The following is a 60,948-nucleotide window of genomic DNA, read 5'->3' on the forward strand; positions in this document are numbered from 1 at the left end:
TTTGGTGTTCCATTTTAACCAATTCCTTCTTTATTGTTAGTCATCCTTTATTATCCTACCATTTTTTCAAAGTTTTCTTTACCTCTGGTAAAGTTGTAAATAACCTTTTCCTTTTTCTTGAATTTGGTTTTTAAAATCAATTATTTCTAGCTCTCTCTTGCTATCTTCATTCACTTGAGACTTAGCTAATTTCTGAGACATATTATCTACTTTCTTCTCAAGCTCATCAATCTTTAGGTTCTTTTCTTTTTCAACAATTTTTGAAAATTCAAACTAATTTCTAAGTGTTTCGTTTTGTTGTTTCAAGCTTATGTTCCATTTTGAGACCTTAATGAACTTATTATGAAAAGAGAATAATTCAGCTTGAAGTTCTTTATAAGAAGGCATGCTTTCACATGAATTATTACATAATTCATCACACGAATCTTTTGAGAAAGAGTAGTAAGAGTTTACCTCTTCATTTTGTGCCATGAATGTTCGCTTGTTTCGCTCTTCGATTCACTCGAACTTGTGTCATCCCAAGTTGCCTTCATTGCAGGCTTCTTTTTCCTCTTTTCCTTCTTGAGTTGTGAGCAATCTGGCTTAATGTCTCCGACCTTTTTACAGTGATAGCAAGTGGGAGGTTCATTTTTGCTCTTATACTCCTTTTTATTACTTTCACCTTTTTCAATTTTTGATCTATTGAATTTTCTAGTGAATTTCCTGTTTCTTTTGAAGAAGTTTCCAAGTCTTTTAGCTATGAAAGCTAATTCTTTATCTTCTAATTCACTAGATTCATTATCTTCTTCACTTGAATGTTCTTTTAAGGCTTTTAGAGCTATAGACTTCTTTTTTTTATTTTCAGTGTTTCTTTCTTTCAAAACCATTTCATAAGTTAGAAGTGATCTTATGAGTTCATCTAATGAAGTTGTTTTGAGGTTTCTACCTTCCGTTATGGTTGTGGCTTTCGGTTCCCAAACAGGTGGAAGTGCTCTTAGAATTTTGCGAATCATCTCATGGGTTGAATATGTTTTTCCTAAGGCACTTAGTGAGTTTATGATATGTGTGAACCTAGTGTACATGCTTGTTATGGTTTCATTGGAATTCATCCTAAAAACTTTATATTCACTAGTTAACCTATCAATTCTACTATCTCTAACATCTACTGTGCCTTCGTAGGTTACTTCTAATTTATCTCAAATTTCCTTAACTATTTTACACGCCATTACTCTATTGAATTCATTCGCATCAAGTGCACAATATAGAGCGTTTATTGCACTTGAGTTAATTTGCAGCATTTTGTAATCTGATTCCATTAGTTCTTTTTCTTATTTAGATACTTCTTTTCCATCTACTAGTCTAGTAGGGATCAGAGTTCCATTTGTGACAACATTTCATGCCTTCCAATCCATTGTTTGAAGGTAAATTCTCATTCGTTGCTTCCAAAATGTGTAATTAAATCCACAAAAAATGGGTGCTCTAGTTGAGGATTGACCCTCACCAAAGGGAGCTACTCCTATTTGTGCCATCTAGATCTTTATATAGTTACTTGTTAGGATTTGCTATAATCCGCTCTGATACCAATTGAAACCTAAGGTATAGTCCCAAGAGGGGGGGTGAATTGGGTTATTTAAAATTCCTTAGAGTCTTTTTATAAGTTATTGACTTTTAACAATCTTTTAAAGACTTCTTATATTCTTGTTGATTAGACAATCCACACAAACACTTACTTCTTCTATTCAATCCATACAGTTTATAATTTTGCTGAAATTTAAAGAGTAAGGAAAAAAGAGTGCGACGGAGTTTTTACGAGGTTCAGTCTTTACTTCAGAACCTGCTTAGCCTTTAAGCTCTTCATTTATTGTTCATTACTTTAATATACTAAGAAACTTTCACTTGATTGACTTTGATTTCCAGCTTACTTTTCATGATTAACCATGAGTGTCCTTTTACTTAAACTTGAAATAAAGTCACTCAACAACACAAGTTAAAACATCCTTCATTTGTTATCATCAAAATAAGATTGAAAAACCTAATTAGGCCAACAATATTCTTTTGTTCTTTTGTGAGATAATTTGTACACCATGCATAAAGTTGTCCTTCAAGTCCCATAACTAAAGCTTTTGTAACTTTAGGAATGGTTCGTTTTTGTTTTGTATTGTATATTTGTCTTACTGCATAAATTTGTTTGACTTAAACAACTATTTGGTATTCGGAGAGGTCATCTATATTCCATTAGTAACATGTATTGCCAAAATAAGGCCTAAATGGTAGAACCTCTTCATATTGTAGATTTGGGGTTGAAGGTTTATGATAATAATTTTTTGTTTGATACATTGGAATTGCATAATTGTCTAAAATTTTATTTATAAAGCCTATAAGATTCAAAGTTCATCTTTGGAAATTTTCTTCAATTTTAGAAATATTGCTTTGTCTCTCAAAATTACTTATTAATTCATCAAAGTCTAATTATCCACTTATTTCTTCATTAAGAACATGTATATTATTTGATTTGAGGGGCTTTCTATTTTTTGATTTAAATCTGAAATTTATTTATTTATTTGTTCTAGAATTTCTTCCTTGTCAAAACATCCTTTAATATATGAAGGATTAGAGAACTCAAATATATTTTCTTATCCTCATTCTTTTGCACCTTTTGAACTTTGGCTAATATAGAGGGTTGGTGGAAGAGTGCTTGGTAGAAATGTTGAAAATGTCATGTTGTCTTTTATACTTTGTCTATTTTTATATCATTCTCTTTTTCTATTATATCTAAGTGTTCTCCTATTGTTGCCAAATATTCATTTGTATAATTATTTTATCTAACCAAAACATGGATTTTTTGTTGTTACTGGTCGTCTTGGGTCCATATTTTTTTGCTACAGCAAAAGGAACACGTCGAATTTCCTTGTCCTTACTATGGACATAAACATTACTTCATTATTTGTTTTATAGACTTTTCTTATTTTTTCGAGAGTAGTAATTTCCTCTAGTTCAGGTTTTGATTCAACAATATTATTGTTATTAATTGCAGGGTTATTTATCATTATTTCAACATCTTAACTAACACTTACAATTCTATCTATTTTTTGTTATTCTTGTATTTTGTATTTCTTTCTTTAAACCATTCAAAAAAGGGATATTTTGTTCTAAAATTGTCATATCATTATACGATCTTTGTTTAAATTTTTTAATTCTTTCTTTAGAGTATTTTCCAAAAAAAAAAAATGTTCTCTAAAATTCTTGTTCCTTGGTGATTCAAAATCTTTTCTAAGATATTTTTTATTTATTTCAAATTTCTATCTTCTAGAAATCCTACTTCTTCAATTATTCATGATTTTTTGTTGTTTTGGTCAAGAATGTTACACTCATAAATTTGAGATTGTGTTGGTGAATAGTTTTGCTTAGGTTCTTCGTAAATTAGCTGGGCAATTTGTTCTTCAGTTTGGATTCCTTTAAAAAGAATTATATATATATATATATGACATGGATGGTTTAGATTTTTCAATATCTATGCTCATTTGTCTAGAAAAAAAAAAAAAATTTCTTTGCCTAGATAAAGCTGGTTTAGTTGTATAAAAATTGTTAGAGGATAAGATAGAATCTTCATCTAACCTGTCTCTACTGAATTTTATTCCTAAATCTCTTGACTCAAATTTGATATATATATTTGCCAAATCATCTGTTTGGGGATTCTATTGACCTTATAGGTCACGCTTGGTTATGATAATGACAAATACTATTGTATTTGATAACTTTCAAGTTTGTGTGCAGGTTTATATTAGCAAATTAATTAATGACACACGAAGTAAAGCCTGAAGACCCTGAAGATTATTTCTTGTTGTAATTTATATTATGTGGGTCTATAATAATTTATATCGATTTGTAATAATCCCTGCATGTCATGCATGTAGGTTTTGTAAGCTCAACATGACCATAAACTGACCATAGGGTACCAAATGTCATTAGGGCACCCTTAGAAAATACCCTAATAAGACCTTAGGTCCCAAACACTTATGCACAAATATCATTCACAAGTAAGAGTGTTAAATACGAATTGAATTGAACATTATAGGAAAGTTTGAGATAGCTCGAACGATCGAACCCTAGGGGTTCAAAACTCCTCAGGCACCCGAACTGTTAAAAAGTCAACAGTTGACCAAGCTCTCGGGCAACCGAACTTATTTTAAACATATCTTCCCCGGGCCACCAAACCCTCTAAAAGGGACCCCTCACCAACTCAGGTTGCCGAGGAAAATAGTTCATAACAGGCTCGAGCGACTGAACCTTTGAGTTCAGGCTACCAACCCACTAACCGGACACCCGAAACTCTGAATGAATGCTACTGACTTTGGTTCGGGCTATTGAGCTAATATTCGGGCTACCAAAATGTTTTCAAAATTTTTTTAAAGAGTCTGTTCAGGTGACCGAACCTTGGTTCAGCCACCCGAACCTTCTCGGGTTAAATTTATTTTACTCAACATAAATAGGGTTAAAATGGGTTAATTACTCTTAAGTGTCTTTAGACTTTTCTAAGAATACCCAATATGTCCCAAACGATTATATTTTTTACCTTATTTATAAATATGGGTTCATTTGTGAATATTAAGATGAGATTAGCCAAAATTATTATAAAAAATCCTCTCTATCTCAAAATCTCATTTTACCCAAAATACTTTCAAATATTCATTCCCTTTATACATCTTGATATTGTGAGAGTTTATTGATTGTTCTTGTGTTTATTAGATAGTGCTAATACTCCTATTTGTTTGGTTGATTGTTTGATATTATTTTGGAGAGTTTAGCTAGGTAAATCCTACATATTTGAACATTATAAATCTTGTGTTGGGATAAACTAAAAAATTTAAGGATTTTTGTATTGTTATTATAAGATTTTTATAGTTTTGATTTTGTTGTGCAAAATATTTTTTTACAAGTTAAAATATTTTCAAACTACTCTTGTGCTCATCACATTGAAAGAAAATATTTTGAGATAAGTTTGAATATTGGATTAACATCTCCCTGATTTGCTATTGAGATTTCATTTAACTTGTTTCAAAGATATAACTTGCTTAGATTAACATCTCCCTGATTTGCTATTGAGATTTCATTTAACTTGTTTCAAAGATATAACTTGCTTAGAACACTCTTGAACATTATTACGATCATATCTTATTGAGTATTATTTGTACATATATTTACATCAATGAGTTTACATTACCTATACTGTTGATGTGTATGTGATAAATTATATTGGGTACATATCTGCTTTACTTGAGAAGCATAATCACTATACCAGTTATGTTGTGAAAAATACTGTTGTATTCCGGGTGTAGCCTGAGGGGGCGGTAATCTAGTCCGGTAAGGATTGTTTGTAAAGGTTGAGGTTAGCCCTATGTTGATTGACCTGATTGTTTAGGTGCCACTCCACCCGTTAAATGAGTCCATAGTGTAATCCTTATGCAGGTGTGCCAAGGTGGGGACGTGGGCAGTATTGGCCGAACCTCGATAACATATTTGGTGTCAGTTTATTTTCCGCAATTTACTTTCTGCACTTATATGTTTATGTTTATTCTTTGAGTACTTGATTGGGTTTGCAATTACATAAAAAGACCCTAAGTTTGTGTAATACTGATTGTTGGATTAAGTTAAACCTAGGAAATGAATTTTTAAAATTCCAATTCACCCCCCTCTTGGGAATACACCAAGGCTAACAGATTTGATTTGTGAAGGGAGACCTTTTCTTTTAAGCTATTGGTCAAGTAATTCAATTTCCTTCCATCTAAGCATTATGGGAACCATAAAATTTGCCTAAGAAGAAGATTCGTAACAGATAGTTTGTTTGGGAGGAACATCAGAGACTTTGTACTAAGGAACAACTCCTAAATTTAGGAGTCTGTAGTGAAATTTGTAAACTAATTTGTATGGGCTTGATCCATGAAGGAATTTGTAATTGTGAGCTTGAATATCTATCATTAGACACTTTTCTTTATGGTCATTAGCATTGAGTCCAACTGTAAAATTTAGAAAACATTTGAAACATACTTGTCCATTTGTCAATGAGGTTTCTGCCGTTCCTATGATTGATTTTGCATAATTTGGGATTCCAGCGTCTCTAAGACAAATTAGTAGAGCATTGTTCAATCCTACTTTTGTCAAATGTTTCAATCCAATTTGTACACATCCTATATGGAGATCATTGTATCATAATTTGACTTAATTTCCTAAAGACTTTTTTGAAAGTAAATTTATACTGTAAGATTTGTCTACAAATCTAACATTTATTTATTTAATTTTTTTGCCTTATAAATAACTTTAAATTAAGAGTTTTGCCTTTTTTTGTAAATAATGTTTTGTTAAAAACTAGTAATTCCCAATTTAAGAGTTTTTTTTTAATCTAAGCAGCAAGATTCATGACTTACATTTTTCTTCCTGCTCGACTCCTTGATCACAACAACTGCTACCATATATGCTTGCCATTAGAGATGATTAAATAGTATCTTCCTATGATCTCATACACGGGTCACTAGACTTACTGCCTCCTCCTCAAGCCTTATTGCCTGATGTTGTTCCTTTTGAACCTAAAAGAATATTACTCTACCTTCCCTAACCATAAACATTGCTTTGATACCATTAGGGGAACCCAGGGAATGCAAGCAAGGGTAGCAATAATAAATAACGAACAAGGTAAGAAAATAATAAGAACACAGGTAATGATCTAGAAGATAACTTGTATTAAACTTAAAGAATTGTCGAAATTACAACAGGTGGGAGCTCTCGTAGCCTTGAACTTCCATTTATACAAAGATAGAAATTTTGTACGAGGGAGATCATATACATATATGTAGTAAGCGAATGAGAGAGAAGGGGAGGTGATCTGTTGGCGTTGATAAGAGATCTCTACTAAATTCGTTTTGCTTTGTTTTGTAAATTGTCTTCCTTTAAATAGAGGGTAGCGAAAGACTCTAGAATGTATTCAATTGTGGAGGAGCAATAACGGAGACTCTTTTTCCTTTGTCTTCTTGTAATAATGGAACGTCTCTTCAAAGTAAACTTTATTGAAGCAACCTTTTTAAAGTAATTTTATTAAAACAACCCTTGATAGTTTAAAAAATAATTCTCCAGTGTGGATCAATCTTCATATCAATCTGGTAAGAGAAACTAAACCTAAAGTTAAGAATCTCCCTTGTATGACCATTTACAGTTTAGATACCTTTAACATTGTTCAAACCGATGTCTCTGAAATAGGTTATGAAGTTATTCTTAGACAAGTTATTGCCAATAAAGAAAAATTAGTAAGATTTCATTTAGGATGGTAGAATGAGACTAAAAAGAAATATTCCACTTTTAAAAAAATAATCCTAACAATTATTTTTTGTATTATAAAATTTCAAGTGATTTATTAAACAAAAAAAAAATATTTTAAGGATTGATTGCAAATTAGCAAAATATGTTTTAACGAATGATGTTAAAAATCTTGTTTCAAAACAAAAATTTGCAAGATGACAAGCTTATTTCAAAATTTTTGATTTTGATATTGAGAAAATCAAAGATGAGAATGAAAATTAATCGATAGAAGATGACAAAAAAGATAAGCTCAAAAGTCAAAAAGCAAAAAAAAAAAAAAAAAAAAAAAAAAGGAAGATCCTTGGATAAGATAAAAAGTTGCTTTAGTAAAACTACTTAAAAAATTTAGTTTATATTGTAATAACTTTTTAAATAGTTTGTAATTAAGTAATATTCATGTTAATTAACTTTTTTTATTGCTATATTAACATTGTCTAATATAGTAATAACATTTTAAACAGTTTGCAATTAAGAAATATTCATTTTAATTAACATTTTTAACTGCTATATTAATATTGTCTAATTAAAAAGTTAGTTAAATTATTAATCAACAATTGTAGTTAATCTGCTAGATGATATCTAATTAAAAATATAGTTATAATTTTGAACAAATATTTTCTCAATAATATTTTATTGAAAATTTTAATGTTTTATAGTTAAAAATGTAATTAATATTATGTTAATTAAATATTCTAACTGATATTCTAAATTTTTTATTAAGATAAAAATATACAATTGTTATTTCTTAATTAAAAATAATATTATTAATTCATTTTATAATATTATTAACTTGACGATATTTTTATAATTTATTATTAATTCTTAATTATTAATTTATTACAATACTTATTAAATTTATAAGTTTGCTGTGGATAGTAGGTACTTAGAATTATTATTATTTTTTTAAAAATGCTTATTTTTTATGAAAAATAATTAAAATTTTTTTGTAATAAATACTTATTTAGGTGCAATTACTTTTTTCAACAACTATCATTTTATAATTACCTTTCTTGCCATAGTAATTTTTTTTTTTAACTAGTTTGAGGTTAAAGCTAAAAAGTTAGAAGAAATAAAAATTGGATGGCAGAATCCATGCTTCAAATACCACGTAAGCATACTTTACTCAATAAATAGTGTCACGTGTAAAGAACGTGCCATTATAGTCTCCTTCGCAAGATGTTTTGAGTTACCTATCGATAGGGGTGAGTATAATTCGATTTTAACCGAATTAATCGACTGAGTTCGGTTGGTTCAATTCGAGTAATTTATAGTTTGGTTCGATTTGATTTGGTTTTAGACTGAGGTAATTTCGGGTATTCGATTTTTGATTCGGTTACGGATAATTTATATTTCGATTAACCGAATTACTTGAATTTTTAATTAATTAATAATTAAATATAAATTATTAAATTATACGATTTATGGTTTTAATTTTTAGGCTAGGTTGGGCGCTAGGTTCCATTCGGGACTCGGCCGTTCCTAAATCCTAATTTCCTATTTACGTCTTCCAGTCTTCCCTCTTCCCTCTTCACAAGTTCGCAGTCCGCAAGTCGCAACTTCGCCCGCAGCTGGCACTCCCTCACATTCTCACTCCCAGTCCCAGTTCCCTTCATATTCACCTTCCCTTCCCAGTTCCCTTCCCACTTCGCAGTTCGCACACAGTCGGCGACAGCGAGTTCAAACTCCTGTTCCAGATCGGCAGATCCAGTCTTCCCCTTTGGACTTCGGCTTCCACCTTCCCAACTTCGCAGCTCGCACTCTCGCAGACTCGCAGTTCTCCTTCGGACCTTCCGTCCTTCAGGTTTTTCGTTTTTCCGTTGTGTTCAAAACTCAAAAGTCTTTGCATTTTGATGTTTATTGGAATTTTACAATGCCCTAAGATGAGCACAATGTGTTTGATTAAATGTATGAGAGAATATTTCCTCCTAATTATTATATTTATGTTGATCAGTCTCCCTCTTTAAAATGGGTTTCTTTGTGTTCTTTGTTCATATTTGTTTGAATGTTCATTGAATTTGAGTTTTGTTCCTTTTTATTCTATTTTTTTATATTTGTGTTTTCTTACTTTTGTTGTACCCAAAGTCCAGTGCCCTGTTCTCTTCTTCTTCGGTTCTTCCCTGCTCTTACCAATAACCCAGATGAATTTTTCTCATAATTAATTTTATTTTTTATTTGGTTAAATTTGGTTAACTGAATTACCCGACAATTTGGTTCGGATATGGTTAGGTTAAATGGACCAATTTGGTTGGTTCGGTTGTGGGATGGATTTAACCAAATAATTTGGTTAGTTCGGTTAATTGGCTGAATTGGCCGAACCGACCGATTGCACACCCCTACCTATTGGTAGGGCTTAAGGAAGCAACTCCCTTCTAGTCTTTACATTTTCCTTTCCTGTCTCAGCAACCTCGTCTCCGGCTGCCGTTGACTTGTCTGTCCCACCGCTGCTGCCGCCACCTCCGCCAGCATTGCTCTTTCAGTACGGTTCTTGGCTATAGAGAGTTTACTTATTGTTTCTTTATGGCTGGGCTGTATGTTATTCTTGATATTATAGGCTTTCATCCCCCAGCTGCAGGCAAAGTTGCGATGTCATCAAGGCCAGAGCTCAAAGCACCTCCCGAGATATTCTACAACAACGATGAGGCTCGTAAATACACCTCATCCTCTCGTATTATTGAAATTCAGGTAATTGATGTTTATTGAACTGTTAATTCATTTTTCAATTTTTTTCTTAGTTTGAAGAGCAAAAATTTCGCTTAATGTCCAAGAAGTATGCATTTGAAAGTGCTGAAGGAGCTTTTTCGTTTTATATTGAGTTGAATGGTGTCTATATGCTTTGTGGAGGTTCATACTCTCTAGGAATTTGGTTTTTATGCCCTTCTGATAAAAAAATTAATTTTAATTGAAATTTGCTTGATTTAGTGAAGTGGAATTTTCCTTTTTATTTAAAATTTCTGTGACTGATGCTAGCCCCTTTAATATTTTATAGATGTTAATGGGATCCTTGTGGAAGTATCAATTTACAGAAAAATGAGTCTTTTTTTTTTTGGGGGGAGTGGGGGGTGGGAAGTTTTGTGGGGTGGAGGTGGTGGTGCAATATTGTTTGGCTTCACTTGACAAAGGAATTTCAGTTGTGTTTTTGTTTTCTTCTAAACATACCTTCCGAATATTCTTAAAGCTTGTCGTTTTTTTGTTGTTGTTTAAGAAAGAATACTGTGGCAAATTTCCAAATTTATGGTCTGCGGAATGAGAACTTTGAGCTCAAACTATCTTATTATTAAGCAATGTGATTTTCAGACTAACATCTTCCTTGATTTTAGATTAAGACTTTGGAATAGTCTGTAAGTTAGTGCCCACTCTCTACCGATTCGGTTCACTGTCCTTGCATTTTAGGTCCATGTATATATGTACACGTGTTCGTTTATTTTATGTCTAACAAATTTCTTTCTGTATTATTGTATGTTTTGATGTGAGGTTCTGTATTTAAAGGCTAAGCTTTCAGAGAGAGCATTAGAGCTTTTGGCTTTGCCTGATGATGGGGTACCCAGATTACTCCTTGACATTGGTGAGTTTTCTTCTCTCTCTCTCTCTCAATCGTTCTCTCTCTCACACACATGCACACACACATGAGCACACACACAAATGCACACATGCATGCATCTTCTTCTTAAAGTGAAAAATGGATTTTGGCGATTGTTTACTCAACTACTTTATTAAAACTAGCATAAAAGGAAAACAATGCAACAAATTTGTTTGTGATGGATGATGTAGTTGCCTCATGGGTTGTCTATATTATTTTACACCAGTGAAGTCACAAAAATAAGTTCAATCGACATGAAATTTTGATTAGATTCTTAATAGTGTGATATTACTTGATAGGGAAAAAATTCTTGTGTAAGCTTTGCATTTTAAGTTCATAGTACACCACAATTAATTGTCATTAAGTACTGCTTTCTTCTTCTTCTTCTTCTTCTTCTTCTTTTTGTGAAAATAGTTCTCAGACTAGAATTGGCCAACCAATTTGGACATTTTATGTTTCCTCTATGCTATGATATTCAAGAAAAACTTAAGTGGAAGCTTGGCAATAATGAATTTCACATGGTTATTATTTACTACTTCCTATAAGGGTTGGGTTTTTTTTTTTTTTTTTTCCAGTTAGGAAGGTCCCTTGGGCAGGGTATTAATGACTTATAATTTGCCGAAAAGGGGGTTTATCAACAGATATATTCTGAGGAAAGCAGCAGCTGAGTCTGTTAATGACATAGTGCTGCATGAGCCCCCTCAATCTCCTTTGTGAGGGCCCTTCTTTGATGAGTTACCCAGTCTTTTCACCCTTTGTAGTCCCACTTTGAGGTGGTGCTTTTTTTTTTTTGGGGGGGGGGGGGGGTGGGTTAGGGTGACTAGCATGAGGAAATTTGAATTTTTATCTAGGATTGTGGTCTTAGGGATATTCCTTTGTCCAATGGTTAATTCACCTGCATGGCTTCTAGAGAGAGGCAGACATTAATGGGAAGAATTGTTTTTGAATTTTATTTAGAAAATATTGGTTAGATCTATTGTCCCGTGTTCTTAGATTCTAATCCTATATGTGGGGTTCATTCCTTTTAAAAAATAATAATATGTGGTTGACCCACCTTTTATTTTATGATTGACATTGAAAATTGATGAAAATAGTGTTGGGTTTGGAGATGGGAAGGTTTCAAATTTATGAAAAAGTTGAAGTTCGTGAGAAACAAACTGAAGAACTGGGATAAAAAAAGAAATTTAGGGACATAAAAGAGAATATGAACAAAATTCTCTTTTAGATGGAACAATGTTTGAAAGGGCTCACTCGAGGTTCACCTCAAGGCAAGGTGTGCCTAAAATGCCTTGATGCTCAATCTAAAATACCAAATTTCAAAATGGCTAATACATTAAACACTAAGGCTTACATGCTTGTACAAAAGGCACGCCTTTTGTGTCTTTTTAGTTGAGACTCATGCATTTTGGGCGTGTGATTTTCAAGTTAAATTTGACTAGAATATATTTTAACTACATGTTTATATAAAAGGGATGTCATAATATGAGTTGATTTCAAAAGCTCAGGATCTTCATCCTTTTCCGAAAAAATTGAGAGTTGTATCTTAGATCTTGAAAATAATTTGAATCCAAGTTAGCAATTTTTGAATAGGCAGCAAGTAGTTTATAAATTATATTTGTTTTTTTTTTTTTGAACATTTTGTTTGTGATTTTCTTAATTTTTAAAAATATATCTTATTTATTTACATACTTTTATCTAAAAATAAATTCTCAAAAGGCTTATGCCTCTACGCCGTAAGGCTTAAGCCTCGCCTTGGAAGTGTTAAAATGCCTCGCCTTATTCCTTTGTCTTTGCCTTTAAAAACACTAAGATGGAAGAGTTGGAAAGATTAGTGGTGTGTGGGCCTTTGGAGGAGGATATAGTTAGAAGGGTTCATCTGAATCATGAGTGGGGAGATTCTTATGAGTTATTAGAGAGGACATTAGTTGGAAACAAGTGGAGGTCAAACCAAGTTAAAAAGGGGTATTGTAATTCTAGGTTGTGATAGCTTGAGTTGGATTCTGGTTTTATATTGTGAAGGCATGAGCGGCAAAAGTGAAATGCAATTATGGATTTTATAGAAACATGTGCTTGGAGGAAATTCAGGTTTATGATTGGAGGCCTTGATTGGGGCTCTATCATGGAGGAAAGGGCTTTTTGGTTTGAGAGAACTTTTGGTGTTGAGGAGATTAAGGAGGTAGTGTTTGAGATGGAGAGAGATAAGTCTCTAATGGTTTTGCTTTGAGTTTTTCCATTTAATGTGTTTTTTTCCCACGAGTTTTATTGTAATGAAGTGGTTAGGAGGAGGATGAATTCTACCTTTTTTTGCTCTTATTCATAAGAAGGAATGCTCTGGATGAGAGATTTAGGCCTATCAAATAACACCTCAATCAAAATCCAAGTGGCTTTTGGAGGTTTTAGAAAATGCATTGAATTTGGTGTAGAGTGCTTTCTTAAAGGATAGATTGATTGTAGATGCTGTACTAGTGTGGCTAGTGAGGTGGTTGAGGATGTTAAAAGGAGGGGTGCATAGGGTACTATGTTCAAATTGGGTTTTGGTATAGCCTATGATAGGGTTTGTTAGGGTTCTTTTTTTTTGGATAGGGTGTTGGAGAAGTATTTAGGTTGGAGAAATTGGATAAGCGGTTGTGTGTCTTTTATCAACATGTTTGTGATTGTGAATGGGCCAGCCTAGGAATTGGTTTAGTGCCTCTGGGGGGTTGTGGCAAGGGATCCTCATTTGTCTTTTCTGTTTACTTTAGTTGTCGATGTGTTTGACCAGTATTTTCTTATGCTTAGGGGCTAGAGGTGGTTAAAGGGTTTCAAATATGTAGGGGGAGATGTTGACATGTTTATCTGCAATTCGCAGGTGATACCATTTTCTTTCTAGAAGGTAATGTTGAGGAATTTTGAAGAGTTTGCTTTGTTAAGAAATTTGATAATATTTTAGGATTGAGGATCAACACCCCTAAGAGTGGTATAGCTAGCATTAATGTGGATCTTTGCAAGTTAGAGGAGCTTATGTTCTAGCTGCATTATTTTGTCATGGTCTCTGTCTTATTTGGGTCTTCCTTTAGGAGGCAAGCGTAGGTATGTGACTTTTTTGAGATCTAGTGCGGAGAGAGCGTGTAGTTGATTAGAGGGTTGGAAGAGTGCTTACATATTCTTAGGGGGTTGCTTTACTCTTATTACTTATTAATGCTTGTCTTTTGAATGCTCAAGTTTATTTTTTTGCCCACTTTTAGAATCTTACTTAGTGTGGGCGAGTGATTGAAGAAAACTATGATGGTGTGATATGGGTGATTTTAAGAGGGATCATCTTTTTAGTTGGAGTGTGGTTTGGAGACCTAAATCAAAGGGGTTTTGGGACTTAGAAATTTGGTGTGTAAGAACGCTTGTCGCATGTGCATTGGTTATGGAGGCTTCCCTTAGTAGTTTGGCTCGCTATAGCACCAGGTTATTAGAAGTATGGTATTTATTGTAATAGGTGGAGGATGTTAGAGATAGCAGCCACGCTTCTCTTGCAAGTGCTTGGAAGTTTGTTTCTCAGGTTTCTTATTTGTCTTTTCCTTTTCCTCCCATTTACTTGTTTCAAGGTTGGTAATGGTATTAATGGTGGAGACTTCATTAGCATCTTTGGTGCCTCACTTTTTAAGTTTTTGTTTGCACATAATGCTCTGATATCTTGTTTTGTTCTTTTAAGGGATCTTTCTTTCCTGGGATTTCCATTTTCATTTTTTAGAATCTTAATGAAAGAGAGGTTGTTGTGCTAGCTAATTTGTTGAGAGTTTTGGATTGATTTGCCCCCTCGCTAGAAGTGTGATTCATGTATGTGGTTAAGGGATGACGTTGGTTTCTTCTATTCTAAATCTCGTTTCCTTCAGTTGTTGAAATCCTGTGACTTCTTACACTTCTAGTGGAAACAATAATTTGGAAGGTTAAGATCCCTTTTAAGATCTAAATGCTTTCTTAAACTTTGATTCATTACAAGACTAATGCTAATGATTTATTGCCGATGAGAGGATATCTAATAAAGCATACATTTTGCATGATGCGTGTAGTGCCTACTGAGTCAAATGTGTTGTTTCTACATTGTTGGGTGGCTAAAACACTCCTTTCCTTTGTTTGGTGAGGTGTGGGTGGCCCCATAGTTAGATGTCTCCATGTGGGTGGAGTTTTGGGGCTTTGGGGGAAGTGAGAAAGGTAGAATTTTTTGGAGTCGTGCTTTGCATGCTGTTTTTTGGATGTTGTGGATGGAGAGGAATGTGTGGATTTTCTAAGATTAGGCAACATGTTCATATTTGTTATGGGGTGGAGCTGTTTTCCAAGATTCCCTTTGGGTGCCAGTTTGGATGGTGTTTTATGGGATTTCTTTGCCTAATTTGCAAACGATTAGAGGCATTCCTTTTTAATCGTCTTTCAGTTTTTCTATAAGAGGTTATTCTGTCTTCAGACTTTGTATTTTAAACTTCTCTTCCATTAATGAATTCCTTTTCTTATGGCAAAAAGAATTTTCTTCTCAGAAACATTGCAGCCTTTGACTTTTAGGTTTTCTTAAGAACTATGGGTTCATGTGATTGCATGGCCATCATTAGTTACTTGAGTTTGTAGAGTTTAGTCTTGTTATAAATAGAAACTTTATGGATCATTATAGTATCAACAAAGTTGCAATTTCTGGTTCTTAGGATCCCTTCAAAACTTTGGGGCGTTGGTTCTTGGAATGTGAGTGCTAGTAAATATTCTAGTAATGTAATAGTATACCCATGTTTGGCTCACAAATAAAGTTTAAGATTCCAATCATCTCACATTACCAATTATGTTATTTAACAATAATATAGGAGAATTTTAGTACCATTTAAGAGGTGGTATTGTCCTTCCTAAGATAGGTAATGTGGTTTTCTGGTCAAGAACTTGTAGACGGGGACTTGCAGACTACGAATTTGCAGATGGAAGCCGTGTATAGAGCCCTTTGGCTTGGCCATTGGAAGGATGCGGCGGGAGCAGGGGAGGATGGGTTAGGTGGCCCAACAACCGGCATAGTAGCTAAAAGCGAGCCAAAGCCTTTAAACCAGCCCTAGCCTTAGCCAGAGGTTTTTGACTTGAACCAGCAGGTCCTACATGAGAAACCTTCATTTGAAATTTATTTGATAACAGCGCAATGGTGGATATCGTTTGGATTGTGGACTCCAAACTTGCAAAAGTTTTCTGTGAAAATTCTTGGCCTCTCGTGTAGTGCTATTGGCTGTGAAAGAAATTGAAGCATTCCAACATTTAAGTCATTAGGATATTGTGGATTAAAGAACATGAACTAATAGTCTACTACTTTTTAGAATCATTATTTACTATATTACTTTAAACTTCTTGCAGCTTTATAGCAAAAGGAGAAATAGGCTAGCACAGCAGTGCTTGAATGATTTGGTATTTGTGTAATGTAATTGAATTTTAAGGCGTCAATTCAACAAGTGTGACACCATTGATCCATTCTTCTAAAGGACATTGATGATAGTATTGAGTGGTTGATTATAAACTTGTGTTTGAAGATGATCTTTTGACATGGGGTTCTGTTGCCAGAGCTGCTGGAGTAAATAACCCCCTGCATCGCACTAGATCAAGAATAAGTGCAAATGTGTCGTCATTTTTGGAGAAAGAGCTTCATCTAGCACTGCTAGGGGTTGGACTACAGTGTTGGTACTTGTAGATGAGGATGAGACCCAAGTGGGTAGTGCAGAGGAGACAGAAGAGGATGAAGATGCTGGAGAAGAAAATTCTAATGATGAAGAGGAAGATGATATCTTGGCAGACTTAGTTGATGACGAGTGATGACTGAGGAGGATTTTTTAGATTTTAGACTTTGGAATTTTTATTGTACTCTTTTCTTTTGGTATTGAACTATGTTGATGCTTTTGGGCCTTGAGCTTGGCAATTTCATTTCCTTTGTAATTTGAAGCTTGAACTCTTGCATGCTTAATTGCTTATGTTGAACTATGTTTGTTTCGCTTTGAACTTGGTACTTGTTAGTCATAATTTCTATTCATTTGTCTTGTTATTGGATATTTTGGCATTTTAAATTCTAATATTACTATTGATGTGTTCATATAATTATTACTCATCAATTAGGCAATGTACACAATTTTATTAATTGTGTGCCTCACCTTTGTGAGGCGCGTGCCTTCACTTCGCGCCTCGGCTCCAAGTACCCTTTGTGCCTAGGTGTGCCTTGAGCCTTTGACTCCTATGACAGGCAGAGCAATTGATAGCATCCTAGTGGCACCTGGCTTCCAGTGGCCGGTGGGTAGCTGGGCAATGATTATGGAAATCCAGGACTACAGACTAATTACGTGATAGATTCTACAATGAAATCTTTTCTCCTAAACAACCACACAAAGCAGATCACAGGTTCAGACAGGATTTAGACCCAGTTAACAGCCCACACCCTTGGTGGCAAATATTTCCTCCCTTTCCAGCAAAAAATCCATTTGTGCCCTCACATTGTTTGAGCTCCAGAATTTGACAATCCCACCTTCGAAGAAGAACCATCTTCAGCCAATTGGGTTTCAGTTTTTTGCAACTTTTTGCTACAAAAATTTCATCTTTAGTGAACAAGTGCACTGTTGTCAATGAAAAGGGCCTCTGGTTCTACTGCAGGGGAGCAGTTGTATAGCAACAAAGTCCTTCGAGTTTTTTTATGAAATTGGGTCTTGCATGCACCTTTGAAAGAATTGCCCAGTATTCCAAGAATTTGATGATTGATGAACCAAACGTAGAAGTGATGCATGGATGGTAATCCAGTAAACTGATTTTTTTTTTTTTCAGGAATGTTACATTCCATGAACCAAATACCCCCAAGGTTTGCTTGATTTCCACCCCAAGAAGAGGTTTTTGCTTTGGTTCTTTCCAAGGAATGTAGGGTTCAATGGAACACTGAAGTAAATTCTTTTTTTTCATTGCTGATTGCGTCATTTGGTTATATTGAAGTTTTGTTTCCTCCTATGGGAAATGTGGTTGAGTTTAATGGTCCTTTCACATTGAAAGTTGTTCCTTTTACCACTTGTAGATTAGAGCAAATCACCTACTTTGACAAGGAGATTATTATTGGAAAATTATCATTACTTCTCAATGGCTTGAAGATTGTTTCAACAAAACTTGGTCTTGGAAACATAACTTGGTCTTGGAAACATGTTGAAAAACAGTTTGCTGCTATTGCAGAATTTATCATTAACAGGCAGCAAATTCTCGCCTCTTTCTGTTGTCTCTCTCGCCCAGCTAGAGAGCAATCGTGGCAGCTTCTTCCTTTATCTTCACTTCCACTCTCTCTCTCAGAATCTTCATTTAAACTCGTTTCTTCTTTTTGCTCTCGTCTCCTCGCGATAAGGTTCTTTGACTTGATTGTTCCCATCTTCTCCCATTTGCTTCTTTCCGCTCTCTCGTCTTCTTGTAGAAAGCTACAGTGTCTTGAAGGCTTTTGTGTCCTGTGTTTTTTTCTTTGATTTTCAATATTTCCTTCTAAAACCCTAATCTCCATAGAATCATGTGATCTCCATCCAAAATCACCATCTCCTGTCCATGCCAGAAAAGACTCTTCTAAGACCCCATTTTTCTTCTTCTATTCACCACTTTGTCTTCCCTAGAAACCTAATTCCTACGTCTCAACTCTATTCATTTGGTTTCTAAATGGAATCCACCTTCTTCATCCATAAGAAATGCGTCTCCTTTGAGGTGAATGGTATAGCCTTGCACATTGTTAAGAAGACCATATGACAGAGATTCACTTTATCCATTTATGAATATGATCGTAGCTGGCTGGAACTTGAATTATTCTGTTTTCTATTTACGAAAACTCTAGACCCTTGGGCAAGAATTCATAGAGCCCCAAGCTACATTCTTTTGCTTTGGCTGAGGCTAAACATCTTGTGGAGATTTATTTCACTGGAGAAAATCCCATATGAAGGGATTTTGAGTATGATTTGCATACCAGATGAAAAGGAGGCTTTCACCTTGAGAGTTTTTTGGGAAGCTATTAAGGGTGCACACGGAGGTAGTGTTAAGAGGAACTAGAGTCTAGGTGAGATGTCTTGATTGTGGTTTTGTTAATATCAGTAATTTGCCAAGACTATGAAAGAAAATTGGTGTTTTTTAGACTAGAACCATAGGGTTTGCATTCAAGGAAACAACTGAAGAGAAATCCTAATGTGGTAAAGTTGTTTTTGTAGGGAAACGTTTAGGACTTGCAAGGAAGAACTCAAAGATGAACTTAGATAATATTCAAGGGACGGGCATGTTGAGCAAACATAAGGGGGTTTCCAATTGAGTAATTACAAATTTCAAACCACAAAAAACTATGCCTATTCATTCCTATAAGGAGGCCCTCATTCGAGGTTGATCATTGACTCCCATGAGTGAGAATTTGAAGTCCATAACTGAAGAGTGAGGGAGGAAATCTCCTTTACAATCAGCCAATGCAATATTAAAGGAGGAGTGTTATAGAAACTTTTGGTTGCCTGTAGGAGAGTTGGAGCTCATCTAGGAGGGCGGGGTTCATATTAGAATAAGGGTAAACAAATTACCCAATCAGAGGGTGAAGCTTCAAAGGAAGAAGAAGGTGATTCCAACCCTTTTTCTTCAAACAATGAGGGCTTTTTATTGGCTCTCTCTGTAGGAAGAGTGAGATTAGGATAATGATAGGTGCCAAGGAATGGAAAGTCATTATTTAGGGATCTCATCTTTTGAAAAAGTTGGCGAGTTTTCCTTTTAGGAAGAGGCATGTTCAGACAGGGTCCTTAGCCATGAGAACCTTAGCTCGAGAAAAATTCCTCCAATCTATATGCTCTCTGTTGATATTTGGAGTCCTCAACTAAGCCAAATACCATCCACAATTTGAACTCTTGTGCTTTGAGTAACAAACCTCTGTAGGACACGCAAGATAGAACCTTTGCATTTGAGAGGAATCGACCCATTTCGTTGGTATCCTAGAATAACTTGAATGCTCCTTTTGCATTTGGGATTTGTTGGAGGAGGATTCTTCTTTTTCATTGGACAAGTTAGAGGATGAGAGGGATAACCAGATGATTTGGACCTATATTTGGTTAATTTGAGGGGGTAAAGAGTTGGGCTTAGGAAGGGGGACTCAAGGGATAAAAAGAAGGTTAAGAAATTGAGGAGGGAGTTAGGGAGGCTAGCATCTACGGTTAAGTATGATAAGGGTGGAATTCCATCCAGGGTCTTTTTACATTCAAAATGAAGCTCCTTTCTTGGAACGTTAGAGGTCTAGGTAGTGGGGTGAAAGAAGAATGGTTAAGGATCTCATCTCTAATTTCAACCTTGATATCTTATTCATTCAGGAAGCTAAGCTGAAGAATGTGGATTCTTTCCTGATCAGAAGTCTTTGGGACAATAGACATAGATGTTGGGGGTGTCTCCCTTCATTGGGGCTGTTGGGGGGGGGGGGGGGTTCAGATTATTATGTGGGACTTTGGAATAGCATATGTTAAGCATGTCCTTGAGGGGTCTTTTTCCCTATTTGTTCTCTTTGATATTAGAGGTGTAGGGGAGTGGTGGTTTATGTTGGTATATGGGCCAAATGTTGTTTCTTGAGGACCCAACACTTTGAGGACTTGGGGGACATTTTTGGTTTGTGTAGTCCTCATTGGGTGGTGTGAGGGGATTTCAATGTTGTTTGCAGTTCAAGAGAAATCTTGGGGTGTTCTTGGACCTCGTCGACCATAAGGAAGTTTGATTGTTTTATGCTTGTTTTACCTGGGGGACTTGTGGGGATAGTAGGGCTTTCTTTCGTATTGACGGATTTTTGTTCACCATTGTATGAGAGGATCCTTTCCCACATCTTATCCAACAATCCTCCTTAGGCCCACTTTTGATCATTTTCCCCTCCTTTTAGAATACAATTCTTTGATGTGGGGCTTACTTCTTTCCATTTTGAGGTCATGTGGTCAACTCATCCTTCCTTCCAAGAGAGTGTTAGAAGTCAGGTCGGGTTTTGGGTTGGAAGGGTTCTGAATTCTTGAAGAAGTCGAAAGTCCTAAAATCCAAGCTGAAAGTTTGGAATACGATGACTTTTGGGAATGTCACATTTGCTAAAAATGAGGTACTCTCCCAGATTGTTGACTTGGATTGGTTGGATGAGTGTGGTTTCCTTGAGGAAGAGGGTAGGTGTAGGAAGGTCAAGCTTAGCAATGAGTAAGACATCCTTGTTACGAGAGAAGACATGAATTGGTTTAAAAAAATCTTGAGTTTGGGTTAAGGAGGGGGATTGTAGCTCTGGTTACTTCCACAAGGTTGGTAATGGGAGAAGGAGAAAAAGCTACAAGGCCATTTGGTATCAATGTCAAAAATTATGAAAATGAAAAACAAAACGAAAACAAAAAACTAGAAACAGTAACTAAAAATCGAAACCAACAAGCTATTTGGTTAATATTTGTAGAACTAAAAAAAAATTAAAAACTTGATTGAACAAATGGTTATTTTCGTCCTTTAATTAAATAACAATTAAATAATATAATTAAATTAATAAAGTACAAAGTAATATAAATTAAAATTCTATAATAAAAAATTATTATTATTTGACTCAATTATTATATTTCAAAATTCACTTTATGAGAACAACCTTATTGTATATGAAAATTGAAATGTAGTAAAACTATTTTGTAAATGGCTTTTATTATTTTTTGGAAATTTATGGGTTTTTTTTACTTTAATTACATTTGAAATTTACATGATCATTTTATTTTAATTTTAATTAAAAAGTGTGGATAAAATGAATGCTTTAGTCCAAAAACGTTAATTCTAGACACACAAAATAATTTAAAATCATGAAATCTAATTTTTAGTTTTTTTGCAAACAACTAAAAATCGGCAAAAGAAACAAAAAATTGGTATTGTAAACAAATACGTTCTTATAATGCGTTTCATTGTACAAAAACAAAAATGGAAACTAAAAATAGAAATGATACCAAATAGGTCCTACATCAAGGAGTTGATTTTGGACTCAAGCCAGGTGGTGAGGAGTAAAGACTAGATACGAGTCGAGATCCCCCAACTTCTACAAATCCCTTTTTCTTAAGGAAAATCTAAGCAAACTAATGGTGGAAGGTCTTGATTGGAGCCTCGTTATGGAGAATTCTGCTAGGTGGTTGGAAATACCGTTTGAGGTTGAAGAAATTACATATAATTTATTTATTTTAATTTTTTTTCTCTAACGTTTCACCAAAGTTGACTTATTTTATTTTATTTTATTTTAAAAAACAACACTCATTTAGTCATTTATTTTATTTATTAATATCTTAACAAAAACTTAAAATTTAAAAAACAATACATCTCTTTAATTTTTTTTTTTGAAAAAATAAAATTTAAAATTTAAAAAACAATACCAATATAAATATAATCTACCACTTGTGTTGTGTATCATTTTTCCTCTTCAAATTTTCAACTAATCTAGTTATATAACTTGTAACTATAAAATATTATCTATCTAAAAGCCCATAAGCAAAAATAAAAATTATAAAATATTATTTTTAAAATGTAAATAGGTGTCCCGACGGGTACCTGACCCAAACTTGTCTTACTTGTTTATTAAATGGGTTGGGCTCGGGTTGGCCTGTTTATAAACAGATCGCCTCCTCTCAAACCCAAGCCAGTGTGAATGGGTGGGTAACGACTCACCTGTTGGGTCTTGACCCCATTTTGCCGCCCCTAGTTAACATTAGTGCTAATTCCACTTTTATCACCCTTATCCCTAAGAAGGAGGGAGCTAGAAGAGTTGAGGACTTTAGACCGATTAGCCTTTTCATTTGCCTTTATAGGATCTTGTCTAAAGTCCTCGCTAATAGACTTAGAGTTGTCTTAGGGAAAACTATCACCTTGGCTCAATCCGCTTTTACTCATGATAGACATATCTTAGATGTGGTGTTGATGACTAATGAGGTGGTAGAGGATGTGAAGAAGAGGGGCGAATTGAGAAAGCCTATGATAGGATCAACTGGGGCTTTTTAGATAAGGTGATGAGTTAGAAAGGTTTTGGGGATCTATGGAGAAAGTGGATTAAAGGTTCTTGCCCCATATGTCCGTCATTGTCAATGGTCAGCCGAGAGATTGGTTCAAGGCCTCTAGGGATCTTAGACAAGGGGATCCCCTATCCCGTTTCATGTTCACCTTAGCTGTTGATACCCTTACTAGGTTGTTTTTTCATGCTCAGGCAAGGGGAGTGATCGGAGGCCTGTGTATGAGGAGGGAGGAAGTTGAGGTTTCACACCTCAGATTGCTTATGATACCCTGCTCTTCCTTGAGGACAGCCTAGCAAAGTTCAGGAAAGCTATTTTGCTGCTTAAAGTCTTAAGATCAACTTGTCCAAGAGTGGTTTAGCTGGAATTAACATGGATGAGGGGACTCTTCAGAATTTCAAATTGAGTGCAGGTTGAGATTCCATTTCATGGCCCCTAACTTATCTCGGCCTCTCCCTTGGAGATAACCCATTATGCTGAAACCTTTTGGGAACCTGTCCTGGATAAGATGGCTAGGAGATTGAAGGAATGGAAGAGGGCTTATTTTTCCCTTGGTGGTCTTGCTTCTCTCGTTAGTGCTTATCTCTTGAACACCCCAATTTATTGTCTCTCTTTGTTCAAAGTCCCCACTAGAGTGGCCAAATCCTTAAAGAGGTTGATACGCGATTTCCTGTGGTTAGGTTTTGGGGAGGGTAGGCAGACCATCTTGTTAGCTGTGACGTGGTTAGCAAACCTAAGTTTAAGGGTGGTTTAGGCGTTGGAATGTGGTATTTAAGAACATCTCTCTTATAGTTAAATGGCTTTGGAGATTCCCTATGGAAATTGAGTTTCTTTGGCATTAGGTGATAAAGCATTAAGTATGGGATCAAATGAAGTGTGCGGGAGACGAGGAGTAGTGGCTTCATATCTCATGAACGTCCCTGGAAATTTGTCTCCTGGGTAGCTAGTCAATTCTTTCTTCTCATTGGGTTCAAAGTGGTATTGGTAGTAAAGTCCTCTTCTAGGAAGATGTGTGGGTGGGGAGTGATTTCCTCGGTACTGAAGGTTCCTCATCTTTTTAAGCTCTCCTCTTCATTATGCTCCTAGCAGTTCCTTTATTTCTTTTGAGGCGGGGTCATTCTTCTTGGATTTACACTTCTTCAAGAATATCAATGAAGGAGAGGTTTATGAGCTTGCTACCCTTATTTCCTTGTTGAACCAACACATTCTCTCTTTTGGTGAGGATAAGAGAGTGTGGGAGGGGGTTCTTCACGTATATTTACTTCTAAATCTTTTCTCTCCTACCTACTGAAAACCCATACCCCTACTTCTTTTGGTACCGCTGTCTTTGGAGGGTTAAGGTGCTGGGGAAGATTTGGGCTTTTGTCTGGACCATGATACTGGAAAGGATTAACATGCATGATTTGCTTCAGAGGAGAAGACCCTATGTGGCTCTTAGCCTGATATGTGCTTCATGTGTCTTGAAGACAGTGAGTCCAATGCCCATCTCTTTGTTCATTGCAAGGTGGCATTGCAGCTTTGAATGACCTTCTCCCTCGTTGCGAAAGAGTGGATGGCTCCACGAAAGGTTAGAGACTTGCTTCAGGGTTCTTTGGAAAGAACAGGAATGGCAGAGCTCTATCGCGCGCAGCTGTTTTTTCTATCTTGTGGACCTTGTGGATAGAAAGAAATGCTAGGATTTTTAGAAGCGATCAACTTCCTCATGACTTTTGTGGGATAGAGCGACTTTCCCTCCCTCTTTGTGGGTGCACTCCTTGGGTTTCTTTAGGGGTTTTCCATTGTCTGATCTCATTGGAGACTGGAAGGCAGCGCTTTTGTAATGGTTTTTTGTTTTATATTGTGTTTTGTTGTTCATATATTGGTACTTTCCTTGTTGTTTATAGTTTTTTTGTTTAATAGTCTTTCTAGCTGGTTGGAGAGGATTCTTTGTCCTCCATATTATGTACTCCATTTTTCAGTTTTAATGAATTATCTTCTTTTTATATTAAAGAAAAAGGCAGCAAATTCTCAAAGTTAATGATTTGCTTCTTGTTTTCTTGCCTGGATGAAGTATGTCTCCTTCCTTACTATGCTGATCTTTTTGATTTTGCTTTCTTGAACTGAACCTTTTCATGGTTCTTTAAAAACTTAATGGTTGATCAATATATCTCAAATCTCAACTTATTGAAGTGATTGGATGGGCATTGTAAAGAATGTAGAGAAGTTCAATATTATATGATATCATCTAAAGGGTGCAACCATAGATGAAGATTGATGGCACTGAAAATTCTTAGTTTATCAATGTTACTCTTAAAATCTAGGACAAACTTTTTTCCCAAAGCAAAGGAGACTGATGCAGCCCAATTCAAAATGGAAACTGGGTCTTTCACCTCTTTTTCAAGTATTATTTGGTTTCTAGAATTTTCTTAATTTGTGTGTTCTCTATATATCTCATTAGTGAATGAGAGTCTTGAATTTGAATTTTAAACATTTTTGTGTTATAAGGTGAGCAATTACCCCCTTCCAATTAGGTAGAAGGCTTAGTCACATAGAGTTATGCCATGATAATTGATGTTGATCAATTTCATTGCTCCCATTTGAATTTCTCTGAGGTTTTTCCCTCATCATACTTTCCCTCCTCCATGATAACATCTCTGATGTGCTTGTTCTTCATCACACGCTCCTCCTGTTGATAGAGGCTGTGGATGCTTGCTTGATCTTCTTTGGTTGGTCGTATCAAGTTCTCTTTTTACTATCTACCTCTTAATGGCCATCTTAAATGTAATTTTCATCTGATATTTAGAAGTCCTGTTTAATTTTTATTCTTTTGTTATTCATCCAGCTTTAATTATGTGTTATTTGAAACAGATTTTAATCGTGCCTTTTGGTTAGCCTTCTGAATTTATGAAACACAGAAAGGTATCCTTATTAATTTTTTTGGCTTTTTGTGTAGGTTGTGGATCAGGACTTAGTGGGGAAACATTGTCTGAGAATGGACACCAGTGGATCGGTTTAGATATTTCACAGTCAATGCTTGGTATTCAAGTTGTTGGGTTTGACATAAGCTGAAAGTTCCATTTAAGTTTGTTCTAAGTTATCCTTTATATGTATCTGAAAATGTTATTTTGAAAAATCTAGATGTGGCATTGGAGCGGGAGGTTGAGGGTGATCTTTTACTCAGTGACATGGGTCAGGTAGCTCTGTTTCAGCTTTTAGTTTTTATGCACTTGAGAAAGTGTATATTTGTATGTAATAATTTTCGCGGTGCAAGTAGAATGAATATTGTTTAGTTTAGCTCACTATGATTTAGTGATAAAGTGGGCCTTTATTTATAGTTTAGCCTTCTCAGCCTTTGCATTGATTAAAATGGGCCTTAATTTCACAAAATTAAAGTATATGGGTGATGTTAAGTTCTTGGAGTCCTAATTTCCTTGCAACTTATTTATTTTTGTTTGATTTGAAAAAAAAATGGCAAGAACTTCTTCACTGTCTACAAGGTTTGGATAAATTATTTAATCGTGCAATCCCAAACTGACTTTGAAACAATTCCAAAATATGAATTATTTGCGACTCTGGGCCTTGATCAAATTTTGCAAGTGTTTTTTTTTTGACTTGCTGACCTTGTAAACTTTGTATTTTTATTCTAACAATCTGAGGCAATTTTTGTAATGAAAAATATGCCACGTAATGATCCATGGGAGGTGAAATTAGCTATATTTGAATGGATGAGGCAGGTAGTTTTACAATGTTTTTTTTTTTCCCGAATCCATTTTACAATGTGTTTATTTTTTGCAATGTAGCTGGGAGGTTCTTAAGGATGTTATTGTGATAGTTTTCCAATCAGTTTGTAGTAATGGTGGTGGTGGGGAACGATTTAAGTATTAATCCCTAAGAATGGTTGTTGTTTGAAGATTAAAGATTAGACCTATATTGTGAACCCTGCCCCTTGGGCCTGGTAGACAATATTTTAATATTTGTTATTATTTGATTGTCAAAACTCAAAAGTCCCTTGATAAAAAAGAATTTTTTAAGTATTTGTTTTGGGATCTTTCTTGAAAACCAAAACTTTCTGGAAATATTGGGCTTAAAAATGTTAATATTCCTTTCCATGCATATTAGGGTTAATAAAAGCCACTATTCCCAAATTAAATATGCTGAGTCATAGAAACCCTGGAATGGACCATAACCTCTACAGACATATCCTGAAGGCAAAGAATTAAAAGAAAAAGAGAAAAATACAATGACAAAAGAAAATTAAGCTAGTAAAGCCATCCAATCCTGCTGTATACCTGAAAAAGAAAACCCACGTGGAATCCTAAGAAAAAGGAAAAACAATTCTGATCCCATATCAAAACAGAAGATGAAATATGATTTCTTAAAATCTGAGAATTTCTCCCCATCCATAGTGCCCACATAACAGCTACAAAATCACAGTGCGTGACAAATTCTACATTCTTTTGTTCCCCAAACCTCTAAAACTGATAAACAAAAAGCATCCAAAAAATGAAGACAAATCCATCACTTTCCTTACAAACTGAAATGTTTGTTCCTTATTTACCAGGAAACACTAATATGATCCAAAACGTGGTAAATTTTCATTTTGGAACACAAAATCTGGAGAATGTTTGTGATTTGTTTGTTAGAATTGATTCTGTTTGATAATACAGAGAATGTATTTGTTATCTTGATAGAGGTGCTTCTACTTTGTCGGTGACTAAACTATACTGGTAACCAGTAAATCCTTTGTGAAAAGTCTCAAAATATTTTGGGGATAAAGTGGAGAACTATAGCATAACTCCTTTGTATGTAACTCTTTTGCAAGGTTTGACAATCCAAACTTTTAATTCAATATTTTTCACAGGGCATATTTTTATTAGATAAAGTGGAGAACTATCGCATTAGAACTCTCTTTTCAGATGTTATTATTCTGTTTCACTAAAGAAAATCTCTTTAAGATTTACAAATGCCTCAGCATCCTCTCTAAAATATAAAAGTGTCATCACATACTTTTCACCAATACATTTATATAAGTATACCCCTAATGTTCCGCATTTTAGAGCATCTGCTGTCACGATCCCATTTCCAACGTCCCATTTCTAGGTAACATTAGGCTTTGTTGTGAAGAAATAAATGAACATGATACTCACTATTAGTGTAACACATAACACATATATATGGAGAGATGGCCCTATAAGATCTTCTAATTGATGGTACATTGTTGTTGTTACTGTTAACTCTATTAAGAATTGTGACACACACAAATGCCTTCACCTGTGAAGGAGATTTAGCTTCCCACACACAATTAGCGAGAGGAAATGAATGGGAAGTCCAGTTATGATAAGAAAAGAAGGATTTACAAGAAAAAACCAAGGAAAATCCAAACACCAAGTATTAACATCCCTGCCAAGATAATATTGATAAGAATCCAACAAACTCAGGAGTGGGGAAAACTCCTCTATCTCCATTTCATTTAGATTCCTATTAAACTAAAAAGCCTAAGAAACGAAAGTAATATCAATAAGAAGAAATAAGAAATAGGTGCTTCTAGATGCAAAGTACACAAAAATTTGAAGGAAAGGCAACTTAAAAGCATACTTTCCCAAGCCATTTGTCTCCATATTGTTCAGATTGCTATGAAACTAAAAATCCCAATAAAAAAAGTAATATCAATAAAAAGACGAAAAAAATAGGTGCCTCAAGATGCTAAGAAAATTAAACTTAGAAGGAAAGGCAATTGAAAAACATACCTCCCCAAGCCAAAGATCTTTCCGATGAATCCTACAACCATATTCCACTATCTTTGATACAAGGAAAGAAGATGATTTACCAGATAAATGGACTTTCATGGGCTTCCATGGGGAACTCTAGCTACAATATTAACATTTCACCTATTCTCTTGTAGACCATAACCCTAGGCCAAAGAGAATTGTTTTCCAAAGGAAAAAACCATAATCACTTACCCACAGAGCAATACTTTTAAACACCAAATTATTGAGACCCAACTCTCCTTCATCCTTAGACCTATAGATGCTCTCCCAAATCATAAGATTATCCCTTCCTCTCACGCACCCTTGATCAAAGAAAATCTTTCATGATCCTCTAAAGTGTATTGACAACCCCTAGTGGACTCTTTTAACAAGGATAAATAATATAATGAAATTGAATATAGACATGCTTGGATTAAAGTGATGCAATTGCTCAAGGAGAAGAATGCACTTTTTCACTCACCAAAATGTTTATACACCTGAGCAAATCACTGGATGCCTATAGAAAGGATGGGAAGAATGTGCTGGTTTGAAAACTTGGCATGGAGAAGGACTTTAATTATATGAATTGGTGTTTCCTCCTCCATATTCTCAGAGAAATGGCCTTTGGGGAGTTGTGGTGGAGGTGTATCCATCAATGGATTTCGATCCCATTCTTCTCAGTGCTCGTTCATGGCTGTCTGCTAGACGTTTTCACTCTACTGGAGGTTTGAGGCTAGGAGATTCCTTGTCCCCCTTATTGTTTATCTTGGTTATTGAATTTTTAAACCTTATGTTGAAAAAAGCTTCTAAAGGAGGTTTCTTCAAAGGTCTTAGTGTGTGAGTGAACGAGAGAGGAACTGAAGTCTCCTTCCTTTTGTTTGTGGATGACATCATTATTTTCTATGAAAATGGCCCTCTCACTAGATCCTCAATCTTTGGTGCATCCTCCTTGGTTTTGAGGCAGTCTTTGGGTTGAAGGTGAACTTGGGAAAAAGAGAACTTATTCTACTTGGGGACGTAATTGAGGGGCCTCTCCTTGTGGGCCTCTTTCGATGCAAACTAGGGACTCTTCCAATTACCTACCTTGGCCTTCCTCTTGGTACTAAATTCAAAGACAAAGATGTTTCGGATCCAATCATTGGAAGATTCAAAAGGAAGCTAGCTGGTTGGAAAAGTGGATTACCTGTCCAAAGGGGGAAGACTTATCCTTGTAAAGAGCACCCTTTTCAACCACATGGTGTATTGTATATCCCTTTTCCCTACCCCTTCCTCAGTTGCCAAAATGTTAGGAAATTCGAAGGAGATACTTTGGGGGAGTTCAGAGGTGGAATTTAGGTATCATCTGGACCATTTGGTAAAAATGAAGTTGTCAAACAACTCTAAGGTTTGGAGGTTTAGGGCAAAAAATCCCTATCTATTTTCAATAAATCTCTCCTTGGAAAATGGCTTTGGAGATTCACGAAGAAGAAGGATAATCTTTGCGTTAGAGTATGGTCGTTTCCATAATGGTTGGACCACTAAAGGTGGGATAGGACCATAGTGTCGGAGCAGGGAGGATTTTTTCCCCACTTTACATCAGCTTCCAAGTGGGGGATGGGGATAATATTTTCTTATGGCATGATATATGGTGTGTTAATTCTCTCCCTAGTACCAAATTCCTTTTTGTATTTGGTTGGCCTCATGACAAGAACACACTCATTAGTAATCATCTTCAAATTTCTGACAAGGGGAATCATTGAGATTTTGATTAAAATGAATGATCTAACTTGAAGATAGGCCTCTCCCTCTATTTATAATACAAATCAAATACATTCTAATGACAATAATACCCTCACTAACTCTTTCTAGTTAACATACTAATAAACTTAATAATAATACTAAAAGACATAAATAACCTCTTAACACTCCCCCTCAAGCCGGAGCATAAATATCATATGCTCCTAGCTTGTTACAAATAAATTTAACATGAGCACCCCCAAAAGCTTTGGTAACAAATCAGCAAGCTGCATATTAGACTTCACATAAGTGGTAGTAATGAGCTTTTGCACAAGTTTCTCTCGAACAAAATGACAATCAACTTCAATATGTTTCGTATGCTCATGAAAGACTTGGTTGGAGGCGATATGAAGAGTAGCTTGATTATCGCACATCAACTTCATAAGCTATGAAAAATCCAATTCTTCCAACATGTTCTTCAACCAGACAAGTTCACAAGTAGTGTGAACCATAGCTCTATATTCTGATTTAGCACTTGACTTGGGCACCACAGTTTTGTTTCTTACTCTTCCAAGAATCCAAATTACCACCAAACAAGATACAATACTTGGTTGTGGATCTTCGGTTGAAGGGCGACCTAGTCCAATCTGCATATGTATATCCATGAATATAAGCGTGACCCTGATCACAATATAAAAGACCTCTCTTAGGTGCACCTTTTAGATATCTCAAGATGCGAATTACTACGTCCCAATGACTTATCCACTGAGAATCAAAAAATTGACTCTTGGCACTTGTTGTAAAAGATATATCTGACCTAGTGACTGAGAGATAATTCAACTTTCCAACAAGTCTCCGATATTGTCCAGGATTAGGCAACAAATCACCCATATTCGACACCAACTTGTTGGTAGGATCCATGGGTGTATCATCCGGTCTGAATCCCAACAATCTAGTTTCATCCAACAGATCAAGAACATACTTTCTCTATTGCAAAGCAGTTCCCATATGAGATCTAGATACTTCTATATCCAAGAAGTATTTCAACGGTTCCAAATCATTGGTTTGAAACTTAGTCTATAGAAAAAATTTGAGACTCTAAATACCTTATCATCATCACCTGTAATAACAATATCATCCATATACACAACAAGAAGGATTTTACGCGATGAAGTTTAACTATAAAACATAGAATGATCTACTGCACACCGTTGAAGACCAAATTCAAGTACTACAACACTGAAACAACCAAACCATGCTTTGGGAGGCTGTTTTAAACTATTTAGTGCCTTCTTGAGCCAACACACTAAGCCTGACTCCCCCTGAGCAACAAACCCAGGTGGTTGCTCCATATAGACCTCCTCGTCAAGATAACCATGCAAGAAAACATTCTTCATATCTAACTGATGCAGAGACCAGTGACAAATGGTAGCCAAGGAGATGAATAGACTTATTGATGTAAGTTTGGAAACTGGAGAAAAAGTGTTGGAATAATCCAAACCATACACCTGAGTATGCCCCTTAGCAACAAGACGAGCCTTCAGAAGAGCCACTGAACCATCAGGGTTGACTTTCACATTGTGTACCCAAAGACAACCAACCACAGACTTGTTAGGAGGAAAAGATACCAAGTTCCTAGTGCCATTGTCCTATAAAGCATTCATCTCTTCAACCATAGCATTCCTCCACTCAAAGTGGTCTAAGGCTTCCGAAACAGATTTAGGAAGGGCAGTAGATGATAGAGCAGTAACAAAACAATAATAGGAGGGTGATAATAAGTCATAACAAACATAGTTGGAAATGGGAAGTTGGGTACATGTGCGTTTACCTTTATGAACAGCAATGGGAGGATCAACATCATGGGAAATATGGTCATCAAACGAGGAAACCCAAGTCATGGTAATAGAAGCTAGAGGGGATTCTTTTCCTTGGAGCCGTCGTTGTGAATACACCTGCAAATTAGGATGATCGAGGCGATGAGAAGGACTCAAACTACATGGAGACTTAGATGGTTGATTGGGCAAGGACAACAAACTAGAATATGGAAGATTAGGCAGAGGACGAGACTCATTTAGCTCATAAGCACTCACGGATTGGGTGTAGTAAGGTGTAGACTAGAAGGTAACATCTGCAGAGACAATGAAATGATGCAACATAGAACTATAATGATATCCCTTTTGAGTATATGAGTAGCCTAGAAAGACACATTTTATAGCACGAGGATCCAACTTATCCACCCCAGGAGTTAGTTGATGAACAAAGAACACACACCTGACTATACAAGGAGGGAGAGAGAATAAAGGTGAATTAGGAAAGAGATTGGAGTAGGGAATTTTACCACTAAGAATAGAGGGTGGTATCCCATTGATTAGATAGCAAGTAGTAAGCACAATATCACTCCAAATCATTTTAGGTCCATGCATTTGATTAAGTGAGGTGCGAGTGATTTCAAGGATATGTCTATTTTTCCTCTCAGCAACCCCATTTTGTTGAGGAGTGTGGGCACAGGATGATTGATGGACAATACCAAACTGAGTTATATAAGTAGCAAATTGTGAACTGTAATACTCTTTAGCATTATCACTTCGAAGTATTGGAACTGGAAAACCAAATTGAGTCTTTATTTCATAACAAAAGGCACAAAATATATGAAATAACTCAGAACGATCTTTTATTAAATATAGCCAAGTTATTCTTGAATAATCATCCACAAAGGTTACAAAGTACTGTAAACCCTACTGGGGCCCCAAACATCAGAAAGGACTAACATGAAAGGGCTTGCTGCCTGTTTATGGGCTCGGGAAGTGAAAGGGACACGATGGTGTTTTCCTAACTGACAAGACTTATAATCAAGACTAGACACAAAACTCAAATAAGGAATAAGACATTTCAACTTTTCCAGTGAAGGATGACCAAGGTGACAATGAGTTTGGAGAGGTGTGGCAGCAGCAGTGCTGGCGGTTTAAGGAGATAGCAACTTAAAATGATAAAGTCCACCAACTTCACGCCCTTGGCCAATCGTCTTCCTCGTTTTCAAATCTTGAATAACCATAGAATCAGCGAAGAATGTTTCTGAACAATTCATGGATTTAGTAATCTTGCTAAAGGACTCGTGATTGAAAAGGAACTTGGGAGTATACAAAACCAAAGGAAGAGAAGTAGAAGTAGTGTGATTTACAGTCCCAATTCAGTTGAAAGTAGTGGTGGATCCATCAGCAAGAGTAACATAAGGTAAATTTGCAGGATACAAAAGAGTAGAGAACAAATTAGATATACTTGTGATATGATTAGTGGCAATGGAGTCTACAATCGAAGGACTAGGATGAGAAGTACTGGATGATAGACATACCGTGAGATTACCTATTTGGGCAAGAGATGCAATGGGAAGAGAAGCTTGTTGGGACACTTGATACTGATGGAACTTGGAATACTCTTTTTCAGGCATGGATACAATACATTGCCCCCCATTTGGCCGCAAAGGTGTTGAGTTGGTGGTGGCTGCGTTGGCTGGCCCCCAAAGGTGTGAAGTCGGTGGTGGCTACATTGGCAACATGTGAAGGTCTTCTGTGGAGATTCCAACACTACTCAATAGCATGATTACTTTGTCCACAATGAGCAAGCGTATCGATGTTTTTAAAGACCACTGGATCACTACCGCTACTGGTGGCATAGTGGTTTGCCTTTTGTTGACTCATTTAGAATTTTGGATTTTTTTGACAGATTGCTGAGCAGGTAAGTGTATCCATGTTTGTATATGGGTGGCATCCCCTTGATACCCTTTAATGAATCTCTCTTCTGCTGATAAAAAAAAATCCTGAAATCTCTCATAATGAGGACTTTGACCTAATAGAACTCCTAAATAAGTTGAAGGCCAGTACTAGATCCTCTGACCCACAACAGCACCATAAATAGCTGTCATCTTTGGATTCAAGTAAATAGCAGCCAAACCACACTTACCTAGACTTAAAGCTAACTTAAAAAACTTTAAAATGTGATAATATTACAAAAAAGATGACTCATCATTATACAAGAAGAGCATAGTACTACCCGTAGATGAAAGACAATTACTCCATCCCTACCCATAGCAATACCCTATAGAAAACCTATTGATGGCCTTCTCAATCATCCTAGTCTAGACGGTGACAACCAAAATATAGAGAAAACGTGATAAGGGATCGTTTGGTTCACGACATCTATCAACATTTGTTTCAAGGCTGCAATTTGACATGATGGTAATCTCACTTTCCCTAGGAATGAAAAACATGGGCCCATTTCCATCCTCCCCTGGAGGGCGAGGGGGTGATGGAAATTGCCTGTGTATTTTGGGGACTAATTTGCCCCCCCCCCCCCCAATATTTTGGATGGTTGAACATTAATGCCCCCATAAGATAGTGTTATTATGCACTATCATTATATTTATAATAATATTTTATTAAAATAATAAAATAGATTCCAATAAAATGGCAAAGTAATATTATTTTTATTATGTTATTATAATATAACATGATGGTTGAAATTTTGAGACCATATGACCGCCTGTATTTTGGTTAATTGGATTGCTATGTATTGGATTTTTATTTATTTACAATGGCTGACATTTTTTTTGGATAAAAGACAATTTTATTAGAGCAATAAACAAAATACATTGTAGAGCACATGGACCTCCTTGAATAACGAAAGATGCAAAAAAAAAAAAAAAAAAACTACAAGCTACTAAATGAATTAGGAATAACAATGCAAGCATTCATTACAAGAGCGCTGCCCTCCAATCTCTCATGAGGTTGGGCAGTGGTAATCACCTAAAAGACCAAGAGAGTGCAAACAAAGGGATGCAAGGAAAGTCGCTCGGAATAACAATGCAAGCATTAATTACAAGAGCGCTGCCCTCCAATCTTTCGTGAGGTTGGGCAGTGGTAATCCCCTAAAAGACCAAGAGGGTGCAAACAAAGGGATGCAAGGAAAGTCGCTCTATCCCAAACCGTGGACATGTTGAACGACCTTTAAAAATTCCAGCATTCCTTTGAATCCATAGGGTCCAAAGGATGTTGAAGACAGCTAAAAACCAATGAGCTCTTCCATTTCTATTGTTTCTAAAACCCTAAAAGTTTTTCAGTAACAAATCTCCCACCTTTCTCAAGGCCACCCACTAGCCCCCCACAAGAGAGACGAGCATTCTAGAGCTCCAGTGCTACCCTGCAATGCACAAAAAGTGGGCATTTGTTTCGTTGCTGGCATAGCACATGAAAAGCACATGTTAGGACTGAAAGCTTTGTAAGGTCTTCTCCTATGAAGTAAATCCTGCATGTTAATCCTTTTTAGGATCACGGTCCAACCAAAAGCTTGAATCTTCCTAGGGACATTAGCCTTCCAAAGGATGTGGTTTCAAGCAAAAAAGGTTGGGGCAGGGAGGGTTTAAAAGGTGGGATAGAAAGGGTTTGGAAGTGAATGTACCCAAGGGATCTCCCTCCCACTCCTTGTCCTCATGAATGGTAGGAACATGATGGTCCAATAAAGAAAGAAGGCTGGAGGGCTCTTTGACCTTTCTTTCGTTGAGACTCCTGAAGAAATGGAAATTTGAAGGACCCCCCCCCCACCCCCTTTTTTAGTAAATGAAGGAGCTGATGGGAGTGTTATGATGGCTGACATATTAGGATATGAATTCAATTTGGTATATATTCTTAGTAGGTTTTGGTTGAAAATATAAAAAAAGGGCATTCCTTGGCCATAAGGCTTCTCACTTTTCAAGGGTAGAGCGAGGGTCATCATAGTGTACTCAACTTTACCCCTGCTTTTGTGCAAAGAGGCTATTTTGTGTTGAAAATATGGTTATTTATGTATATTTCATACATGGCTCAAGGTTATAATGTAATTCTAATGCTAGCTAGGGTTCCTATGTTGAACCAAATACTAACGTGGGCATCTAGTGTACATTCCTTGGAATCCCACAATGCAATCCTAAAAAAAAAAAAAGGGCAAAATACATTAACCTCCCTTGAGGTTTGGTAAAAAGACACTGACGTCCCCTAAGATTTCAAAAATTCCATGGACCTCCCTTGAGGTTTCAATAATTCTAAGATCCATCCCTAAGGTTTGCCAAAAAGATGCAAACCTCTTGTATTTTGAAAAAAAAACAAATCCTGTGAGGGGAGGTTTGTGTCTTTTTGGCAAACCTCAGAGGAAGTCTATGACATTTTGAAATCTTAGGGGAGAAGTCCTTGTCTTTTTACCAAACCTTACGGGAAGTGAGTGTCTTTTGCCCCCACAAAAAATATCAGCATTGGATTCCTAAGAATGAGATTCCTTGGATGTCATTTTGATGTCTTGAGCAAATGCCAGTTGGTGAGGGGCTAGTATCTGTAAGGATAAAAATGGTGGGGGGATGTCTTGGATGATGATAGTGAAGGCGTTAAGTGATTTTGAATGCTAGGGTTTAATTTTGGACAGAATTTGGGAGTAGTATGGCTATATCTCTAACTCATCCTTAGATCATATTAGGGGTTTGACTCATGTGCTGCTGTCTACATTGGAAGGATTGGAGGGTGTTAGTATTTTTGAAGATGATGGTATTGGGTAAAGAGCAAAAGGGTGGAGATGGAATATTGCCCACCCCAGCTTGAGAGATTCAAGCTCAAATTGGGCCTTCAATTGTTTGACTGTGTAGGAAATGCCGTTCGGCTTGATAGTGGAAAATATGGAGTGAAGAAGGGTTAGAGGAAATTAGAAAATTCGAAGTGTTCGGTGAATCAAGATGGGAAGGGCTTAAAGAGGGGTTTTCTTGGTTAATTTTTGTTTTATTATTATTATTATTATTTTAAAATTTTAAAATTTTTTTTTCTGCTTTTTTTTTTTTTTGAGAACTTTGTATCCTTGCCTTTATCGTATTATTCTCTCCTCTTAATATATGTATCCTTGCTGTTATTGTATTATTCTCTCCTTCTCTTTATATATATATAAAATAAAAAAAAAAGAAAAATAATGGAGGGGTGGGGCAAAAGAAAGCAATCCCTATTCCAACCTGGCCACTTTGACCCAAAACTCTTCCTATCTAAAGCCCTATATCCAAAACAAGCCAATTGACTCTATCAAATGTCTTCTCAAAGTCTAGCTTAAAACAAGCTCAGCTTCTTCCTCCTAACATCCTCCGCAACCTCATTAGCCACAAAGACAACATCTAGATAGGAGATGTTGCATTTTTCTAAATAAGAAAAAGTTTTATTAATAGCCAGGTCACTGGACAAGGTGTCCATATAGGACATTGATCAACTACCAAAAAAATTACAGAAGAGCTGCTCACCAATCCCTTTGAAGATTGGACAGCGAAAACCCCGGAAAGAAACCAAGAGAATGGGCCCTAAGAGAATCCAAGAATACGTCTCTTCCATCATGAATGAGGACAAGATGAGCACACCCTAAAAGTTCTCATGTTCCTCTTGATCCTGAGAATCCAAATGATCACGGAAGCTGCCCTGTTCCATAGAGCGCATCCCTTTCTGCTTGAATCAAAACCGTAGCTCTCTAGCAGGAAACCTCTCACATTTCGAGGCGCCACCCATGAGTTTCCGAGATACAAAAAAAAGAACTTTCCAAATCTTGACAATAAAGGAACAGGTAGGTGTTCATTTTGTTGGACTCCCCACTCATCAAGCACGTGTCAGGATTGATTCTTATTTGTAACATATAATGTGTATCAATTTTGATCAACACACTATCTAGATGAAGGTCCAAATCTTCAAGGGAACCTTAGCCTTACAAATGATTTGGCTCCAAGAGAAATGAATGGGAGGGTGTTTCTAGGAGATGTGAGAACAAAGATTTGGACAATAACAGCCCTGAGGAATCACCCTCCAAAACTCTCTCATCCTCCCTATTGGAATGAACAAAATGGTTCAACACAGAAAGCAATGTGGTGAGCTCTTCAACATCTCTTACATTGGGATACCTAAAGAAAATGGAAAGAAAGTTTGACTAAGGCATCTTCTATTCCAAAGAAACCTCACCCACCCAAACATCCTCCCAAAAACTGACTCCCTTTCCATTGCCCATTTTAATGTGATTTATTCATAATAAACTAACTGATGCTTTGGTCTGTCACAAACTTCTAACCTTTTAACTTTCATGTTGTCTTGTTTTGGATTCACGTTTTGTTTCACTCTTTTACTCTCTGCTGTATCACTATTGTGATTCTCAACCTTCTAAATAACACATAAATTCAACGCATTTGTTGTTTAGGCTTAGCTAAACACTGAAATTAATTATATCATTTTGCAGGGCTTAGGACTTCGACCTGGAGTTGTTGATGGTGTCATCAGCATATCTGCTGTACAGGTTCTTCTCATTTACTTCAGATCTTTTTGTGTTTTTTATTTGCCCAACTTAAATTTTATAGATGATCTTTTTTTCTATTAATTTTACGGAGTTTTTTTACTAGCATTTGCCCTACTAATTACATGCTGCTCAAATTATTCTATTTCAGATTATTTAATGTCATCTGTTTTCTCAACATAAAATCTATAGCTGACTGCTGATGCTTCTCTATTAAAAAACGAACTCTTTAATAGCAGTTGCTCCATCACCTTACATCCTTTTGCCCCTGTTTGGGAGCACTTAAAAAAAAATTTCTTATAGCACCTAACACTTAAAATAAGTACTTATTAAAAAAAGTGTCGTTTGGCTTACATTTTAATAAACACTATTTGCAAATCACACCATGAAAGGCATTGAAAATGTAAACAGCATGGTTCCCAAGAAAACCAGTTGGCCTTATTGGCACTCCTGGGGGTGGGGTGTGAATCTAGCTTAAAAATGTTGCAAAAATTCAAGGGGCCATTTAATATGACCGCCAAATATTTTGAACAGAAATCAGAAACAAAAAATAAAAACCAAAAACACAAACTCGGAAAATTAGCAGACTATTTAGTTGCATTCCCCACAAAAAAAAAAAAAAAGAAAATAACACTTAAATCACCAGAAGATTTTTCATCCTCAAGTATTTAGCAATTGTAAGGTTCTACTGTTTCAAGGGTACTTGTCTTGAGGATGTTACGTGTGATTGGAAGGCTTTATTGAGCTGATTGAATTTATTTTATTTTATTGTGTGTTTTCCTTTGGTGCACATGGATTCCTTGTTCTATTCATCGTACATTCTATTTCTTATTCTGATATATGTTCTTTTTCTATCGAAAGAAAAAAAAAAAAACTTTTAGTTTTAGGAGGAGAAATTGGACTATGGGTTACTTCACTAAAAATTTTGTAGTCCTTATTAATGGGTACCCTAAGTCCTATTTTACAGCATAAAAAGTTGTTCCTTAGGGCGACCCTGTTTCTCCTTTTTATTTATTCATGTAGCAGATGCTTTTAGTAGGTTGATAGCTAAGCAGGGCATATTGCTTTGGGCAGTGAGGAGGTTCCTCGCCTTCTCTTCTTGGCTGATGTGAATTTTTTTGGGGTAATGTTGTTGCTATCTTTCATATTTTTGAGAGGATTTCTGGCCTGAGGGTTAATGTTAATAAGAATGGCATTGCATCCATCAATTTGTGCTTGATTATGGTCTTTGAGTTCGCTTCTTTTTCATGGCGTGTTTAGTGACCTTTGACTTAGGAGTTCCTTTTGGAGGGTAATACTATATCTTTGCCATGAGATCCTATTGTTGCTTAAGTATTTAAGCATCTTGACAGGTAGAAAGGTGTTTTATTGTCTTTGACTGCCCATTGCTTTGATTCAAGCTTGTCTTTCCTCCATACTTCTATTTTGTGCCCCAAGTCCGGATGGGGTGGCTTGAAGGATGGAGAAGATCATCAGGATTTCCTCTGGTGAGGTGTGGGAGAGAGGGGGGACTATTTAGTCAGGTGGGAGATTGTAGATTTAAGGCTGAGGGTGTCTGGGTTTGTGTAATTTGGTCTCTAAAAGTATCCTAGTATGTGGTTATGGGATTTTCTTCGAAATTAACTCCCCTTTGCTTGAGGCCAGAAAGCACCATTACCAGCACATGATACAGATACAACATGATATGGATATGGCAATTTTTTAAAAATGAGGATATTTCACATCAGGGATTTTATATTTATATATATATATATATATATATGCATATTTTTCTAACGGAAAAATGTTGAAACACAATACCTACCTAATTCCCTCCACTACTTTACATGCTCTCTCTCTCTCTCTCTCTCCAGACAAAATACCATTGAAAACCCAATACACATCCAAAATACCCCTTCCTCTTCCCCATTTATCCTCTCCCTCAAAACCCATCTCTCTCTCTCTCTCTCAGATGATGGAACCAGGAAGAGCTGTAGCTTGAGAGGATTCAATGATCATTGGTCTCTGAGGATTTGACAGAAGCCGAGCAGGGATGAAACATTTTCCGAACCTGGAAGGGGAATGGATGTCTTTGGTGAAACATGTTGTCAGGTCTGGCAGGCAAGGATGAGGATCTCACACTAGGGCTCAGAATCTGGGAGGAATCTCAAATTCTGATGTTTGCCTTTTCTTTTTTTTTTTTAGGGATTTTGTATAAAGGGTCTGAAGGAAACAAAAGGCAGTGTTTTTTCTTCAGAAGTGTCTTGGATGTGTCAGCGCCATGTCGTGATGTGTCCCGGAGTGTCCAAGGTGTGTGTGAAAATAAAAATATTGAAATTAATTTCGAACACGTGTTGGACATGTATCGGGTGTGTGTCAGTTCATATACCGAAACTTTGGCCACCTAGGAGTGTCAGCGTTTCCTAGGCTTACGGTGATCAGAAGTAAATTTGGTTTGCAAAATGGTGGTTGCTAATATTGTAGTAGAGCTACTCATGAGAGTCCTTGGAAGTTCATTTCATAGTTTTTATCCTTGTTTTTCCCATATGTAAGTATAACATGAGCTGTGGATCTCGCATTTGCTTTTTGGAGGATATGTGCATTGTGAATGCTTCTTTTTCTGTGATTTCCCAGTATATTTATCGCCTTTTTCGTTGCTTCATAATGCACACATTTCTTCTTTCATTATTCTGCAGTCTGGACCTTGGATGGCTTTACGACCTTTTGTTCTAAATCTTTTTTTCTCGTTCAATTCATTCTCCTATGTCTTTTCTTTTGATTAATTGTAGTTGGGGTGCTGAGGTCCCGTCTGAGGTCAAGGCATCTGTTTGATTTGCAGTCTTTAATAGTAACACTGACAATCAGCTGAAGAGTAGGAGGCCCTAGAAGGTTTTATCCCCTAATGTTTCTGTGCTTTGATAGTGTTGAGTCATTCCCTTTTTTTTTTTTTTGTTTTTTTGCATTCCTTGTAGGTTGTTGCCATTTGTGGATATTAAAAGTGTCTTGGTTATACAGTTATTAAAATTAGGAAGGTGAATTCTAGATATTAAAGCATTGTGGCAACAACCTGCCGCAACAATTGAAGATCAGAAAGTCTGGTTTTTAGTTATTGCTACAACAATGGAGAATAGGAAACAAAAATGATTCCAAAAAATCTGTTGTTTTATTGTGTAAAAGCAACACAAGATTAAATGATCAATCAACAATGGAGTACTTCAAAATTCTAAGGGCCGAGAGCAAAACAAAATTTATTGTGGTTCAGCCACCAATGAGCCTGCAACCACTCCCCAAGGCCTTGTCTTGAGGGTTTCACCTTCTATCAAACCAACTACAAGAGTGCTGTAAATAGAACCTATGTCAAGGGTAATGACCCTTGCAACTCTCCCACATAATTCAGGTTCTTGACCTACAAAAGATTATGGGTAACTCTTTTGAGTTTTCAAGAATCTCAAAGTTCTTGCCAATAACCACGCCTGCTGAATAGAAACATTAAAATAAAAGTCCCGAAGAAGACAAGATAGGGAGAACTGTCCTTAAAAACTTAAATGATAATAGAATATAGCAAATGTGACAAACAATTCTTTTAGCTTGGTTTAGGATGAGTTTCCTCACCTCACAGGAAAATGAATCATGCACTTTCACAGCTTAGTTTTTTTTTTTAATCAGCAAAAAGAAAGAAAAATATTAATATTTTAAGACATTAGGGGGATGCCCACCCGTGGTACAAAACATCAACCACTCTATAGAGTGTCTCAAACATCAAGGATTACAAAATGTCCATTAACAATGTTCCCATAAGCCAGCTGGAGATTGCAGTAATCCATTAAGCTGTGTCACGGTCCCACATTGAATGTGTACTAGGGACATATTGGGCTTATAAGGATGGTTTGGGTTTCAAGTTCCAATTATGTGAGGCACCTTTTATAGGACAAATCTGTGAGGCCAGTGGACCAAAGCGGACAATACCTCACCAGAGTTGGGCCCAACACCATTACATTTGCTATCAAAGTCACCCTGAAGGTACTATCATGTGGGTGGATCCTACACAGAGGTGTAAGCCACTCTGACGGGACAGATCAGATGGAATAGAATATTTGGGTCCCACATTGGATGTGTACTAGGGAAATTTTGGGCGTATAAGGATGGTTTGAGTTCCAACTATGTGAGGTGCCTTTTATAGGACAAATGCATGAGGCCAGCAGGCCAAAGCGGACAATACCTCACCAGAGTTAGACCCAACACCGTTACGCTTTGCAGGTTTGGAGCAGAGTAGATGAATCTTTGAAGGCTTTTTATTTCTTTCTTTCCAAGCCCACCAAAAGATGATGAGAGGGACGAGGTTCAAAGCCTTTCGCTTCTACTTTGTGGCTCTGAAGCCTTTCCAAGCCCAAATCTCCCCTCCAACTGAATTTTCCATAACCCACTGCTGCCCGGTCAAGGAAAGAGCCAAATTCCACATGTTCCTTGTCTAGGGAGAGTGGAGAAGAACACAGAGAAAACACCGATTTGTGACTGTAAACCCTCTTTTCTGCAGATTATTGAGGGTTAAAATATTTCCATGTACAGACTCACAAGCAAAAAAGGCAACCTTTAAAGGGGCTGCTGTCCTCCAGATGTGAATCCAGGGGGAGTGATTGCAATTTGTTCCCAACGGTGAGAGCTTCTTATAAAAAATATTTAACAGAGAAAATGCCATGTTTATCCAAAGCCCATTTTGGCTCGTTGGGGATGTTTTGGTGATGGAAATTGTATACAAATCTGTAGAATTTAGAGTGTGAAGTTCTTAAATTTCTGTGTTCCAAAGTTTTGAGCACATTTTTTTCGTACTTTTGAGCTGCAACTAGTCATATGAAGTTTAAATATTATGGCAATTTGGATATTCTTAAATTTCCCAGAGAATGTGACCCACAATCGACTTCAGGGAAGTCGACTTGAAGGGGCTGCTGTCCTCCAGATGTGAATCCAGGGGGAGTTATTGCAGTTTGTTCCCAACGGTGAGAGCTTCTTATAAAAAATATTTAACAGAGAAAATGCCATTTTTGTCCAAAGCCCATTTTGGCTCGTTGGGGATGTTTTGGTGATGGAAATTGTATACAAATCTGTAGAATTTAGAGTGTGTGAAGTTCTTAAATTTCTGTGTTCCAAAGTTTTGAGCAGAGTTTTTTCATACCTTTGAGCTGCAACTAGGCATATGAAGTTTAAATATTATGGCAATTTGGATATTCTTAAATTTCCCCAAGAATGTGACCCACAATCGACTTCAGGGAAGTCCATGATTGAGCATTGAAGTAGTCAAGCCATTCCGTGCAAGCCTAGGACATTTTCTCCATGAAATTGGGCTCAAAAAATATTTCGAAATTGATTATGTTGCCGCAATATTGATAACTCCAGAACATCTCAATTTATGCATGATTTTAGTAGCACAGCAGTAATGCAAAATGTATTATGTCACTTGATAGTTTTATATCTATTCTTGACCGAATTATATTATTGTTAATAAAATTATGAGGATTTTTTTCTGATAAAAAAAAGAAATAGAAAAAATTGACAGTTTATCATTTAATAATTTTGAAAACATAGGGCATGAGGAATTTTTTTTGGTTAATATTGTTTGTGTTTTTTGACCAAAACTTGCACATTTCTGTAATATATATTTTTGCAGCGTATACTGAGCCTCTATGACATATTAAATGTGGTGAATTTGTACATTTTTTTGGCATTGTGTTATTTTTTTTTTTAGGATAATAAAGAAGATATATTAAGAGAAAAAGATGAGGGCAGGCCTTGGGTCTATGGTAAGGTTGCTCCTTTGTGACTAAACATCATGGGTTTGAGTCCAAAGAAACAGCCTCTCTGTACAAAAGCAGGGGTAAGGCTGCATATACTGTGAGGAGCCTCCCCTTAGCCTTGCAAAGCGGGGAGCTTTGTGGCCTGGGGATGCTCTTTTTTTACATTAGAAGAAAAAGATAATATAAGCAAGAGAGGACAATATATCCTCAAGAAAGAAAATTAAAGCTAGAAAAAGAAAGACTACACAAACTGCGACTGCCTGCCCCCCAAACGTTACCTAAACAAAACCCACACGACAACTGCCTGCCCCACAAACAAATTGCTACCTATGAATCCCTAGTATTTATTTTACTGCCGGCCAAATTGACTTCCTTTTTCCTCTGAATCCACAAACTGCATATGCTTTTTATCCGCCACATGTTAAAAATGACACATAAAAGGTGGAGGTAGACCGATGTCATTCTGCTCAATCTTGTCTTCCCCCTTATTTTCTTATCAATCCCAGAATCAAGATCTCCCTCTTAAGTATCCCCTGGAGAACAAACTTCTACCTATGAGTCCCTAGGATTTATTTTACTGCTGGCCAAATGGACTTCCTTTCCCTCTGAATCCACAAACTGCATACCCTTCTTATCCACCACATGTTGAAAATGACACATAAAAGGTGGAGGTTGACCGATGTCATTCTGCTCAATCTTGTCTTTCCCCTTATTTTCTTATCAATTGCAGAATCAAGATCTCCCTCTTAAGTGATCCCCTGGAGATGGAGACTGCAAGGAAGGCACACGCATAAAATCCAAAGCCTCCTTGTTTGTGAACCTCATCTATTAGTAGCCCTCCATCATATAATCAAATCATTATACAAATCACCTTCCTCGCCTGCACATCTTCCCATTTCTTCTTCTCAGTACAGATTTCCTCACTAACCTTTTTTTTAGATCTATTTTTTTTTAACCTCATTTGAGCCCTTGATGCAAAAATTGCCATCACTACTTCATTTCAGGTATGTAATTGGCCTCTAGGCAGCCCTGGAAATCCCCAAATGGAACCAACCCCTTTATCCTTACTCTTATGTCCTTGATGAGTGTAAACCTTTTGATTTTGTTGATTTTTTGGCAACCTGGGGATGTTTCATCCATCCAGCCTCATCTTGTCATTGCTGGAATTTGTACGATTCTGGTTTCCAATGTGAACAGCCATATTGTTGTCTAATGTGTGGGCCTCCTGACTGCCATCATCCTTAGAAACCTCTCTGGTGAGCTCAAACACTTTTGAATGCTTCCCTTCCTTGTCACTCAGCCCTTGGGAAAAAGGCTCGAGTAACTCCTTCCCATTGGCCACCCCAGAAGTAGAAGAGGTTGCACAATGCTGTTTTTCTACCCCCTGCTCATTTTGATCAAGTCTGATTCAGCTATGCTCAATCATTTCAACACCCGCTGCCGCACGATCCTTTCCCATACCTCTGTCTTCTGAGGGAAGATTTGAGTTTGAGGAGGGTTTAGTTGTACTATTCATTATATATATTTAATTATTTTCAGTTTTTTTTCCTTCCAAAGTTTGTTTTACTTCTTCAAAGATTTGATATGATTCTCTACTCATTTATTCATTTCCTTATTTAAGATTTAGGACGAAAAGCTTATAAAGGCCTGTTGAAGTACATTTGAGACAGCTTGCATCATTGAGAGTTGAAACCTGGCTTCAATTAAATTTCTTGTCTTCTGTTAACTTCCCTACGTCTCGCTTTATTTTATCTTTGTTTTCTTTCTTTCCTATTGATTCTGCATCAACTGATATCAGAGCCCTATATCGGTGCAACCTTACCACTGCCTTTCACGGCCATCTTCGACCACTGCCACCACAGCCATCTACTACCCTTTTCTTCTCCTGCAGCCAAAATCCTAGTGCTGTCATCTACAACACACTGACAGTCCTAATCCTTCTTCCCTAACTTACTGTCACAGAGGACCATCAACCCAAGCCCTCGACTGTAGGTCAATTGCCCACACAGAGAGATGAAGTAACAGGTGGCAGGAAAAAAAGAAAGAAGAGTCAGACAGCCAGACAAAGAAAAAAGCAATCACTTTTGTGCATGGAAGAGAGAATGCAGCTTTAAAAAAGGAGGGGGGGGGGGGTGGAATAGGAAAAAGAAACTCACCTCATCCAGTTTGGTGGTATCAAGGACTTCTATCTTGGACTACTTGATGGAGAAGATGCCAGTGCCAGCGACTGCACAACAAACACAGATGCCTGACTTGAACAGATAATGGGAACCTATTGCATATTGCTGGAGCAAGGAACTTCCATAACCCATCTGATTGCACCACCCCTACCCTGTCATAGGTTACCTGAATATTTTGAATGCCAATTTTCAAAGCCCTCTCAACAAAGCTCTTTACATCAGTGAAGAAGAGCCATAATTTCACTGTAATCTTCTTTCTTCTTGTTGGCATGATATATGCTGAAAGAACCAATTTTTCGACACCTAGTATACTTTGTTCTTCCTGTGAAACTGGTCGTGAAGTCATCCTAATTCCTAACCTCCTTTTTCTTTGTTTGCCCCTTTTTATACCCATCCTACTTGAGTTTAACCTTATGCTTTTAATTTTTTTAACCTGAATTTCAAATAACCGACTCTTAATCCAACTCAATTCCACATCTCACTGTTTACATCTAACCAAAGTCCAACCCAACCCTCTTATGCAACCAAAACAAGGTCAATTTTTTTTTATCATAAGTTCATAGCACAGCCCAATTTCATGACTCAAGCCCAGACCATGAAACCATCCAGATTCAACTGGTATCCAGATGGAACCTGAGCCAGCTTTTGACTGCCACATATTTTGATTCAGATTTTTATTTTTATTTATTTATTTGTTTATTAAGTAGCAGGCCATTGTCTGTTTAGGTTGCTTTATATATATATATATAAAGTATTAGCTGTTTAGAGTCTATACATGAAGTAGCCAAAACTAGCTTGGGATTTAGGCGTGAATTCAGAAAATGATGCATAGGTTGCTCTCCCCCCCCCTCCCCCCCTCTTTCTCTCTCTCTCTCTCTCTCTGTATATATATATAATTCTCAATTTTGCTTTGTACCATTCAGTCTTGTTCTCGCAATTTCATCTTTTGTTACTTTTGTCTCAACAGTGGCAGTTCACAGGTATCCTTTTGCTTTGATAGATGTTTAGATCCTCACTTCTTAAGTTGGCTTTTTGACATAGAGTAATGTTAATTGCTGTAGATCTCAGGTCACCGTTGTATACACTTTGTTGAATCAGAGCTTTGTGATTTTAGGAAGCAGTTCAATGCTGAGACGTGAAGTTTCTATAAAAAAAGAGTGTCACTCACCCTTCACTTTTAGAATTCCAGGGTGGTCATGACCCTATGCAAGTGCACATGAATAAACTTGCGTTATTGGATGAGTTTTTACTGTGAAACTTTAAGCTTATATTATTTATATCTATATTTTTAGGGCACAGTTCTCCATCCATTAATGGGATGGAAAGAGAGAACATTTTGATCCTCATGTGGATCAAAGGCATTTCTATCAATATCAGATTAATTGTTTTTAGTTAGCCAAGAGTTGCTCTTGATGCTCTTTGTAAACTAGACAGCCCATCACTTAACAACACTTAACTTGTTGCAGGACTTAATGCTGAGATTTGTCATAACTCTTAGGATGAGTCCCCACTATAGAGACCAAAATTCATGTCAATAACTTTGATTTAATTTAAAGTTTGTCAGCATTGAGCTTGTTCATGGTCCCCTCCAAACTTGGCCAGTTGAGAGTAGTCTTGAGGTGGTTTCTTCTTCCTCTGTTGAATCTGTGCCACTCAAGTCTGCCCTACTCTCCCTCATGTTTCTTAACCCAATCTAATGAAACTTCTCTATGATTCTCAAACATAGACTGAATGTATATTTACTTAGTTTTCCATTAAGTTTAGATATTAAGTCGATTTCTTGTCTGGAAGACATGTTACTTTACCAGAAGACACTGGAATCTTTTATGTTGCCTGTATGTGATGGGAGAGCAGCTACACTTTCTTCAGGTACCTGCCCTTCCATCACCCTTCCTGTAAATCTTGTCTGGTGTGCCCCGCACAGTATGGATATTGCAAAGATTCTGATATACTCTTTCTGATTGGAAGTTATTTATGGTACTTCACCAATAAGAATATTTGTTCCAACTCCAAAACATGCTTGGCTTGCTAAGATTGACTACAAATTGTTCCTTTCCCCCCACTTGTGCACATTTGGTGTATTTTCCTCCGGCACTTCAAAACTTATAATCAAGTTGGTAGTCGATTTGGGGAAAGTGATGTGGGAGGAAAGACAGCAATTTTGGGTTTATTCTAATTTGATTATTAACTTTGGTAATTAATGGGTTTTAGAGTTTATTTGTAATTCTTATTTGTTTAGGGATTTGATATTGGTCTCTGTTTTACTTGTTCCCTTGTATAGAATTAGGGGAAAACCCTATATAATGGCTTCTTTGTTTTGTACGCTTTAGACAACTTATATTATTGAGAGTTGAAAACCCGTTTTGCCTTTGAATCAAATATTCTCTTTGTTTTATTTTTTTGTTTCTTTTATATTTCCCTTTAATTTAACCTTATTTCCACTATTTTCCTTTCTAGCTAATCAGTTTTCACATCATTTATCTATTTAATGCCAAGGAAATTCTGAGCACCTTTACTTTTTAGTTCATTGCTAGAATAGGTGGTTCCAATATTAAAGTTAAGGTTGACTGTGAATATAGCAATTAATACACTAAAGCATTTGATTATGATAATAATAACAGTGGTGACAATTTCAATTATGAGATTGGTCAATACACTGTTGACCATATTAATTATATTGATGAAGCAAATTATGGCTTGGTTGATGACATTATTGTTGAGGAGACAGCTCGATAATTTGGTTTGTGTTATTTGCTTTCTAAAATACCTTTTTAGTTTTAGATGTTTGTGTTGATATACTGTTTTTCGTTGATTTTTGTTAAAAATTATGCTATTTTTTTTAGAGGAATTTATTCCTTTTCATCTTAAGTTGGTTTGATCTTAGGAATGCTTTTTTATGACATTTCTTTTATGTGATTTGTGTAAAACTCGCAATCTTTGATCCAATCCTGCTTGCTCCTCTTCCAGTCCTATATAGTATCCACATTAAGCAAGGGAAAACAATTTTTTACTATTTTATTCTTTGTATGGACTGCAGCTACTGCAAAGTATTTTTTTTATTTTCTTTAAATTCTTTAATATAAATTTTACTTCTTTTGTGCTTACTTCTTTTTTATTGATTTGATCAAGCAGTGGTTATGCAATGCTGACAAGTCCTCTCATGAGCCTCGATTAAGATTGAAGTATGCTTGAGTACTTCGTTCTTTCTAGCCCCTTTGCACTTCTTCAACAAGGCATACTTTTTATGAGAGTTGAACCAATGTAGCGCCTTTTTTTTTTTTCTAACTTGAATTTGTTTTCTTGGTACAATCTTTTTTGGCAGAGCTTTCTTTGGATCATTATATAGATGCTTAGCAAGGGGAGCAAGAGCAGTGTTACAAGTATATCCTGAAAATTTAGCGCAGCGTGAGTTGATCCTGAGTTTTGCAATGCGTGCTGGATTTGCTGGTGGTGTGGTTGTTGACTTCCCGCACAGGTATGGAAACATGTAAAAAAAGGAGTCTTTATGCATATTTTGCATTTGCCTTTTGTGAAAATGACTGTTGATGCTCAAAATAAATAATGCCTATTGCTTTTGGGCTTAACAAAATTTTCTTAACATTCAAAAATAGTAAATACTTTGAATGTCATGAATGGGATATTTTGTTGAGGCCCAAAGAGTATATAGATTGGATGTCTCTTCAACTTCTACTCATTGTAAAGTTTGTGCAGGATATGGCATATACATGGGTTGGGACACATGGGCATTTGTGTTTGTACAGTGAAAATGGATTAGATATATTATTAACTCAAAAGCAGCATTATGAAAGAATCACATGTCGTATTGTAGTTGCAAAAGGGTGCTTTTGTTACTTTGCTTCATGAGTTAGGCTTGGCTAAGTACTCGTAGCCTACATTTGGTGCAATGCAACTGTAGGAAAAGACTGGCTAGGAGGAGGCTTCTTAGCCCCTCAAGTGGGCTAGAGCTGGCCAGTCCCTCCCACCTAAACTCAGGCTAACTGAGTTAAAATACATAAAGCCCATAAAGTAAAAAGGAAAATGCATATATCCTATCCTATCCTCTACAGATGGTAGGCCAATCCAGTCCAATACGATTATGCAAGTTCAACCCTACAAAATTTTAGCCTGCGAAAAAAACACACTTGAAAGTATGGAAGGGTGTCGCACGCAAATCCAAGGTCACAGGATCAAGTCACAAAAACTGTCTCTGCAACTGTCGAGATTAGGCTGCATCATGCCCTCCCCAGACTCTGATATGGTGTGGGAGCCTTGTGCAGTGGGTGTTGCATGATTTAATGACATTCAAGCTATTTTTAGCTTAATGGATAACCACCATCGTGTTTTTCCTTGTTCAAAGAAAACAAACTCACTTTATTTTCATGGTGATTTTTAAGTATGTTTTCTAACTACCATAGAAGTCTTGGCTCTTTTTGTGTTTTCTTGGGGGTTGTTGTGGCCTGACCTTCAAAGAGATTGGAGGCCGCTCTTTTGTAGCTGTTTTTTTCTGGAGGACGTATTGTTCTCCTTGTATTGCACATTGTTTTTCGGTTAATATTTCTTATAAAAAAAAATAAAAAAAAACTGCATAGAAGTTCGTCTTCAATCATGTATCAGTTCTTATGGATTATGATCATTCATGAAAGACATGCCCACCTTCAACTTAAGGTGAGCTAGTTAATATCTAGGGATCAACAAGTGATGCTGCTTTTGGGAAGGAAAGTCTGTGATTGTAAGTCTCTATTTTTTTGTTTATTTGGTGAACGTAAAACGAGGGGGGGTGTTGGAATGGAATTTAGGGTTTTGAATAAAATGATTAGATTTTGGCAGTTTTGTTTCCTTATTTTCTTTCCTCCCTTACGTTTGCTCTGTTTAAGTCTATGCTAATAAATGCTTTTGAAATGTTATTAATGCAATTTTGAATTTTATTTTATACAATTTTGTTTAAAATCAAGGTTCTCAAATTTACAATGTTTCATTTCGTTGAATTAAAAGGAATAGAAAACACCGCAGCCTTGGTGGGGCTGGGGATGGTTGGAATATCATGTTAAATCCACTAAGCAGTTTTTTTCCCTTATTCCTTTCTTCTGTTCTGCTGTGCTAGCCTGATATTGATATTGCATTGCGATATTATTTATGTTGTTTTATATTATTTATTTTAATTTTTTTTTTCTTTTTGAGTTTTTCTTTTCTGTTTTATTTTATTTTTTAGGGATTTGGCATCCTCACTATGATTGTACATTCTCTACCTTAATAAATCTTCTTTTGTTATAAAAAATATTATTGATTTTAAAATAGAAGTTTTGAAATGTGTGCTACTAGGAAACAGAGACACTTCTGAAAAGCTTGAAATGTCGGTATCCAACACGTATCGGATACCGATACCTGTTGGTCACTACCCAACATGTAGCCAACACATGTCCAGAATTAATTGATATATTTTTATTTTTGGACATCTCTAAAATACTTTCCAACACTCCATGACACAACTAGGACACCTCCAGGACATTTCTTGCACCAAAATGTTGTGTTTGGTTGCCCTCTTTAATTTTGTTAATAAAACCCCATAAAACAATTGAGGAGAAGCTGAAATATTGAGAGTCAAAAGGTTTGACATTTGAGTGGTTAGGATTTAAAGCAATAGTGCCTGCGTGCCAGCCATGTAGAGCACTGCTGGACCTTGTGACCCCTAGAACCCCCAACCCTCTCCGAAAATAATAAAATAAAATAGAATAAAACCATCATTCATTTGCCAATCTATGTTCATTTTTTTTTTTTGAATTTTTGATAAGACATGCGCATTGCCCCCATTAGCCATGTTCTTGACTTGTGTTTTTGGTTGTTGTACCAATACTCTGCAATTTGAATGTAGTTGATGATTGTATAACTATAATTTGTAAAATGTGTAATTGATAATTTTGCATAAATGGTGCTTAAATGTCATTTAAAATCAAAATTACGACATTATTTGTCATCTAAAAGGAGAACATGTCTATATATATACTTTTGCATTAATTAATTAGGGTATCCCTAAAGTGTCGTATCCTCATTTTTTCGAAATTATCGTATTGCTGTGTCAGTATTGTGTCGTATCCGTGTCTCGTGTTGATATCAGTGCTTTCCTAGGTGTGCTATATGTATACACAATTGAACAATGAGACTAGATGGCATGTGCCTAATCGAATTAATCAGGCCATGTAGGGTTAAGGTTCAAGTCTACTATTCTGTTAGGATGCCTCAGTTGTTCTCATAAGGAGACCCACCAAAAAGACTAACCCAATCCATAAATGATGTATAACCCATGGTTTAATCTTATATCTATTGGGGGTTCGAGTTTTAACATTTCCTTTGGTCTTCTTTAGTTTATGGGATGGTTGACACAAATTAGGTTTACCTTTACAGACCTCATAGATTTACCAAACAATGTCAGCTTGGTCAGGGAGATATTTCCCTCTCTTAACGAAACCACCAAAGCCCCAAGAAAAATATTTAGTCCCTAATCCCATTTGTTACTTTTTGGATTCTTTGGTGAGGGGTACAATAGAAATAAAGCATTTGAAGAGTAGGAGCTTTTTTTCCCCCCAAATTTTAGAAGAAAGACAGCTTAGGAACTTTGTTTTTCTTGGGTGGGAGGGGTTTTAGTTCTAGCTGTAACAAATGTTCTAAATTTGGTTGGTAGCCTTTTCTTCCTTAAATTCTGGTGTACAGTTATCTCCTTACTAATTGTGAAAAAAATGCTCAGAAGAAACTCTTAAATTTTAGTACTGTTTACAGACAAATTATTGGTATATTATTCCAGCTAAATGTGTTGGTCACTATTATTTGGCTCATTAACAACACAGTAACCCACTGGATTATCAGGGATTTGTTGTTGTGTCTTGGCTTCTGATGCTTTTATCTTTTAATGCTGCATATTTGTTGCTGTTTTCCTTGTTATACTGCTCATTCTCCAAATTTCCATCTTCTGAGCTTCTCAATCATCGTATTTCTTTCATTCTCTCTTATGTTTATGATGTGTGTGTGTGTGAGGATGTATTGCCAAAAAGTAACCCAAAATAAAAAACAAAACAAGAGAAATACAATCAGTATCCATGAAAGGAACTCTGTAAAATGTACAATTGAGTCACAGTTGTTATAAAACAACCGTGAAGCTGAAAACTAGGGATGCAAGCCACTATCTTTCGACACTCCAGTGTGTGTTCTATTTCTTCAAATGCTCTAGTGTTTTTCTTTCTCTAGATAATCTAGAACTGAGCAACAGTCTTACAGCGGCATGCCCCTCTCCAATCCTAAATGTACTTCCAGAGAAAAACTGTTCCCATTGACTTATTAATTTCCAGTGACCAACTTGTTAAAAACAGCCAATTTTCAATATATGTACCTCAGAAATATTACAAGTATAAATAGAGATATTTTACTCTCTATTTTCGGTAATTTACAAAACTTAAGGCTAGGATTATGGCTGGGATTCTTTGACCCTTAATTGAAGGGATTTGTATCTATAATCTCTCATTTATCTCTCTAATTTACTGCTCACGCCAACACTCCCCCTCAAGTGAACGCATCTTCAACGTGCAACTTGTCTAGTGAGTTGTAGAATTCTTTGCTTGATACTGCCTTTGTCAGAATGTCTGCTAGTTGGTCTTCGGACTTCACGAATGGAAACCGAATTATTTTAGCTTCTAAATTTTCCTTGATAAAGTGTTTGTCAATCTCCACGTGTTTGGTCCGGTCATGTTGTATGGGATTATGTGCGATAGCAATGGCGGATTTGTTATCACAGAAAAGATCCATCTCAGAGGTAGGGGCGAAACCTATTTCAAACATAGGTCTTTTTAGCCACGAAAGTTCGCATAGCCCTTTTGACATCCCACGGAATTCTGCTTTGGCACTTGATAGTGCCACCACTTTTTGCTTCTTCTCCAAGTGACGAAATTTCCTCCAACAAAGGCAAGTATCCTGAGGTAGATCATCTATTTGTAGCATTTCCTGCCCAGTCTGCATCTGTATGGCCACTGAACCTGAGATGGTTATTTTTTTAGAACAACAGTCCCTTTCCTGGAGATAAAATTAAGTATCGTAAGATCTAGATTATTGCTTCCATATGGTTTTTACTAGGCTGATGCATGAATTGACTTACTACTCTTACTGCATAGGCAATATCCGGGCGAGTATGTGAGAGATAGAGAAGTTTGCCATCCAATCTCTGGTATTGGCCTTTGTTTGTTAGAACTTGGTTTGGGTGTTGTTCAAGTTTATGTTTTTGAATAATTGGAGTGTCTGTTGGCTTACTTTCCAACATTCCAACTTCACATAATAGATCTAGGATATATTTTCGTTGGGAAAGAAATATACCTCGTTTTGATCTAGCAACTTCTATTCCCAAAAAATATTTCAGCCCTCCTAGATTTTTTATCTCAAATTCAGAGGCCAATTGCTCTTGTAGTTTGGAAATTTCCTCCTTGTCATCTCCTGTAATAATCATATCATCAACATAAACAATTAATGCTGTTATCTTGCCTTGTTGATGTTTCAAGAATAGTGTATGGTCTGAGTTACTCAGACGAAACCCATATTTCTTCATTGCTAGACTAAATCGTCCAAACCATGCCTGAGGTGACTGCTTTAATCCATATAATGCCCGTTGCAATTTGCACCCAACCTCAGTTTTTGAGGAGGTTGTATATCTTGGAGTTATATCCATGTAGACTTCCTCTTCGAGATTGCCATGAAGGAATGCATTCTTTACATCCAATTGATGTAAAGGGTAGTCCAAGTTAGCAGCAAGATATAATAGAACCCTGATCGTATTCAATTTTGCTACAAGTGAAAATGTTTCTTGATAATCTACTCCGTACGTCTGGGTGTATCCCTTTGCGATTAATCTCGCCTCGTATCTCTCTATAGATCCATCAGCCTTATGTTTTATGGAGAACACCCACCTGCATCCAATGGTTCTCTTCCCCTTGGGTAGTGGAGCCAACCTCCATCTTTGATTCTTTAACAATGCACCCATTTCTTCTTCTATAGCCTGTGTCCATTTTGGATGAGATAGTGCTTCTTGAAGTAGTGGGAATTTGGCATGTAGATAGGTCTTTGGAAAAAGTCTTGAGAGGTTTAAGTAGCTTTTCCATGGACACTTAGTTGGTAACTGGGTACCTTGATCTCCTTTCCTCTTTGTCTGGTGAGTATCTATTTGGTGGTTTACCACGATTGTGCCTGAAAGGTAAGATATATCAAGTAGAGGACTCTATTATCTTTAAGGAGGGTGTAATAGTATGGCTTACCTCAGGAATATTCTCAGGAGATAAGTCCGTGGATACTGTAGGCAAGGGGGATTCCTCATTTGGTGATTGTTCATTTGGTGTAGACCTTGTGATCATGTTTGGTGTTGCCATAGAAATGTCATTTTGATTATTCTGGTTTTCAAGCCAATCAAAACTTAACCACTTCATCTCTTCACTTGGTGTCTCCCCCTGAAGTGAGGGATGGGAGGATGAAGAGTAGAAGAGTTCAGATTCCATGAAGGTAATATCCATGGTAGTATGAAACCTCCGAGTAGTGGGATCATAACATCGGTATCCCTTTTGGTGTGTACCATACCCTACAAACAAACATCGAAGAGCACACGGATCCAATTTGGTACGTTGATTCTTTGGAAGGTGAACATAAGCCACACAACTGAAGATCCGAGGAGGTAGCATTAGGATAGATGGTAGTGAAACAAAACTTGACAAAACTTGAAGAGGAGTCTTAAACTTCAAGAGTTTAGAGGGAAGGCGGTTGATGAGATGCACAGCAGTGGTCACAGCATCTGACCAATGGTGAGCAGGAACATGGGCAATTAGAAGGAGAGCCCGGGCAGTTTCAATGATGTGTTGATTTTTCCGTTCGGCAACCCCATTTTGCTGCGGAGTTTGAGGGCATGACGTCCCGTGGATGAGACCATGTTTCTGAAAGTAAGACTTGAACTGATGATTTACATATTCCCCACCATTATCCGAGCGAATGACTCGAATTGAGGAGGCAAATTGTGTCTAAACCATAACCTGAAAGGATTGAAAAATATTAAACAATTCATCCTTGTTTTTCATCAAATAAAACCAGATCATTCTAGTGCAATCATCAATAAACAGCACAAACCAACGCACTTCAGAGACGGTAGGTAAAGGAGAGGGACCCCATATATCAAAGTGAATTAAAGTAAATGGAGTATCACTTTTATTCAAGCGTAATGGATAATTGGCACGATGACATTTTGCCAAAATACAAGCATCACAATGAAACGTAGACAGATCCATATTCGAGAATAAATCAGGAAATAAATGTTGTAAATACCCAAATGAGGGATGACGACGATGCCACAACCATATCTGTGGAATCTTGGACTCTTGAGAGGATACCTGATGTGCACGACCAAGACTGAAGTCTTCCATGTAGAGTATAATCCCCCTTTCCTAGTACCGCGCCCAATTATCTCCTTGGTGAGAATATCCTGAAGAAAACAAGAATTATGATACATTAGGACCATACAGTTTAAATCTCTAGTGACTTGGCTCATAGATAAGAGTTTGTGAGATAAGGAGGGAATGAGGAGAGTATTTATCAACTGTAATGAAGGTGATATAGTTACTTAGCCTGCCCCTGACAGGTGAAATAATTCCATTGGCATTGGCAATACTGGTGCGCCGGGGAGGTGAGCAGGAGGTAAAATCCGCAGAATCAAAAGTCATATGGTTTGTGGCCCTAGAATCCAGGAGCCATGCAGCACTATCCAGTTCATTACCATGACTAAGCAGGGCATGACAAGAGAAACCTGAGCCTGGAGGAGAGGTAGTCACGTGAGTCAAGTCACTGGAGGGAATGAGAGAAAGGCGCGGGTCAACTGTAGCCACAACAGCTTTTCCTGTGCCACCATTAACTTGGGTTGCTTCCTTTTTTCTTTTTTCTTGAAATTCAGGCCACCAATCAGGATACCCGTGCAATTGAAAACAATTGTCACGGGTATGTTTTGAGTTCCCACAGTGAGAGCATTTCACAATATTGGAAGAAGACCGAGAGGTTTTAAAGGAACCTGAACCCGTTCGGCCATGTATTGGAGGTCCTTGACCAAGCTTGAGGCTTCGGGAGGCAAGCACGACTCCAACAGGGACTTCATGCTCCACCGTATTCATCACTACTTGGCGGAGAGCTTCTCTCCGAACATGGGCGTAGGCTTGCTCCATGGAAGGGAATGGGTGTAGCTGCAGTACATCACTCCGGATGTTGTCGAGTTTATCGTCCAGACCATCCAAAAAAATATGCACTCGGTCCTCTTAAAGCATATTATTGTACCTTTGTATATCAGCTGGGGACTCCATTGAATTTGTTTGGCGGAAGTCAATTTCATGCCATAATCCTTGTAAGTCGGTATAGTATTTTTCCAAGGATCCACCACCTTGCCAGAGACAACAGACATGCCGCCTTAGCTCATACACCTGCGATGTGTCTTCCCCATCATAATAAGTTGTAGCAATCGCATCCCATACCTATTTAGCAGTAGGAAATCGAATGAAATTGCCGATTAGGGCCAGGTTCATGTAGCTCATCAACCAGCCTTTGACGATTGCGTTGTCCGTTTGCCACTTCTGGTAAGATATATCAGTTGGAGATGGAGGGGGTAATTCTCCAATAATGTAGCCCAATTTGTCCTTCCTGGAGATATACATCTCCACCACCTGGGACCAGAGAGCAAAGTTGGAACCATCCAACTTAATTCCAATTGGGACAGTGGTAGGTTTTGAAAAACTGGTAGGTGTGTGAGCCTTGGTCAAGGCTTCGGCCATCTTGGTTGTAAAAAGGTCTGAAAGAATAGTATTTGGGTCAAGGGGGGCGTCACTAGTTTTGGAAGGGGTATTCAGGTCTCCCATCCGAGTGTTCAAGCCACGTTCTCACTCCGTCTTCCAAGTCAAATCGCCAGTAATGGCGCCGAAGGCCAAAAAGAAACCGGTAGCGGCGGAGAAAGCTCCGGCGAAGGCGGAGGTGATGGCGATCTGGTGGCCCGCGATGGCGAAGAGCCTAGATCGCCAAAGCATCTGACGGGTCTAGATGTCTGGAAGGTGAGTTTGCTGAAGCGTTTGAAGATCAAACGTGTGGTTCACGATCTCGGTGCCGTTGAGGAAAATCAGGAAGAAGATGGAGGGATTCGAGAAGCTTGCTCAGGAGGCGTCGCGTTTCGCTCGTTACAACAAGAAGCCCACCATCACCTCCAGGGAGATTCAAACGGCCGTCGGTGAGTACCTATGGGGCTAGGGTTTTTGTTTGGCTCTGATACCATGTTAAAAACAGCCATTTTTCAATATATTTACCTAAAAAATATTACAAGTATAAATAGAGATATTTTACTCTATTTTCGGTAATTTACAAAACTTAAGGCCAGGATTATGGTTGGGATTCTTTGACCCTTAATTGAAGGGATTTGTATCTATAATCTCTCATTTATCTCTCTAATTTACAGCTCACACCAACACAACTGAATGCGGGTTCTTCCCTTCACAGTCCAGGCATTGTGGCTAACTCCATATTTTGCCTCAATTGCCATCCTCCACCAACTGGTCTTCTCTACAGTGGATCTTCAAAGCCATTTTGTGAATAGAATTTTGTTCATCACATGAAGATCTAAATGACCCAGTCCACTGACATCTCACATAGCTAAATGAAAATTTGAAACCTCTTCCCCTCCACTCCATGAGAAACTCTGAATTCTTTCTAGGCTTTTGGCTACTGAACTGGGCATTGGACAGATTGGCATGAAGCAGATATGCAGGTTAGAACGGGTACTCTTGATCAAGTCAAGCTGCCCCCTTGTAGAAAGTCCATCCGGCCAATTTTCTCAAATTTCTCAACTGGCTCCCAAATGCATGTCTCTGAATTTTTCCTTTGAGAGGGAGCCCTAAATAATTCTAGGAGAGGGCTCCTAGATCATACCTAATCATTTGATTCATTGTGGCAGTTTCAACAGTTCACTGCTTCAAAAGCAATTATAATACATTTGAGATTTAAGAGTTGATTGTCAACCTTGTCACAGAAAATATTAGTATTATCTGCAAAGAAGGTGATGGATTTCCAGACTAAAGAAATAATTAATTAGGCATAAAACTAGGAAAATAATTAAAAATTTTAGAAAATGTGTACTACACTAATTGCCTTTATGGGAAGCAAGTTCCAAGGTTGAATGCCTTTGAAACAGTTGCTAATGAATCTTGTAAAACATAATTAGCTTTCCTTGAAAGTTTTCTGTTGTGTAATGTGGGTATAGCTGTCTCATAACAGTACAAAGAGGAGAAAAGAGTTTCTTGTCCTCACATGTGGTCCACCGTCCATTAGCACAGCTGTTCCAAGTGGGAAAGGTGAGGATGATGAGAGTTGCTCTGATGATGACAGTAGCCAAGACGAGGAAATTCAAACAGTGAGTCTCCTTTCACACAAGCTCAATTTTAAAATTTTAATTTTCTATTCTTGGCAATCACATTTGGTTTCTTTCTGCCATGTAGGTTTGCATTTCAGACAGGCACAGGCCTTGGAAAAAACTGAAAATAGCAAAGAAAGGTAAAGGAAGGGAATGGGTCTTGAAGAAAAAAGAACAGATGAGGAGAAAGGGAAATGTTGTGCCTCCTGATACAAAATATACAGCTCGCAAACGGAAGGCTCGCTTTTGATTGCATGCCCACATACCCAAATGGATTTTTGGGATATATATAATGCTTTGATACGTTAATATACATGCGGGCGTTTGTGAAGGCGTTTCTTGTGTCCACCAATAGTAGCCTTACAGTGCCATTTCCTTGCTTGGAGAGCTGATCTGCTAGTTGTTAAATTCACGAGGATGAAGTATGATAGCAAAGTGGAATCAATTTGACAAGCATCCTTGAGTTTAGTATTGAGGCAAATGATTTGATGTAGATGTCAGTGAAATTGGTGAACCCAAAGAAATTTTGTTGCTCATTTATTTGGATTGCATAGAATTGTTGCCATTTAATTCTGATCTAAAATTTGTCTTGCCTTAAAAGTGGGGTTTGTTACTTCAAATATAAATTTGCAGCCTAGATTTACTGTCCTGCAAATAATTAACAAGCTGTCTAGCGGTAAAATTTAGAATAGTAAAAACTTATGACAGAATTTACTGGCTTTTTTTATTTATTTATGAGCCTCTTATCTCTAGAAAATTCATATATATTAAATTGTATAAATTAATTTTAGGTAGTGTTTGGGAACTTGAATTTCAAGTATTAGATTTGAATTTGTATACATTTGAACAAAATTCAATAAAATTTTATATTGCATTTTTGTTCAAATTTATACATTTAA

General features: G+C 36.8%; 1 protein-coding gene across 2 annotated transcripts; it reads left to right on the forward strand.

Annotated features, from left to right (window-relative positions):
* The first annotated feature begins 8,771 nt into the window (after positions 1–8,771).
* On the forward strand, positions 8,772–60,649 carry LOC131166251 (18S rRNA (guanine-N(7))-methyltransferase RID2). 2 transcript variants are annotated; one of them, XM_058124609.1, is made up of 11 exons: positions 8,772–9,127; positions 9,727–9,802; positions 9,878–10,008; positions 10,813–10,888; positions 25,826–25,909; positions 26,011–26,066; positions 38,604–38,660; positions 49,738–49,787; positions 49,928–50,080; positions 59,914–60,049; positions 60,135–60,649. In XM_058124609.1, exons 3-11 carry the CDS (start codon positions 9,910–9,912, stop codon positions 60,297–60,299), a joined length of 876 nt encoding a protein of 291 aa, XP_057980592.1. In that variant the 5' UTR covers positions 8,772–9,127; positions 9,727–9,802; positions 9,878–9,909; the 3' UTR covers positions 60,300–60,649. The 2 variants fall into 2 exon arrangements, with proteins under 2 accessions (XP_057980592.1, XP_057980593.1); XM_058124610.1 differs by having other exon boundaries at positions 9,893–10,008.
* Positions 60,650–60,948: the final 299 nt, after the last annotated feature.

The sequence above is a fragment of the Malania oleifera genome, chromosome 10, assembly GCF_029873635.1.
Source record: "Malania oleifera isolate guangnan ecotype guangnan chromosome 10, ASM2987363v1, whole genome shotgun sequence".
Taxonomy (NCBI): Eukaryota; Viridiplantae; Streptophyta; class Magnoliopsida; order Santalales; family Ximeniaceae; genus Malania; species Malania oleifera.

Excerpts from the sequence above, each read along its gene's own strand:
- LOC131166251 (XM_058124609.1), top strand. The coding sequence starts at position 9,910 with ATGTCATCAAGGCCAGAGCTCAAAGCACCTCCCGAGATATTCTACAAC. Across the intron at positions 10,009-10,812 it reads CTCGTATTATTGAAATTCAG|GCTAAGCTTTCAGAGAGAGC; the intron begins GTAATTGATGTT and ends CTGTATTTAAAG. Across the intron at positions 38,661-49,737 it reads TCAGCATATCTGCTGTACAG|TGGTTATGCAATGCTGACAA; the intron begins GTTCTTCTCATT and ends TTGATCAAGCAG.